General features: G+C 39.8%; 1 non-coding gene and 2 pseudogenes across 1 annotated transcript; 1 reads left to right on the top strand and 2 right to left on the bottom strand.

Annotated features, from left to right (window-relative positions):
- Nucleotides 1-261: 261 nt before the first annotated feature.
- LOC127674634 (elongation factor 2-like) lies at nucleotides 262-25,481 on the bottom strand (annotated as a pseudogene).
- Nucleotides 25,482-39,473: 13,992 nt separating this feature from the next.
- On the bottom strand, nucleotides 39,474-39,580 carry LOC127675840 (U6 spliceosomal RNA). The gene has a single exon (XR_007975531.1). It is a non-coding gene; the product is annotated as a U6 spliceosomal RNA (small nuclear RNA).
- A 14,418-nt stretch (nucleotides 39,581-53,998) lies between these two features.
- On the top strand, nucleotides 53,999-55,800 carry LOC127674633 (60S acidic ribosomal protein P0-like; annotated as a pseudogene).
- Nucleotides 55,801-60,948: the final 5,148 nt, after the last annotated feature.

The raw sequence follows: 60,948 nt of genomic DNA, 5'->3' as shown, positions 1-60,948 counted from the left end.
TGCTCTTCCCAAAGTCCTGAGTTCAAATCCCAGCAACCACATGGTGGCTCACAACCATCCATAATGAGATCTGACACCCTCTTCTGGAGTGTCTGAAGACAGCTACAGTGTGCTTACATATAATAATAAATAAATCTTTTAAAAATAATAAATCATTTTGAATTAAACAAAGAATATTGAAAATAAAAAATTATAAAAATTAAAAAAATAAAACACAAGACAAACAGTTGCATTAAAAAAAAATAATAATAAATTAAAAGGCTAAGCCAGCCATGTTGAACAAGCCAGTAAGCAGCACTCCCCCATGGCCTCCGTGCTCCTGCTAGAGTTCCTGCCCTCACTGCGTTTGATGAGGAACTTCTAAAAAAATAAAAAAGGAAAAGAAAAGGACACGCCTGCTTTATTATAGATATGTAGGAGAGCTTAGCCAAAGGAAGAGACATCTGGTAGAATCCAGAGTGGTCACGACCAGAGGAAACTGAGCTATGTGGGGAGAGGGCGAGAAAGGGAAGGAAGATTGGAGAACCATGAGCAGCAGCAAGAAGACCAAAGGTACAAAAGGGACGCATAATTTAAAGGTCTGGAGTAGGTAGGGAAGAGCCTCGGGGGAAGGGCAGCCCAGCCTCCGGGCTAGGGAAGTTCCGGAGGCTGGGAGAAGCCAGCCCCAGGTCCGCTTTCATATGATGAATAGGCTCCTCGGCCTTTTGGCTCTAGTTCTTTGTATTTCAAAGCAGCAATAGTAACCTCAACTACGATTTTTCCCCCCCAAACTGTGTTTTATGTACCCTGGGCTGGTCTCAAACTTGCCGCGTAGCCAGGGATAATTTTAAACTCCAGATCTTCTTGCTGTATCCTTCAGGTGCATAGATTACCTGTGTGTGCCCGCAGGCATGGTCTAAGTGGTGCTGCTGATAGAACCTAGGGCTTTTCACATATGAGGTAAGCATTAGACCCCAATCAACATTTTCAAATAACTAGAGGAAAACAGGAGTCCTATAAAACAACTTAATTATTTAACCTATTTTTTCATCTTGAAATGCATATAGTTGTTGGAATTAAGAACATTAATTAAAGATAATAAAATGCAGTTAAGATCAGTCTTGTGATGTATGAAATCTGTTACTAGGCAACTTGTACAGAAGATACATCTAATAGTGTATCATCCTGTGAATTGAATTTTTCATTTTTTACTTAAAGGTCACAGGAAATGGCAAATAATGAAACATACAAGGAAACATGGCATCGCCATATTCTTTCTATAGATTTCCTTAATATAAACAGCTTTCCTAACATCGCATCGACATCACTGTACTGATGTTGGGATAAGCCATAAAGCCTATTCCAGTTTCAGTAACTCACTTGGTGTGTCTGCACATGTGTGGGCTTGCACAGCACCACAATCAACTTAATCAACTGGACAATTTAAAGGCCTGTTCTGTACTCATATTGGGATCACTCCCCCTCCCTCCCATTCTTAATGCCTAGCAATAGTAAATCTGCTCTTTCATGAATGTTACACAAATAAAACCACATTATATGTGAGCTTTCTGACTGTATATTTTCACTCAGCCTAATCCCTTGAGATCTGTTCATGTCGCTATATCAGGAATTTTTTTTGCTTTCAAGTGGTTCACCGGTGCATCCACCCATTGAAAGCATTAGGGTAATTTCCAGGTTTTTACTACTATGTGATGTGTTTATAAAAAGAATATTTAAAAAATAATATAATAATAAATAAAAATAATAAAAAGAATATGAGTATTTAAAAAATAGAATATGTTCTATGGGGGTGTCGTGAATTATAGGGGAGCAGGATGTCTCAGCAGGCCCATGCCGAGGCATCCCTTCCCCCATGAGGGACCAGACAGAAGATGATATAGTACAGAATAGAGTTTATTCAGGGCATGGGGAGGGGAGTCAAGGGGGTAGTAGAGGCAAAGAGAGGCAGAGAGAGAGAGAGAATAGAGAAGTAGAGGCTGGCCATGGCCACTTGGAGAGAGGGAGAGAGGGGGAAGGGAATGGGGAGAGAGGGGGAGCAAGAGAGGGAGTAAGAGAGAGGGGAGGGGAGAGAGAGCAAGAGAGAGAGAGAGAGAATGAGAGAGAGAGAGAGAGAGAGAATGAGAATGAGAGAGGGGGCAGGAGGATTTCTGAGTTCGAGGCCAGCCTGGTCTACAGAGTGAGTTCCAGGACAGCCAGGGCTATACAGAGAAACCCATCTCAGAAAAACAAAAAGAAAACAAGAGAATAAGAGAGAGAGGGAGAAGGAGAGAGAGAGAGAGAGAGAGAGAGAGAGAGAGAGAGAGAGAGAGAGAGAGAGGGAGGAGGGGCAAGTAGTCCCTTTCATAGTGGGCAAGGCCTACCTGGCTGCCAGGTAACTGTGGGGTGGAGCTTAGACAGAATGCTAACACTATGAAGAAGTGGTGGTGAGCATTCTTGTACAAGTTCCTGTTTGAAATAGGTTTTTATTTATCGGAGGTAAATGCCAACATTTCAACAGTTTGATCATATGGCCCAAACCAGTTTTAGATTTGGAAAGAACTGTCAAACTATGTTTCAAAGTGGCTGTACCATTTTTATATTCCCACCAGCAATGTATAAATAATTCACTCTCCCCACAACGTCACTAGCATTTAGTATCATCACTATTTTTTGTTAGCCGTTCTAATAACTGCATAGTGCTATCTCATTGTAATTTTGCATCGCATTGATTTCCTGGCCAGTGATATTCACCCCTTTTCTGTATCATTTGTTTGATGAAATGGTTCTGTGTATTGGTTTGTTTGTCCTTTTTTTCCCCCACTTGAGATGTGTTATGAACTCTCACTATGTAGCCCAGGCTGGTCTTGAACTCATGATGCTTCTGCCCCAGTGTCCAAAGGGGCTGAAACTACAGGTATATGGCATTGTATCCTGTCTCACTTGTCAGTCTTTTCTGCTTTGTTTTGTTTTCTGTGTATGAGTATTTTGCCTGCATTTCTATCTATATACCATGTCTGAGCCTGGTGCTTTTAGAGGCCAGAAGAGAGTGTCAGAACCATGGAACTGGAATTAAAGATGTCTCTGGTTTTTTTTTTTTTTTTTTTTTTTTTTTTTTTTTTTTTTGAGACAGGGTTTCTCTGTGTAGCCCTGGCTGTCCTGGAACTCAGAAATCTGCCTGTGTCTGCCTCCCAAGTGCTGGGATTACAGGCGTGCGCCACCACCGCCGGCTTCGGGTCACAACTCTTAATACCCATGGTAGCCTTGTCATCAGGTGGCCCCTCGTACAGCACCTCACTGTAGCACTTCTGTGTGGTGACAGGGGACCACAAGGGGATGGCCATCTGCAGCAGGGCGTCATCTGCAGGCAGCCAGCCAGAGATGCATCAGAGCCCTGAGCAATGGTTTGCCCTCTTGGTCCTTGTCCTCACGGTCCCGCTTTTCAATCAGCTTGGCTGTCTCCTCCTTCATGAAGTTCATGATGGCTTGAAGATGGGGTCCAGGAAGAGCTGGCAGAAGGTACAAGGAAGTTTCTTCCCATCTGGCTGTTGGCTGACTTGCTGAATTTGTCATTGCCTGGGTCAAAGTACCAGTCTCCCCATAGCTTCTTCATCATGTCTTCTACTTTTATCATGTCTTGGCCGGCTCGCCTGCCCTATCCCCCGCTGCCCCCACCCCCGCTGGCCCTCACTTTTGGCTGCAAGCTTGGCCACGTCCATCTCTGCAAACTGCTTCAGAGTGAAGGCCCAGCCATGCAGGCCAGAACCACAACCTATGGTGCCCAGGACAGGGTTAATCAGGATATTTTGCCATGGGCCCATTGTCGCCCTTGCCATAGGTAGAGATGATAACACTGACATTCTCCATGTTGTACTGGAAGAATCTGGTAGAACTCCTCAGGCTCCAGCTGCAGCTCAAGCTAATAAATCCATCTTATTTATCATCAGCACAGGCCTGATGCGCTCAGCGATGGATGGCCTGCGGCAGCACTGTTTCTGTCTGTACACACATGCCAGATACACCACCTCCAGAGGAGAGGTCCACGTGGCGTTAATGAGGTTAATGGGGAAGCCCGAGCCATCCTTGCTCTGCTTAATGAAGTCCAGGTTGTTCTCAGAGAGTTCACAGAAGAGGGAGATGATGGCGGACTTGAGTGTGTTGCTGCGCTCCTGCTCATCCTTGCAAGTGTCAGTGAAGCATATCTCCCCAGCTTGAGTGGAGGCCATGATGCCTGCCTTGCACACAAGGGAGTCGGTCTGTGTGGACTTCCTTGGTCCACATGAGAGATGACTGACATGTTCCGGATGTTGGCTTTCTTGTCCATGATGGCACGGATCTGATCTACTGTGAAGTTCACCAACGTGGCAGGTGGCAAGGGAGTCTCAGAGGCACAGGTGAGCAGGGAGGCAGGCCGATGATGGCTTAGGCTGTGACAGAACAGAAGTTATAGACTTTTTAAAGACTTTTCATTTGTCATAGTTAATACTAAATCTCAAAAGAAGTAATAAAATATGCTAATAATTTGCTCAAGTTGGATTCCTTTTTTATGGAATATTGACCATATACTTTTTTGTTGTTTGTTTTTTTGGATTTTTTTTTTTTCCGAGACAGGGTTTCTCTGTATAGCCCTGGCTGTCCTGGAACTCACTCTATAGACCAGACTGGCCTTGAACTCAGAAATCTGCCTGCCTCTGCCTCCCAGAGTGCTGGGATTACAGGAGTGTGTCACTACCGCCCGGCCTGACCATAATTTTTAAAAGCTTAAAAAATTTTCCTACCAGTGTAATATTAATTCAAAGTTAGAATTTAGCTCTCTGTATTAAAATGATAGTTTCAAGGGAATTGACAGATATTTGATCAATGGAATAAAATATAAAAGCCCCAAACAGATCTCCAAAAACATTTATTTTGTCAAAGTGCCACAAATGTCCTAACAGGAAAGATGTCCTTTTAAATACATGGTGCTGGATAGGTTGCATCCAGATCGCTGGAACTGGGATCCATATGTCAAAAAGTGAAACTTGGCCTATGTAAACTTCATACCTTCGGTAAAAATTAACTAAAAATGACTATTGAACATGAATATAAAATATGAAACTATAAAATACCTAGAAAGGAGCTTAGGAAAAAAAATATTCTCTGGATAAGATTAGACGAAGTTCTTCCAGGATATAAAATGAAATGAATGATGAAATTAAAAATTGATAAGGGGCTGGAGAGATGGCTCAGCGCTTAAGAGCACTGACTGTTCTTCCGAGGGTCTTGAGTTCAAATCCCAGCAACCACATGGTGGCTCACAAACATCTGTAATAAGATCCAACGCCCTCTTCTGGTGTGTCTGAAGACAGTTACAGTGTACTTACATATAACAAATGAATAAATCTTTAAAAAAAATTGATAAACTGAGCTAGGCAGTGGTGGCGCATGCCTTTAATCCCAGTGCTTGGGAGGCAGAGGCAGGTGGATTTCTGAGTTCGAGGCCAGCCTGGTCTACAAAGTGAGTTCCAGGACAGCCAGGGCTATAGAGAGAAACCCTGTCTTGAAAAAAAAAAGAAGATAAAGTGTACTTCACTAAAACTCAACAGTTTCTGGTAAGGGAATGAAGAAACAGCAGTGCGAAGGGGTAGTATCCTCAATCATATTCAGTTAAGGCTAAACACCTATCAAAATTCAAAATAGAAACAACCCAATTAAGCAGGCTGGAGAGAGTGCCAACTGCTATTCCAGAGGACCTGGATTCAATTCCCAGCATCTTCAAGGTGACTCAGAGGTTTATGGGGTTCATGACCAAGTGGAGTTTCCCCAGAGGCAGAGGTGGGGCAAGTGCCTCCAGGAAGGTAGGTAGCCAGCTTTAGATTTGCAACCTGGCTGTGCTAATCATTGGTGTAATAAACTCTACCGCGGTTGATTCACAAAACAAACAAACAAGCAAACCAAAAAACCTATAACCTTTTGGAAAAATCTGTAATTCACTCTTCTCTTGTCTTTCTTTCCTTCTTTTTAACTTACTTATTTACTGTAGCTGTCTTCAGACACACCAGAAGAGGGCATTGGATCCCATTACAGATGGTTGTGAGCCACCATGTGGTTACTGGGAATTGAACTCAGGATCTCTGGAAGAGCAGTCAGAGCTCTTAACCACTGAGTCATCTCTCCAGCCTCGCTTTCTTTTTCTATATGTTGGAATAATCAGATGCTGTAAACTGCAAAGAAAAATATTCTCCATAAACAGAAAATTATTAGTTTTCATGTTGAAACTAATACTCCTCTACTCTCCACTCTCTACTATTGTTTCTGCTATAGTTTCAAGGTTACATTTTATATATATATATATATATATATATATATTGTAAATATATGTGTGTATATATATATATATTCTGTTTGCCTACCAGTTTTTGTTTGTTTATTTTGTTTTTGAGACAGGGTTTCTTTGTGTAGCCCTAGCTGTCTTGGAACTCACTTTGTAGACCAGGCTGGCCTCGAACTCAGAAATCTGCCTGCCTCTGCCTCCCAAGTGCTGGGACTAAAGGCGTGCGCCACCACTGCCTGGCTCCATTTTTTTTCCACTAACAAGAAGTTATTTTGGTAGCAAGATACACTTTCATGCACTCTCACACTTCTCTTGTATGTGTGTATATGTTGTGTACATGAATAAGAACATTTGCATGAGTGGAGGTACACACATGTGTGTGTGAAGGACACAGATTGATGATGGCTGTCTTCTTCATTGTCTTTCTACCTTATGCACTGAGGGAGGGTCTCTCCCTTGAACCTAGCACTCAGAGATTCAGCTAGTCTAGCCAGTGAGCTTGCTCCTGGGGATCTCCTGTCTCTACCTCACAGATGCCACTGAACATGAAATGTGCCTTTGCTCCACAAGCCAAGAGTAATTGCACATACAAAAGCTCAGGTCATTATGCATACATTGTTTTCTTTTTTACCTTGCAGTGGTTTTATGCTTATTCCATGTATACATTTTTATTCTAAAAGAACATTATTTTAACTATTCATGAATTATTCTCCAGGTACATACTTAGTGTGCAATGTGATGAACTTCATAGTGACTTTGTAAACATGCATTTTTTTTCCCTCTTCCTTTCTCCCAATCGCTTTGGCCCCACTCACTCCAGCCCAAAGGTTTTTTTTTTTTTTTTTTTTTTTTGTTTCTCATTATTGGTAGTTGTGAGCCACCATGTGGTTGCTGGGATTTGAACTCATGACCTCCAGAAGAGCAGTTGGTGCTCTTTACCAGTGATCCATCTCACCAGCCCATGAACCTGCATTTTCATCTGAAGTGTTTTCATTTTTTTGTACTAGTGGATAGTTCATTTATTGTCAGATGGCTGTTTTTTTTCTTTTTAGATTTAATTAAATGGGTATGCCATTTCAGATATTTTAGTGAGAATGTGATTTAGTTCAGCCCACGGTTAGCAATTTAATTTTAATAAAAATCAGCTCCTGCTTTTCTCTGTGGACTTGTCTGTCACACATGCATACCAATTAAAGTAAAGTCTTTCCACTAGGGCACAGGTCATCTGCTTTCTAATTATGGCATAATTCTCTCAAAGGAAAATGAACCCTCCAGCTACAAAGAAATAACTCCCAATATGAATTTTGTGTCTTGCAGCACCAGTTATTATATGCCAAAGGCAGCACAAAATCACTCAGGGTATTAAAGTGATAGTGGCCAGGGAAAGACAACGTTCACTCGAAATGTATTCACTGAATATCTGAAGTGATGCATCTGATTTCAGAGGTTTACCTTTGCTGCACAAAATTGAAATAAATCTGTTTTCTGCTACAAGGCAAAATGAAATTGACTTTATTTCATAAAGAATAATGTACCTTTATTTCTTCTCATTTAGCCTGTTGTCTTTATGAAAATATTCTGCTGCTTGTGATATAATTTAGATGACAACATAATCAATAGTTCTTAGACTATTGTCAAAACTAGCATGTTATGATTTAACTAGACATTAATAAGTATACTTCATGTATAATGATGACAATACTTTGATTGTTTCTGATGTGGCTTGTAAAAATTAATTGGCTGAAATGAATAGTTCTTGATAATCTATTCATCTTATTCATTTAGACATGACATGTGATTTTCTTTCTTATTAATTGAGAATATGGTACATTTATTTTATGAAATATATATTAATAAGAATAAATAGAAGTTATATAACATATACAAAATCATGATCTAACTATAATATATAAATATAAACAAAATATGAATAACAAAATTTAAATTCTGTATAAATAAAATAAAAGCAATGATAAAAATGTAGAAACTTGTAATATTTGTAATATGGTTTGTTTTATAGCTTCAGGTCAACATTTAACTTGCCATCATCTCAGAAAGTTATTAGTTTAATTTATGTACTGTGTTATTATGAATATTACTCAAAGGTTATAAAGCAAAATGCTTCTTGCTTCCAGATATTTATAGGTCTGAAAAGTGACACAGGTCTATATGGCTCTTCACATCTAGACATTCTCAGAATATTGCAGAATTGAAAGCTAGCTCAGCAAGTTCTACTTCTGACTCAATTCATAAAACTCCTGTAATATGGCTAATAGACATTGTTCCAGAGGGCAAGTACAAAGAGCTCTGGAGACCAACTGGAAATCCAATTTCACTGTATGATTCCTCAGAACTGTTCTGTAACATAATTCAACATGTCTTGTCATTTCGTGATCTGTAGAATAAATAAATGATGCTTGGCTTTGATGATATTTACTAAAACAGTCATTATGTGCTGGGTACTGGCCCTTAGAGAGTAAACACATACCTTTCAGTCACTTTTCTTCATCATTCATATTTAGGGTTACCAAAATTATGTGTTGATCATCTAGAATAATCTAAACTACTTGATTATTTGTCAAGCATATTTCTTTACTTTTGTTTTTGTTTTTGTTGAAAGTATACAGTACTGCCAGGCGGTGGTGGCACACGCGTTTAATCCTAGCACTTGGGAGGCAGAGGCAGGCAGATTTCTGAGTTCAAGGCCAGCCTGGTCTACAAAGTGAGTTCCAGGACAACCAGGGCTAACAAAGAAACCCTGTATTGAAAAACCAAAAAATAGCCAGGTGGCGGTGTTGCACCCCTCTAATCCCAGCACTCTGGGAGGCAGAGGCAGGCAGATTTCTGAGTTAGAGGCCAGTCTGGTCTACAGAGTGAGTTCCAGGACAGCCAGGGCTACACGGAGAAACCCTGTCTTGAGAAAACCAAATCCAAAAAACAAAAAACAAAGAAAAACCAAAAAAAAAAAAAAAAAAAGAAAGAAAAAAATAAAAAAGAAAGAAAGTATACTGTGTAGTATGTTCTGATGATGGTTTCCCCACCCCCAACACTGGAAAAAAAGAGCATTTTCAACTAGTGACTCTGTTCAAACTGGATGGTTGTCTGCATATAGAAGAATTCAAATAGATCTGTAATCATCATTCTGCATAAAACTCAATTACCCATTGATCAAAGACTTCTACACAAAACTAGATACACTGAATTTCCAGATAGGAAATATCCCTGATAGGAGAGAAAGTGGTGGTTAGTCTTGAACTTGTTGGCACAGAAAAGATTTTCTGAAGAGAACATCATCAGCACCAGCACTAAGATCAATAAATGGGTCCTCATGAAACTGAGAAGCAGCTGCATGGCAAAGGCTTGGTCATTTAGGACAAAGCAGCAGCCTACAGAGTGGGAAAAGATATTTTGTACTAATTACACATCTAATAGACAGCTAAAATTAAAAGCTGGGGTACATAACCGGGCAGTGGTGGCTCATGCCTTTAATTCCAGCACTTGGGAGGCAGAGGCAGGCAGATTTTTAAGTTTGAGGCTGTAAGACCCCCCAAAACTGAGGGTGCCCCAGAACCCCACACCCCAGAAGGCGACACCCAAATCACTCACTAGAAACGGACTCGATGCAATAACATGAGGATTTCTTTATTGCAGAATTCTGGGTTCCACACCCGTACACTGCGCAGGGTTAGAAGACTGTGGACCACGAGTGCCAAATTGCAACAGCTTTTATAAGTTTACGACAAAGCCCTCGAATCACAAGCCAATCATTTCTTAGCATGGAGAGCCCGCGAAATGTGAGCTATTATAAGTTTATGACAAAGCCTGCAACTCACAAACCAATCATTTCTTAGCATGGAGAGCCCGTGAAATGCGAGCCAATTGATTTGTACCACTCCATAGTTTTTAGGCCAATCAGTTTAAATTATTGGAGCCGCTCAGTGGACCAATTAGTTTCCTATTTTCTTGAATGTCTATAGCTGCATGAACTCCTGCATAGGGGTAATGGCGTAAGCAGTTTACAGAAGCAAGATAAGCTTAGCCCATTTCCAGTTACCTTGTGGGGCCAGGATCACCTATTCAAGGCCCTTCTGCTAGGTCTAAACAAAGGGTGGGCTCTGGAATGTGACCTTTTACCTAGTTTCTAACAAAGCGAGATAGCATTTTAAATTTCTGACTTCTTGGGGTCATTAGAATTAGGCTATATTATTTTTCTATCCTTTCAAGGCCAGCCTGAGTAAGTTCCAAGACAGCCAGGGTTATACAGAGAAACCTTGTCTCGGAAAAAAAAAACCAAAAAAAAAAGGGGGGGGGAGGCTACAAATCTAAACAGAATTCTCAAAAGAGGAAACTCAAATGGCTGAAACACTTAAAGAAATATTCAACATCCATAGCTATTAGGTAAATGCAACTAAAAACTAACTTGACTTTTCATTTTACACCCATAAGAATGGCCAACACCAATACTACTAGTGACAGCTCATGCTGGCGAGGATGTAGTGTTTGGGGAACATTCTTCCAGTGCTAATGGGAGTGGAAACATATAGCCATGATCAAAATCACTGTGATAGTTCCTCAGGAAGATGGAAATTAATCTACCTCAAGATATAGCTCTTATTACTCTTAGCCGTAAACCCAAAGGATGCTTCATCATCTTACCAAAGAGAAACTTGCTTAAATATGTTCACTCCTGCTCCATTCATAATAGCCCGAAACTGAAAACAACCTAGATGCCCCTCAATGGAAGAATGGATAAAGAGAATGTGGCACATTTACACAATGGAGTATATCACTCAGCCTTAAAGAGAATGAAATCTGGGTGGTGGTGGTATACATCTTTAATCTCAGTACTTGGGAGGCATAGGCAGATGAATCTCTGAGTTTGAGTCATAGTCTATAGACTGTGTTCTAGGAAGTACAGAGCTATGTAGAGAAGCCTTGTCTTAAAACTAATGAACTAATTAACCAGCTCACTAACTAACTAACTAGAATGAAATCATGAAATTCACAGGCAAAATGCATGGAACTAAAAAAATAATCTTGAATGAGGTATTCCAGGCCCAGAAAGACAAATGTTATGTGTATGTATTCACTTCTTTATGGACATTGGCCATTAAGTCAATGATAACCAAGCTACTATCTGTAGAATCACAGAGGGTAGGTATATAGGACCGAAGGGAGCAGATAGGTTTCCTTAGGAAAAAGGGAAAAGAATAGATATTGATAGGTAGGGGTTGGAATGGGAGGATCAAGTAGGGATGGGGAGAAGAGGATGATCCATCTTTGGTACAGGACGTTACCCTAAACACTATCAAAAGAGAAATGAAAATACCAACCTAGCCACAAATCTTTTGATTTATAATGCTGTTCTGCCTGTAAGGTATGCTAGTGCAATGGTGACCCAAAGCTTGTTGGAGTAACCAATCAATATTTGATTTGACTTAAGGCCCACTTGATGAGAAGGAACCCATGCCCAGCACTGCTTGAGTGACCAAGAACCTCAAAATAGATAGGCCATGGACCTAGGGTAAAACCAAATACTTCTGTCTTAGTTAGGGTTTCCATTGCTATGAAGAGACACCATAACCAAGGTAACTCTTTTTTTTTTTACAGTCATTTTTTTATTGTTATTTTTTTTTATTCGATATAATTTATTTACATTTCAAATGATTTCCCCTTTTCTAGCCCCCCCCACTCCCCGAAAGTCCCGTAAGCCCCCTTCTCTTCCCCTGTCCTCCCTACCACCCCTTCCCAGTTCCCCGTTCTGGTTTTGCCAAATACTGTTTCACTGAGTCTTTCCAGAACCAGGGACCACTCCTGCTTTCTTCTTGTATCTCATTTGATGTGTGGATTATGTTTTGGGTATTCCAGTTTTCTAGGTTAATAACCACTTATTAGTGAGTGCATACCATGATTCACCTTTTGAGTCTGGGTTACCTCACTTAGTATGATGTTCTCTAGCTCCATCCATTTGCCTAAGAATTTCATGAATTCATTGTTTCTAATGGCTGAATAGTACTCCATGTGTAGATATACCACATTTTTTGCATCCACTCTTCTGTTGAGGGATACCTGGGTTCTTTCCAGCATCTGGCTATTATAAATAGGGCTGCTATGAACATAGTAGAGCATGTATCCTTATTACATGGTGGGGAATCCTCTGGATATATGCCCAGGAGTGGTATAGCAGGATCTTCTGGAAGTGAGGTGCCCAGTTTTCGGAGGAACCGCCAGACTGATTTCCAGAGTGGTTGTACCAATTTGCAACCCCACCAGCAGTGGAGGAGTGTTCCTCTTTCTCCGCACCAAGGTAACTCTTATAAGGAACAAAATTTAATTTAATTGGGGGCTGGTTTACAGATTCAGAGGTTCAGTTCATTTTCATCATGGTAGGAAGCATGGCAGCATCTAGGCAGACATGGTGCTAGAGAAGAAGCTGAGAGTTCTCCTTCTTGATTAGAAGCCAGCCAGAAGAAGACTGACTCTTCTGTACTAGGCAGAGCCTCAAAGCCCACCCCCACAGTGATGCACTTTCTCCAACAAGGACAGACCTACTTTAAGAAAGCCTCACCTCCTAATGGTGCCACTACCCATGGGCCAAGCACATTCAAACCTCCACAGCTACTGTTTTTTTTTTAAAGTGGCAATATACTGACTCCCACTGATCTTCTTCTATACTCATAGATCAGTTCTTTGCTCAGCTTTTATCAGAGAAGTTTGCTCCTGCAGCAGATATGAATAAATACATAGAATCCCAGCCAGAGTTTATGCAGAGGATGAAAGACCTTGGAGCACTCAGCCCTAAAAGTGAAGTCTACATCAAATCTCTCCCCTCAGGGCCCAGGGAACCCTGGGGAAGAACCACAGAGAAGTGGGCATCAATTTCTTGTGCCTTCCCTTGGGTTCTTTTCTGTTTGTTGTTTTATTCCCAATTCCACAAAATCACCATCCTTTTGAAGCCTCTTTGTTTTCTTTTTTTTTGTTGCTGTTTTTTGTTTTTGTTTTTGTTTTTCTTTGGTTTTCTGGATTTGGTCTTTTGGACACAGGGTTTCTCTGTGTAGCCCTGGCTGTCCTGGAACTCACTCTGTAGACCAGGCCAGCCTCGAACTCAGAACTCAAAAATCCGCCTGCCTCTGCCTCTCAAGTGCTGGGATTGCAGGTGTGGTGGTGGTGGTGGTGGTGGTCGTGGTAGTGGTGGTACACGTCTGTTTGTTTTCTAAAGAGAAACAGAAATGTGTGGATTTGGATGAGGGAGGAGTTGGAAGGAACTGGGAAGTGTAGGAGGCAGGGAGGCCTTTATCAGCATATATTATGTGAGGGGGGAAAACCTATTTGTGGAGAGCCTTTGGTGGGGGGGGGGACGGGCCTTGGCAGGAGAAGGGGGGCTTGGCAGAAATCTGACACTGGCCAAGGACAAGGAAGTGGGCTTCAGGCAGTAATCTGACTTTAGGCCATGACAAGGAAGTAAGAGCAGGCAGGAATCTAATTTTAGGCTAGAAGAGGGAAGTAAGTTGAGGCAAGAATCTTAAATCTTAGGGTGGAATAAAAGAAGTAGGCTTCAGGCAAGAATCTGATTTGGTGGTGCACACCTTTAATCCCAGTACTTGGGAGGCAGAGGCAGATGGATTTCTGAGTTCGAGGCCAGCCTGGTCTACAGAGTGAGTTCCAGGACAGCCAGGGCTATACAGAGAAATCCTGTCTTGAAAAAAACAAAAATCAAAAAAAGAAAAAAAAAACAAAAAGAAGAAGAAGAAGAAGAATCAGATGAATCTGATTTGGGGCTTGGACAAGGAAGTGGGCTCAGATATTTTGGTCATTCTGACTGAGCTCTTTTTTTTTCATTTTTATTTATTTATATTTTTTTATTTACATTGCAAATGATTTCCCCTTTTCTGGGTCCCCACTCCCCGCAAGTCCCATAAGCCCTCTTCCCTCCCCCTATTCTTCCATCCACCCCTTCCCACTTCCCTGTTCTGGAATTCCCCTATACTCTTGCACTGAGTCTTTCCAGAACCAGGGCCCACTCCTCCATTCTTTTTGGACATCATTTAATGTGTGGATTATGTCCTGGGTATTCAAAGTTTCTAGGCTAATATCCACTTATCAGTGAGTGCATACCATGATTGATCTTTTGAGACTGGGTTACCTCACTTAGTATGATGTTCTCCAGTTCCATCCATTTGTCTAAGAATTTCATGAATCATTGTTTCTAATGGCTGAATAGTACTCCATTGTGTAAATATACCACATTTTTTGTATCCATTCCTCCGTTGAAGGACATCTAGGTTCTTTCCAGCTTCTGGCTATTACAAATAGGGCTGCTATGAACATAGTGGAGCATGTGTCCTTATTGCATGCTGAAGAATCCTCTGGATATATGCCCAGTAGTGGTATAACAGGGTCCTCAGGAAGTGACATGCCCAGTTTTCTGAGGAACCGCCAGACTGATTTCCAAAGTGGTTGCACCATCTTGCAATCCCACCAGCAGTGGAGGAGTGTTCCTCTTTCTCCACGTCCTCGCCAACACATGCTGTCTCCTGAGTTTTTGACCTTAGCCATTCTGACTGGTGTGACATGAAATCTCAGGGTTGTTTTGATTTGCATTTCCCTAATGATTAATGATGTTGAACATTTCTTAAGGTGTTTCTCAGCTCTCCGAAGTTCTTCATGTGAAAATTCTTTGTTTAGCTCCGTACCCCACTTTTTAATGGGGTTATTTGGATCTCTGGGTTCTACTTTCTTGAGTTCTTTGTATATATTAGATATTAGCCCTCTGTCGGATTTAGGGTTGGTGAAGATTCTTTCCCAGTCTGTTGGTTGACGTTTTGTCCTTTTGACGGTATCCTTTGCCTTATAGAAACTTTGTAGTTTTATGAGGTCCCATTTGTCAATTCTTAATCTTAGAGCATAAGCTATCGGTGTTCTATTCAGGAACTTTTCCCCTGTGCCCATGTCCTCCAGGGTCTTCCCCAGTTTTTTTTTCAATTAGTTTCAGTGTGTCAGGTTTTATGTGGAGGTCCTTGATCCATTTGGAGTTGAGCTTGGTACAAGGAGATAAGAATGGATCGATGCGCATTCTTCTGCATGCTGTCATGGGAGTAATCACACAACCTTGCTTATTACTTTGCTTCTTCCTTATTGTGCTGCTCACCCTTATTACTTACATGTAATTAAAATGGTATAAAAGCAGATTGGGAAAAAAAATAAACCTGCCTCAGCCTCAGAACTGGCTGGGGTCATGCTACAGTGTTGTTTGTCTTTTTCCTTTTTTTGTTTTTGTTTTTGTTTCTTGGTTTTTCAAGACAGGGTTTCTCTGTGTAGCCCTGGCTGTCCTGGAACTCACTCTGTAGATCAGGCTGGCCTCGAACTCAGAAATCTGCCTGCCTCTGACTCCCAAGTGCTGGGATTACAGGTGTGCACCACCACTACCTAGCTGTCGTTTTCCTTTTTAATCCTCACTCCTGCGGTGGAGAACCTGTTGACTGACTGAGCTGGTTTGGTCACCTATTTTCAATAAAAGGAAAAAAAATCCTCAAAAACTAGATAATAGGCAACTTCCTTTCTGTAACTCAGAGGACATGAGTGTTTCTGTGTGAAATGTTTTGAGTGACTCTGCTGGGTACTGGGAGGGGAGCTCAGCAAGCCCAAAACTCCAGACATAGATATAGTGACCTATGATGACGTGCATGTGAACTTCACTTGGGAAGAGTGGGCTTCGCTGGATCCTTCTCAGAAGAGTCCCTACAAAGGTGTGATGCTAGAGACCTATAGGAATCTCACAGCTATAGGCTACATTTGGGGAGAACAGACTGTTGAAAACCATTTTCAAAGTTCTAGAAGCCGTGGGCTGTAATTTTCCTGTACAAGCTGATGAGAAAATGCCTATGAAGAAAGTTTAATATGTGCTACAAGTTGTAAAGAAAACCAATAGGGTAAAATAAGCACTGCTTTCAGTTATGGATGATTTATTAAATCTCACAAATCCATGTATGTCTATGGCAGCTATTCAATTTTTGTTTGCAACATTAAGTTCAAAGACACAGAAGCAATGACTTAATAGATATGTCACTATTTTAATCAAGCCTGGTAGAGCCATGCTGTAGCAGTGCCAGTCTGTTCAGGCTCAGACCACTTAGCTATGGCAAAAGGAAAATGCTTTGATAAGGTGATAAGTGTATGTCCCAAAACTTGTAATAAGCAAATAATTCACAGTAAATTTGTGCTTAATGATATACTTGTAATAACATTGCTCAATTTAGTGAGATGGACAGTTTATAAGATTCAAGAATGATTTTCTGGAGAAACCTTAATACCAGTATCACATCTCTATGAGGAAAAATGTCAACTGTGTGAATGTAGTGTGGACCCTATTGACTTGATATTCTTCTTTTGTTATGGATGTCATAGGTTATGATGGATACAAGCCATATGAACATAGGGATATTGAAAGAAGGTATGTGTTTCTCTTTCATAGGACAATTAGAAGATATGCAGTACACCTCATTCTGAGTAGACATTCTAAATGTGCTATAAGTTTATAAATAATTACTTTCAACATTATTGGAGACTTTTTTAAAGATTAATTTATTGTTATATATAAGTACAATATATCTGTCTTCAGACACCAGAAGAGGGTGCCAGATCCCATTACAGATGGTTGTGAGGCACCATGTGGTTGCTGGGATTTGAACTCAGGACCTTTGGAAGAGCAGTCGGCGCTCTTAACCACTGAGCCATCTCTCCAGCCCTATTGGGGACATTTACCAACTCAAACGGCTGAAAATCTTAATGAACATGAGGGAAGTAGAATTTTTTTTCTGTTTGCATTTGTTCATGTTCCAAATGTAGTATTACTCACAGGATAGCAAAATTTATGAATGTAATCAGTGTGCAAAAGCTCTGAGTTCTTCCTGCTTTCTTCAAATATGTGAATAACCTCTCATAGAAAAAGTATGCTCTACATGTGAACCAGGTAATCCATATTCTTCCCATTCCATGCATGTTCAAAAATGTAAAACAATCCACAATGTAGAACACCTTTGAATGTAAACAAAGTTATGTTAAGATTGCTCTTTACAATTAAACCAAATTGTTAATTAATTCATACAGAAAAAAAACCCCAAAAACTAGATAATAGATTCTTTTAGTCTTCTGATTATTGTTTTGCTTCCTCCAACTCCTCCCAGATGCTCCACAATAACTCAAATCTCAACCTTTTTTTCTCTCTCTCATTAGGATACAATAGGCATCTAAAATAATAATGATAAAACAAAATCAGATTAAAAGTAGGACAAAACAAACAGAATGAAAAGATCCAAAGAAAAAGCTCAAGGAACATGTAAAGATGCAGAGACACATACACATTCACCACAGAGAAATCCCATCAAAGCATAAAATTGGAAATATATATATATATGTATATATATATGAATGAAATGTAAAACAAACAGACAAAGACGTTCCAAAAATGCCATTCAGTTTATTTTGTCTTTGCTATATACTACTGGCCATGGGACCTGCCCTTAAATGTGGTTTATATATCCAGTGAGATTCTGTTGGAGAAAATCTTTCATTTGCAAACTGTTATCAATTGACCATAGCTTCTGGTTTAGGGAAGGGAGCTAGTGTCTACTTGTCCTTTCAGCGCTGGGACTCCATCAGGCTCAGACCTATGCAGGTCTTGTGCTGTTACATTCTGTGAGTTCATGTATGCTCTAGCCATGCAGTACTTAGAAGACCTTGCTTCCTTGGTGTCCTCCATCTCCTCTGGTTCTTACAATTTTTCTGTCTCTTCTTCTGCAAGGTTTCCTGAGCTATAAGGGGATGGGAAGAAACTGACCCATTTAGGACTGAGGTACCGACTGAAATCTCCACCCTTTTTTCTCTCTCCCATTAGGATACAAATAGGCATCTAAATAGGACTGAAGTACATTGGTAGTAAGCAGAGTACTTTCCAGTATGCAAGGTCTTTTCCTCTCTGTACATTGTCCAACTATGGGTCTCTGTATTTGCTCCCATCTTCTTCAGAAGGAAGCTTCTCGTATGATGGCTGAGCAAGGCACTGATCTATATGTATAGAAGACTGTCATCAGGACTTATTTTTATTGCTACATTCCTTTAGCAGAACAGTAAAATTTGGTTTTACCCTAGGTCCCTGGGCTATCTAATATCAGGTTCTTGGGCACCCAAGCAGTGTCAGGCATGGGTTACATTTTACAGAGTGGATCTTAAATCCAATCAGTTATTTGTTGGTTAGTTCCACAAGCATTGTGTCACTATTGCACTAGTTCGACTTGCATAAATGTCACCACCGTAGATGGAAACGTGTGTAGCTGGGTTACCTTTCTCCTTTGGTAGCATGCAGAGTAACTTCCAGTATCATGGTTTCTAGCTTATAGGGCTGAAGGCTTAATGTACACACAAGCCCCACTTCTCCATGTTTAATGAGTTGTTTAGGAGTTGTGTTCAGCAATAGGGCCTTGCTGTCAGTCTGTGCAAAGCAACCAATAACCTTGGTAATAGGGGTGGGTTACCATCAGGCTACTTTGGCTAACAGCTTGATTAGATGGCAAATGTGTTTTAACGGGAATTGTGGTTAAAATTATTCTGAGAGTTGTTATTGTGTTTTATAAAAAACGAAAAAGAAGGCCAGGGTTATGTTTGGTAGAGGGGCAGTACAGTGCTTATTATATATCTTTGAGATATATAATAAGCATATCTTTGAGATATATAATAAGCATAAAAACACTCAGTTATCACCCTATATGCTTTGTTGTCTAATTCCCTGTGGAGATCGACGAAATATCTTTTGCTGCATTCCACCTGGGCTGCTCCTACTCCGTTAGGTCAGCCCTCAAGGCCATGTTTTCTTGATTCACTTAACCCATGGCCAACTAACTTCCTTCCCCTCTCCTCTTTTTGTGGTCCCTGTCTCAGACCCCAAGCCCAGTAAGTTTTTCTCCATCCAGCTCTCTTCTGCCCAGCCCAGGCTGTAGGCATCTTTATTAACCTATCAGGGATAACTTGGAGGCAAGTTATACACAACAAAAGCTGGTATATATAAGAATTTGCTTGTTTTGGGACAGCCAGATCTTGGGATACAGTATTTCTCATTTGAATACATAGCTGCACCAGACCAACCCCCCATAGAGAAATAATTAAAGAACTGAAGTTTGTTTGCAGCAGTCAGTCAGCTTCCATTTCAGCCAAGAAGAAAGAAAAGTAAAAAGAGTGGTTAACCAGGTCAGCTCAGTCAGTCTATAGATTCTCTAGCAAAGGAGTGAGGATTAAAAAGACAAAAGACAATTAGACAACACTGTAGCATGACCCCAGCCAGTTCTGAGACTGAGGCAGGTTTATTTTTTTCCCAATCTGCTTTTATACCATTTTAATTACATGCAAGTATTAAGGTGAGTAGTACAATGAGGAACAAATAAGACAATAAAGTTCTAAGATCACTCCCCTGTTTACAAGGACTTGTCAGAATGACCAAAATATCTGAGCCCACTTCCTTGTCCAAACCCCAAATCAGATTCTTGCCTGAAACCTACTTCTTTTGTTCCACCCTAAAATTAAAATTCCTTCCTGAGCTGGACAGTGGCGACCATGCCTGTAATCCCAGCACTTGGGAGGTAGAGGCAGGCAGATTTCTGAGTTCAAGGCCAACCTGGTCTACAGAGTGAGTTCCAGGATAGCCAGGGCTACACAGAGAAACCTTGTCTTGGAAAAAACCTACCTACCAACCAACCAACCAACCAACCAACCAATCAACCAACCAACAAAACCAAAAAATCCTGCCTGAACTTACTTCCCTGTTCTAGCCTAAAATTAGATTTCTGCCTGAACTTGCTTCCTTGCCATGGCCTAACGTCATTTCCTTGTCCTTGGCCAGTGTCGGATTCCTGCCAATCCGCCCCCCAAAGACTCTCCACAGAGTGTTTTATAGGTTCTTAATTGCAGGTCACTTTCTTTGAGCATACATTTCAAATTTAGTTATATTTTGTATACACATATTGATGTTATTATGCTTATTATAAAACATATTGAAAGTTTGAAATTATGAATCACAATTAAAAACCATATTTGAGCCAATCATAGTGGGACAGGCTTGTAATCCTAATACTTGGGAAGAGAAGACAGGAGGATCAAACGTTCAAGGCTAGCCTCAACTATATCGTGAGACCCTGTTGCAAGCAAACAATACTTTTTTTTTTTTTTTTTTTTTTTGGTTTTTCAAGACAGGGTTTCTCTGTGTAGCCCTGGTTGTCCTGGAACTCACTCTGTAGACCAGGCTGGCCTTGCACTCAGAAATCCGCCTACCTCTGCCTCCCAAGTGCTGGGATTAAAGGTATGTGCCACCTTTGCCCAGCTCTTTATTTTATTTTACTTTATTTTATTTTATTTTATTTTTTGGATTCTTTTTTTGGATTTGTTTTTTTTCGAGATAGGGTTCAAAACATTCATTCTTACTCTTTGTTGTTCTCTTAAAAGCCACTTCCCAAATTGTGTATGATTTTTTTGGCTGTATAAAATTTTGTGAAATATGTAAGCTGTTCTGAAAACCTTTGCAGACCAAGCTGGCCTCGAATTCAGAAATCTGCCTGCCTCTGCCTCCCAGAGTGCTGGGATTACAGACGTGCACCACTACCGCCCAGCTTACTAGGTTTTCTATGTCCAGGGCTGTCTCACTTTGTGATTTCTTTATTGTTTCTATTTCCATTTTTAGATCTTGGATGTTTTTGTTCATTTCCTTCACCTGTTTGATTGTGTTTCCCCATTATTCTTTAAGGGATTTTTGTGTTTCCTCATTAAGGGCTTCTACCTGTTTACCTGTGTTCTCCTGTATTTCATTAAGGGAGTTAATTATGTCTTTCTTGAAGTTCTCTGTCATCATCATGAGAAGTGATTTTGGATCCAAAACTTGCTTTTCTGGTGTGATGGTGTATCAGGGATTGACTATGGTGGAAGAAGTGGGTTCTGATGGTGCCTTGGTTTCTGTTGCTTATGTTCTTATGCTTGCCTTCAGCCATCTGTTTATCTCTAGTTGTACCTTCCCTTACTGTCTCTGACTGGATCCTGTCCCTCCTGTGACAGAACAGATTGTGTCAGAACTCCTCACAGTCACACTGTCTCTGTGATCATGTGATTCTGCAATCCTGTGATCCTGAGATGCTGGATGTGTCTGAGTTCCTGGGAGTCAAGCTGTCTCTGGGACCCTGAGATCCTGGTGTGACCAATCTCCTTGGATCCAGGGATCCTGGGTGTGTTAGAACATCTGGGAGTGGAGTTTCCTCTGGGTGTTGTGGGACTGATTGTGGAGTTTGCAAGGAGGTCTGCTCAGGGTATTGTCCCAGATTGCAAACAATATATCTAAATACAGAAGATATCCAGAATATAAAAGAAACTTTTAAGTCTTGATAGTCAAAAGAAAAATAGTGCAGTTTACAATGGTCAAGAGTTTTGGATAGTCCTTTTTTGTTGTTTTGTTCTTTAAGACAGTTTTCTTTGTCATCCTGGCTGTACTGGAATTTACTCTGTAAAACAGTCTAGCCTCCATTTCACAGAGATCCTCCTGTCTCTGCCTTCCAAGTGCTGGGATTAAAGGCATGTGCTGCCACCACCTGGCTTAGTCATTTTATTTTATTTTATTAAATATTTTTAAATATTTTATTGTATTTATATGCATATATTGTAGCTGTCGTCAGACACACCAGAAGAGGGCATTAGATCTCATTACAGATGGTTGTGAGCCACCATGTGGTTGCTGTGAATTGAACTCAGGACTTCTAGAAGAGCAGCCAGTGCTGTTAACCCATGAGCCATCTCTCCAGCCCTCATTTTCTTCTTTTAAAAAGAGTGACAAGCTGGGCAGTGGTGGCACACGCCTTAAATCCCAGAATGTGGGAAGCAGGGAGAGAGAGAGAAAGCAATGAACAATAAGTAGAGTTCCCCACAAATAAACAAAACAGTCACGTGGGACTAGGAAACCAGCTTAATCAGGAAAGTATGCACCAGGAAAGCATGAGGATGTGACTTTGATCCCCAGCATTTAAAGAGCCAGATATGGTGATACACACCAGTAATCCTGGTACTGGGGAGGCAGAGACAGGACGAACCCCAGGGCTTGCTCAGTCAGCCTGTCTATCTGAACCAATGAGATACTGGTTCTGTGAGGGAGCCTGTCTGTAAAAATTATGAAGAACAATACAGGAAGATACCCAATGTCAGCTTCTGGCTTCCATTCACATCTGCATTCATGCATTTGCACACACACATGAACACCTATTTGCATAGGAACACATACAGAAATGAATCAATATAATTAAATAACTCCTCTATCACTGCTTATCGACCAAATGCAGTAAAGCAGATGCTACAAGTCCCTGCTTGCCGATGGCTCATACCTGGCAAAATGCCTGCCGGAGAAAACCTATGAGGTCTGTACAATTGCACTGTGGTACTGTGCTCCCATTCATTTTTTTTCTTTGTTAGTACATTCAGGGGCTCACATAATCATTGCCACAGCTGAGTTCCAGAAACCCCATATGCATTAGGAGTAATTCCCCCCTCCCTTCTCTCCCTTCTCTCCTCAGGCCTATGTCCACGCTGTACACTTCACATCAACAGAATCATTTGATATGAAATCCTCCGGGTCTGGCTTCTTTCCCTTAGTGTAATGTTTTCTGTATTCGCCTCTGCTTTAATGTGTCAGCGTGTCATCTCTTTTGATGACAAAATTTATTTCATTATGCAGATCTAGCTAGATCATTTATCGGATGGATGTTCACTTTCTGTTTATCACATGACTAATGTTTAGTTTGGAGGTTGCATGAATAATGTTATCATTAACACTGCGTACAACACTGTGTGCGCATGTTCTTTTGGTCCTCTTGTGTGTACAAATACATGGGTGTGCGATGGCTGGGTAAATGTCACCCTTTTGCATGTACAACTTTTATATGTCTTGTTCCCAAGTAGGTCAGAAGAGGGTCTTAAATCTGCTGCAATTAGAGTTATCAACGGTATTGAATTACTACGTGGGTGCTGGGAACATAATTTTGGTTCTCTGCAAATGTTATGAGTTCTTTTAACTGCTGGGTCAATTTTCCAGCCCCTGAAGGATCTATTTATTTTTCTTTTATGTGTTTGACTGTTTTCAGGTATACTATGTGAGTCAATTGCCCATGGAGGCCACAAGAGGGCATCAGATTCCTGAAATTGAAGTTACAGACTTTTTTTTAAAATTTTATTCGATATATTTTTTATTTACATTTCAAATGATTTCCCCTTTTCTAGCCCCCCACTCCCCGAAACTCCCGTAAGCCCCCTTCCCTCCCCCTCTCCTCCCACCCACCCCTTCCCACTTCCCCATTCTGGTTTTGCCCTATACTGCTTCACTGAGTCTTTCCAGAACAAGGGGCCACTCCTCCGTTCTTCTTGTACCTCATTTGATGTGTGGATTATGTTTTGGGTATTCCAGTTTTCTAGGTTAATATCCACTTATTAGTGAGTGCATACCATGAATCACCTTTTGAGACTGTGTTACCTCACTTAGTATGATGTTCTCCAGCTCCATCCATTTGCCTAAGAATTTCATGAATTCATTGTTTCTAATGGCTGAATAGTACTCCATTGTGTAGATATACCACATTTTTTGCAATCATTCTTCTGTTGAGGGATACCTGTGTTCTTTCCAGCTTCTGGCTATTATAAATAGGGCTGCTATGAACATAGTGGAACATATATCCTTATTACATGCTGGGGAATCCTCTGGGTATATGCCCAGGAGTGGTATAGCAGGATTTTTTGGAAGTGACATGCCCAGTTTTCTGAGGGACTGCCAGACTGATTTCCAGAGTGGTTGGACTAATTTGCAACCCCACCAGCAGTGGAGGAGTGTTCCTCTTTCTCCACATCCTCGCCAACATCTGCTGTCTCCTCAAGAAGTTAGACCCCAGAAAACCAAATAACCCTATTAAAAAATGGGGTACAGAGTTAAACAAAGAATTCTCACCTGAACAACTTCGGATGGTGGAGAAACATCTTAAAAAATGCTCAACATCATTAGTCATCAGGGAAATGCAAATCAAAACAACCCTGAGATTTCACCTTACACCCGTCAGAATGGCTAAGATTAAAAACTCAGGAGACAGCAGATGTTGGCGAGGGATGTGGAGAAAGAAGTTACAGACTGTTATAAGCCACAACATGGGCTTCAGGAGCTGAACCTGGAGCCGGGTGGTGGTGGCTCATGCCTGTGATCCCAGCACTCTGGGAGGCAGAGGCAGGCAGATTTCTGAGTTCGAGGCCAGCCTGGTCTACAGAGTGAGTTCCAGGACAGCCAGGGCTATACAGAGAAACCCTGTCTTGACCCCCCCCCCCAAAAAAAATAGGAACTGAACCCGTGTCTTTTGTATGAATAGCAAGTGCTTTTAACCACTGAGCCATCTCTCCAGCTGAAATTTCTCTTTTAAGAATGAGTGTTGGAGGGATATGTGCATATGAGTGCAGGAGCCTACAGAGGTGAGAAAAGGGCATTGGATTTCCTGGGGCCTGGAGTTATAAATGAGCTGCCCTCTGTGGACTGGGAACTGAACGCTGATACTCTGCAAGAACAGCAGACATTTTTAACTGTGGAGCCATCTTTCTAGTCCCACGATAAGAATATTCTAAAATTCAATTATAGTGAAGGTGCCACAAATATGAGCATACTAAAATTTTAAAGGGGGCATATTTTATAGACTGCAAATTTTATTTCAATAGAGCTTTGAAAAAAGCAGCAAAGACAGAAAATGAAAAATTCTTGTTGTATCCCATGTCTCATCTTGTTCACCCCCTAGGGTATATGTGACCATTTTGAAAACCTGTAGTGTGAATTAGTTAAACTGCTTTGGCGCCCGCCTCATGGGTCACACCTGTGCACTCGCCCAAGCGCTCTCTAGATTCACGTAAGAAAGACCCACAATTTTGATATGCCTTGACTAGCTCAATGACTGGGCACTTATACAACTTCCTGCAGCTAGCAAACTCTCCTCTCCAGTATTCCTGGGTTGATATCTTTTAAAATCTGTATTTTATTTTTGCTTTCCTGGCTCCTTCCCCATCTTTGCTGCCCAAGACGCTTCCAGGGCTGCTTTCCTACTTGTACCTACATTTCGGCCATTACTTCCTCCAGTTCCTTCCTGGCATGGACCATGCTACCCCTTCTCCTGACAACTGCCCTTTCTTTCTTCCAATTGTTCTTCCCCGGGAGAAACTAGAAGTCCCGCCTCTTTCATCCTGCCCAGCCATTGGTCGTTGGATCTTTATTGATCAATCAAAAACCAATCAGGAACAGAGACCCTCACTGGCGCCGACAGTGCTCTTAGCTGTAAATTAACATTGTAACAAGCTGGGGCTGTGGTGGGACACACCTGTAATCCCAGCACTCTGGCAGGCAGAGTAGACTCTGGTCTACAGAGTGAGCTCCAATAGTTCAGTGACATATATATACTCTCCACTTTTTATTTTTTATTTTTTTGATTTTTCGAGACAGAGTTTCTCTGTGTAGTCTTGGCTGTCCTGGAACTCACTCTGTAGACCAGGCTGGCCTCAAACTCAGAAATCTGCCTGCCTCTGCCTCCCAAGTGCTGGGATTATAAGCATGCACCACCACGCCCGGCTTTACTCTCTACTTTTTTTTTTTTTTTAAAGATTTATTTATTATTATATGTAAGTACACTAGCTATTTTCAAACACTCCAGAAGAGGGCGTCAGATCTCGTTACGGGTGGTTGTGAGTCACCATGTGGTTGCTGGGATTTGAACTCAGGACCTTTGGAAGAGCAGTCAGTGCTCTTAACCGCTGAGCTATCTCTCCAGCCCTACTCTCTACTTTTAATGGATATCAAATTAATAGTAAATGGTTCGAGAGGAGGAAATAACATTAATTTGGGCTTCATCTTACCTTAATTTTATTGTATTGTATTGTCATGCCTATTAACGTAAATAAGGATGTGCCTAACCAAGAATATAATTTGAACCCATTAAATTCTGGACAAGAGAATTAAATGAGCTTTAAAGAACATTAAAGCCACAATCTTCCTTAATGGTATAAGGTTTATCTGTTGGCTACTGTGGTAGTTTGAATGTTTGATTCCCAGTTGGTAGCCTATTTAGGAAGGATTAGAAAGTATGGTTTGGGGCTGGAGAGATGGCTCAGCGGTTAAGAGCAGCAGCTCCTCTTCCAGAGGTCTTGAGTTCAATTCCCAGCAACCACATAGTGGCTCACAACCCTCTGTAATGGGATCTGATGCCCTCTTCTAGTGAGTGTGACAGTGAGTGTACTCATATACATAAAATAAATAAGTAAATCCTAAAAAATGTTCAGTGCATTCTTTGATCTAGCAATTCAGTACAAATCAAAAAAAATTTTTTTTAAAGTGTGGTCTTGTTGGATGAAGTATGCCACTGCTTTGGGGCTTCAAAATACTTGTGCCATTTCAACTCAACACTCTCTGTTACATTCTGATAAGGCTATATGCTGTTTGCTCCAACACCATGCCTACTTATCTGTTATGATGTCCGTAGATTCACCCAAAACCCTAAGCAAGCCTCCAATAAAATATCATGGTAAGCTACCTGTCATGGTATCTCATCACAGCAAAGAGGAGAACCTGAGAGAGTTACTGTAAATATTCAGAGGCTTTAGAATTATGCTGACACGTACACCAAAATTGCTTGTAGCAGTTTAGCAATTGTCATCCTTTAAATGTGTACAGTTCAAACACAATAAAGCATCATAAAAGTCTCCTAAAAGCTTAAATTACATTTATTACTAATGTTCCTGTGTCTTTGTTTGAACTGCAGTATTTTCTATATTTTTCTCTAGGTTTTTCAGAAAGTATCTCAAGTATCCCTGGCTGGCCTTGAGCTCTCTCTATAACTTAAGGATGACTTCTATTCCTCTTGTCTTTGCCTCAGCACTGTTCTCACAGGCATGTGCTCACAGCCAGTTTATGAAGTATTAAGGACCAACATATAGAACTTTGTGTATGCTAGGCCAGTGCTCTAACAACTGAGCCATGGCCCCTGCCCTAGACTGTTTTCATACTGGACTTTTCTTGTTGTATTAGAAATAACCAAATTAGTTAAGATATATTTATGTAATATTGCTAGAATTCTGTAGAAGTAATATTTTATTAATATCTATTAGTTCTCATAAATCCCAATCACAAATCTTGCATACTGGTGTTACATTGTTTCAGCAATAGCATAAGGTCATCTGAGGAAGATATGATTTGATTAATGAATTGGTTTGAAAAGTAAATTTTGCTTAATCCCAGCACTCTGGGAGGCAGAGGCAGGTGGATTTCTGAGTTCGAGGCCAGCCTGCTTTACAGAGTGAGTTCCAGGACAGCCAGGGCTACACAGAGAAACCCTGTCTCAAACACATACACACACACACACACACACACACACACACACTCACACACAGAAAAGTAAATTTTGCAAATTTCACTTATTTAAAGAAATGAAAACAATAGTTTTAAATATATAAATGCCATATACTATACTTTTTGGGGTTTTGATTATTATTTTTTGTTTATTTTTTTTTTTGGATTTGGTGTTTTTGAGACAGAGTTTCTCTGTATAGTCCTGGCTGCCCTGAAACTCACTCTGTAGACCAGGCTGGCCTCAAACTCAGAAATCTGCCTGCCTCTGCCTCCCAAGTGCTGGAATTAAAGGCGTGCGCCACCACCGCCTCGCTATACTTTTTAACCATATGATATGATTTTAAATATTTTTTTATGTTTTTAAATCTGATTTTTTGGATTGAGTTTGAACTTTTAATTAGTTCTTTGAGGACTTTGATCATTATTGTTCTTCCCTTCCACAGCTCCTCCCAGATGCATCTCTTTCCTTTCCCACACTATTTTATGTCATCTTTTCTCCATCAAGGCAAATATGCTACCCAAATATTCTTGGATATGTGGCTTTCCGATACAACATGGTTGACCTATCAGAGGCCCCCAATTAGACGAAATTGACTTTTCCTCTCCCAGTTGCAAACAATTGCCAGTGGCTCCCTGGCTGGGAGTGGAACTTTCTGTTCCACGCCCCATTCAGTGCTCAGGTGGTCTAGATTGAACTTGCCTGGGTCTTATGTTCCTCTGAGTTCACATGTGCAGCTGCTCTGCTGTGTCTAGATATGTTTTCTTACAGTCCCCTGGCTCTTACACTCCTCTTACCTGCCTCTTTTGCAATAATCCAGAGGCATTTGGAGGAAGGAGTGCAACATCCATGTTCCATTTCAAGCTGGACATTTCTGTAGTTTCTCACTCTGTGCACATTGGCAAGTCTGTGGGTCTCTGTATTAATCATAACCTATTATAAATAGAGGCTTCTCTGACGAAGGTTGATGGGTACACACCATGTGTGTGTGCCATATGTGTATGGTTGCCGGTGGAGGCCAGAAGAGGAGGTCAGGCTTTCGTGAGCTACCGAATGTGGGTTATGGAAGCTGAACTCTGGTGCTTTACAATGGCAGTAAGTGCTCTTAACTTCTGAGCCATTTCCATCCTTTGCACGCGAAGTAGTTTTGTTTTAATTACTTGAATTTAAGACTTACTGACTTTAACAGGTTTTCATGAAAGTTCTTTGGAAGAATTGAAAAAATTCACAGCTGCTCTGTTGTATACACTCAATGACTTATTCACTTGCTTGTTAGTAATTTCCTTTCCAAAGCTGTGAAAACTATCTAAGTCATAAAACTTTATTTTTTTAGTATATGTGCTGCCGAAGCGAGCACAAACTTTATTATTATAGTTATAAGCTTTATGTTACATGAAGAAACATAAAAATACATGTAATGCTATCTGAATAGTGTGTTGCTAAGGAAACCTCAAAAATATTTTCAGGTTCTTATTCTTTTCAGTAACATTAGCTATAGAGATGTCTATGGCTCATTCTAATAATTAAAATGCAAAGAGGGAGCTTACATATTTATCACAAAGGCTTTGTAGAAACAACAGCTTAGTCAATGTGAAAGCCTGGAAATTAATGCACAACAAAATTAATCATTAAGAAAATAGTTACTGTCTAAGAGAATCAAACAAGATGACCTGCATCCTGACCCAAGTTAAGGAGATAGGCTCTAACTAAATTTTTTTTTAGTAACAAGGCTCAGGGTTATCTCCTTTATATTGCAGCACTTGGGAAGCAAAGGCAGGAAGATCTTTGTGGATTTCAGGCCCCCTTGTTCTACAAAGCGAGTTCCAGGACAGCCAGGGCTATTACACAGAGATATCATGTCTCAAACAAAATGACCTTTAAGTAGTCTCCATCTCAGAAAGGTGTAAAATCCATATTTTGGAGTCTGCATTACTAAGTTTTTCTCCTCTTGAACATCCCAAAAGGAGGACGAAATAATTCGAAAAGATGCCAATTGATATTCTCAAATATTTTATTTAATGCTATTGCAGTGTGAAGAACTTTATAAATATATAAATGAAGAAAGTATTTAAAAAATGTTTAATTAAGTACTCGAAGTATCCTATAACATCAGTGTATGAAAAATGAGGCCATGAATTTGAAAGAGAGTAATAAGGGGTTATAAGGTAGGTTAGAGGAGGGAAAGGGGAAGGGGAAATAGTGTAAGTATGTTGTGATTTCAAAAATAAGTCACAAAAAAGAAAAATACTTTTTGAAAAGACACCAGCATGAACTAAAACAACCATTTCCTCAGAAAACAAATACATTTCCTTATAGTTGCGCAATTGATAGATACTCATAAGGAAATAAAAATAAAATGTTGGGATTATCTTTTCTTTAATTGACTGGGTTTTCAGCCAGGAAAATAAACTATGAACTGATGAATTGGTTTGAAATTATATCAGATTTTTGTAACAAAATATATGAAATCCCAAAGACAGTGGAAAGTATAAATCTTCTAGGAGGTGTACTTAGCAACACCTATCATGACTTTGAAAAGCCACCCAGGAGCCTTTTGTCTACTATGCAGTTTTAAAAAAAGATTTATTTATTTATTTATTTTGGATTTTTTTTTTTTTTGAGACAGGGTTTCTCTCTATAGCCCTGGCTGTCCTGGAACTCACTCTGTAGACCAGGCTGGCCTCAAACTCAGAAATCTACCTGCCTCTGCCTCCCAAGTGCTGGGATTACAGATGTGCACCACCACCGCCTGGCAAGATTTATTTGTTATTACATGTAAGTACACTGTAGCTGTCTTCAGACATCCCAGAAAAGGGGGGGGGTGTAAGGATCTCATTATGGATGGCTGTGAGCCATCATGTGGTTGCTGGGATTTGAACTTAGGACCTTTGGAAGAGCAGTCAGCGCTCTTAACCACTGAGACATCTCACTATCTCTACTATGCAGTTTTACATAATTTGCACAATAGAGCAATCTATTGATATCTAATTCAGATGTTAGAGTAACGCTGAGTTTTTGGACCTCTCTGGCAAGATAGTGCCAAACTACGTTAAACTGGGAAATTTGAGGAAAGGTGTTCGTTCACAGGACATTTGAGGAGGTGTTAGAGCATGTGCTGGTGAGTTAAGGCTGAGACCTGACACAGATTAGGTGCGGTCTATAAAGTAGTAGTTGTGGATTGATGAGCATGGTCACAATGATAATCTTCAAGTAAATTAATCTTGATTAATTGATTGGTTTAAAAAAAGCAAACATTTCGCAGGGCAGTGGTGGCGCACACCTTTAATCCCAGCACTTGGGAGGCAGAGGCAGGTGGATTTCTGAGTTCGAGTCCAGACTGGTCTACAGAGTGAGTTCCAGGACAGCCAAGGCTACACAGAGAAACCCTGTCTCGAAAATTTAAGCCTAGTCCAAGTCTAAGAAAAACAAGCTGTGCCTGATATCGATATTACTTTAAAATGAGGTAGGGTAGCATAGCTCTTCTGCTGCTGTGCTGGCACACAGCTGTAAGCCTAGTGTGTAGGGGGTAGATGAAGGAGGATCTGAAATTTGAAGTCAGTGTCAGCTGAAGTCAGTGTCAGCCTAGGCTACATGAGATCCTGTCTCAAAAAATATGCTTGCAGCCGAGCCGTGGTGGCTCACGCCTGTAATCCCAGCAGTTGGGAGGCAGAAGCAGGCAGATTTCTAAGTTTGAGGCCAACCTGGTCTACAGAGTGAGTTCCAGTACAGCCAGGGCTACACAGAGAAACCCTGTCTCGAAAAACCAGAAAAAAAAAAAAGCTTGTTCTCAGAAATGCTTAATGCAGTCAGAGAAAATTACGCTCTTATGTTCTTGCACAGTATGCCACACCCAATTGTTTCTATAGCTTGCTTTGTTTGCCAATTTTTTTGCAGCTTTAATGATATATAATTGGTAATGCTGCAACTTTCATTAATTACTTTCAAGGCAGGGTTTCTCAGTGTAGCCTTGGCTGTTCTAGAATTCACTCTATAGGACCAGGCTGGTGCCTCTGTCTCAAATGTGCTGGGATGAAAGGCATGGAGGACCTCTGCCTGGCATGCTGCAGCTTTTAATACTTGAACACACTCCATTCCAAAATGGCTTCCACTCAGAACCCAAGGGTTGCTTCAGGATTCTTTTATGGCAAAGATATCTGAGATTGAACAGATGTAGAAAGAAGTCTCTTTGGAGCTTTCCTCATCTGATTAAAAACAGACCTTTTTCTGAGACATAAGCTTTGTCTTCGAGGTGATTTCTACTGTCAGGAGAGAGACTAAGACTAAACCTACCAGAAATCACCTCTCTGAGGGAGTTTCATAGTTAGAAGGCAGAACGACTTACACCTGAATAAACAAATGTCACAGATTTTTCCAGTTTCATTTTTTTTCCTTCTAGAATCCCATTTGGGTTTTCAGGGAAAAAAACAAACAAACTCATGTGTTCATCCTATAGAAGTCCTTCTCCCTTCTCTTTCTTACTAAGTTAACTATACAGGCTGTATAGCCAAAACCTCCCTTTTGTGTTACTCATTACAAAGGCACACACAGATGTGTATTGTACATGTACATAAAAGCTATTTTTTCTTGCTGATCTGCTTGTTATTTTGTTATTGGGATTAAAGGCTAAAACTTTTTTAAAATATAAAAAGCCTGGCCGTGGCAGTGCAAGCTTTTAACCCCAGCACTTGGGAGGCAGAGGCAGGTGGATTTCTGAGTTCGAGGCCAGCCTGGTCTACAGAGTGAGTTCCAGGACAGCCAAGGCTACACAGAGAAACCTTGTCTCGAAAAACCAAGAGAGAGAGAGAGAGAGAGAGAGAGAGAGAGAGAGAGCAATAATATCTTAAATAAATTTAGGTAAAACTTTTACAAAATAAACTCGTCTCTTAATTGTGTGTGTGTGTATGTGTGTGTGTGTTTATGTGAGAAAGAGTTTGAGGTAGCCCAGGCCGGCATTGTCAAGTTCACTATGTAGCTAAGCATGACCATAAACCTCTAATTTTCCTAAATTCACTTCCCAAGTGGCAGGATTAAAGTGTGCAGGGCCACACCTGGATTAAAGTTATCTTGTTATTCCTTACTTGATATCTCTTTTTAAAAATTATTTATTTATAAGTACCCTGTAGCTGTCTTCAGGCACACCAGAAGAGGGTATTGAATCCCACTGCAGGTGGTTGTGAGCCACCATGTGGTTGCTGGGAATTGAACTCAGGACCTCTGGAAGAGCAGCCAGTGCTCCTAACCACTGAACCATTTCTCCAGCCCTTGATACCTCTTGAAATACTAGATTCTTTTGTGTATGATTTATATTTTGGAAAAGTTGACACTTGGTGTGTTACTTTTAAATATTTACTAATGTTTTGAGTAAATATTATTTATTTAATAATGCATTTAAACTGGCACAGATAAACAAAATTGTATATGTTTATGAGGTAATGTAATTGATATGCACAATCTGATTTAAACATCATACAGTATATATAGGTATTCAAATGTCTTCTATAATATTGATGGCCCCTGTGCTTAGCTGTGGTTTGGAATACATACTTGCTTAATTCTACATTCAAGATGTACTCCTCTTAGACATGGTGACAATTTTAGGTTTCTTTCTGTTGGTGTGATAAAATTCTCTGACCAAAAGCAATTTAAGGAGAGAAAAGATTTATTGCGCTAACCTTTCCAGGCCATAGTTGATCACTGAGGGAAGTCAGGGCAGGAATTCAAGCAGAAACTTGAGTCAGAAACTCATGGGAGGGATACTGCATGTTGGCTCACTCAGACTAGTGCTTAGCTACCTTTCTTTTTTTTTTTTATTGGATATATTCTTAAATTACATTTCAAATGATTTCCCCTTTCCTGGATCACCCTCCCTGAAAGTCCCATAAGCCCTCTTCCCTCCCCCTATTCTCCAATCCACCCCTTCCCACTTCCCTGTCCTGGTATTCCCCTACACTGCTGCACTGAGCATTTCCAGGACCAGGGGCCTCTCCTTCCTTCTTCTTGGGCATCATTTGATATGTGAATTGTTTCCTGGGTATTCCAAGCTTCTGGGCTAATATCTGCTTAGCTACCTTTATAATGCAGTCCAGAACTACCTGCCCAACAAATTGTGATACCACGATGGGCTGGGCACTCCTCCATTAATTATCCATCAAGATAATGTACCACAGGCAGATCTGATATGAAAAACCTTATAATTGAAACTCCCTTCTCAGATCATTCTAGGTTGCATCCAGTTGATGATTAATGCTAACTAGGATAATACCAGTGCTTCGGGGTTGAGAAGAGACTATGTAAACTATGTAAAAGAATTGCCCAAAAGGCCAAGGCCATCCTGGCCTGCAAAATAAGACCCCATTTCAAAAAACAAACCAAAGGTCATAAATCACTTAGGCCCTTGGTTTAATACATGTGCGCACATGCACTCTCTCTCTCCACACATGCATACACACACATACACACACACACACACACACACACACACACACACACACAGAGAGAGAGAGAGAGAGAGAGAGAATAAACAAATTCATCACTTTATCTTAAGGGTTGCCACTGAAAAAAATTATTTTTTTTCTCTTTCAAAAGATGATGTTCACTCATTTTGCTACACTTCTTTCCTTTAGAGAAACACCCCTTCTTTTCTTTTCTTACTAGTAAATCTTGTCTCCCCACAGTCATCCTGGACCTTCTTCCAAATTCCATTCACTTTCTTCGTTTTTATCACAATTAACCCTTTGCTTTTCTGAAGCACTTTATATGTCTGCATTACATGCTCTGTAGAATAAGAAAATTGATAAACATGTGTTTATCTCTGTATACTGAAACTTCTCAAAGGTGGAAATGGTGGTTTGATTAATGCATGTGTGTGTGTGTGTGTGTGTGTGTGTGTGTGTGAGAGAGAGAGAGAGAGAGAGAGAGAGAGAGAGAGAGAGAGAGAGATCTCAGTCTTTAACTCAGGCTAATGGCCATGATTTGAGATTGATATACATAGACATCTCTATATACACAACAATAATTTAGGTTTATAAGAAAACCCCATGATTTTGTCACTTGCTTCTGTAAGCAATGAAGAACTGAATATATAAACACCCTAATAATTGCTGTTGATAACTTGACAGCTGTCCGCAAAGCATTGTTGTACTTCCTTGAAAATTGACATTGTTCAAGTTTAACTCAATTCTTAGTTTCATATTGTAAGTCACTAGTGAAAGAGAAAACAAAGCCCCCGAGGAAAATTTGATTTCAGTAGTTTTGTTTACTTGGTCCTCATAATTTGGTGCTTAACAATGTGGTGTTCTGTCAGCTTAAATTTGAACAGGACTGCTTTGGTTGATTCTGTTGGCTAACCTTGCTGTTCATAAATCACACAATGTTATTGTTGCTAGGGAACACTGTAGTTACTGTCTACTAACCAAATCAATTTTGACAAAATAACAGCATATTCAATTTCATTTGTGAGTGTGTATTATGCACATTTCCGGCTGCATAACATTATCATAAACACTACATAAAACATTTTGACTGTGACTTGTATATGCCAAGGGTGTGTACATTTGTATTCCTCAGATACCACTGCAATTTACTATTACATTATACTATGAGAGAGGTCAGCCAGGAAGTGGTGTGGGGTCTTTAAATATCCAAGTACTCAGCTGATTTTATTATTTGTAAGTGCTTTGCTTCCCCCCCCCCTCCAGTGAACATAGATCAGTTTAATACAATAGACCCGGTTTAATTTTATTCTTTAGCTTTCAGCCTGAATAAATTCTTGCATTTAAGTAGCCAGTTTCTCCACACCAAGAATTATGACATGACAAAGGACTTTGGGGTCAGGTACAGAGACTCATTTGAAAAAAAAAATTGTGAAGGAAATTGAAACTCTCCCATCGTTTACATACAGAATCTTAGGAGACCAACCCGTGCAGTGTTGACAGAGTGATGGTAAGAGGCTCCTGCAAATGCAATTAAGCTTCCAACCAGTTGCTGTTGAATTAAACAAAGGGGAGATTATTCTGGGTGAGTCCGAGTTAAGCAGTAAAGTCAGCAAAGTGGCTTAAAGAGAAACCAGGTCCGTATACTGCTGCTAGCCTTTGAAAGTTAGCTTCCATGTATCCAAGGCAAGGGCATTTAGCTACATCATACTTAATTTTGGAAGAAAGCCTGAAACCCAGAAAGGTCTCTGTCCTGGTGAGTAGACTAGATTTGGATTTGGGCCAAATAAAACAATAGTCAGAAAACCCACTCAATCCGTGCCCACTAGTCCAAGAAAATAACCAGATATTTTTTGTTAAACTGCTTAATTAATGGTATGTTCCTGCAGGATATTACTATACTCCCCTTTGCTTAGAGAATAATCCTCTCCTATAAATAAAAGGGTAGGTAGACAAATAAGAGAAAGAAAAATTGCACAAGAGTAATTTGAAGTCTTGGTTAAGTATATTTTGAATAATAGGTGACTCTGTTTGAATAAAGAAAATAAGGATCGTTGAAAGAAATATGTATGTTTTTTTGTTTTCATATTTTGTCTTGTAATTAAAAAGGATTATATGTTCCCTTTGGAAAACTTGGAAACAACAGCTAAAGTGTTGCTACAGGAATGTGAGAACTGGAGTTCAGACCCCAGAAATTGAGCCAAATGCTAGGTGGACCAATCTCTGATGACCGCATGCGCAAGCATATTTGGACACACGGACCTACACACATGGTCCTACACACATGCAAAAATCCACATAAACACATGTACACAGACACATACTACCACACACATAAAAAATGGAAAAAGAAAACGTGGAAACCCTAGAAAGGCACATCATAGAATTTCATATCAGTTTTATCTATTTTTCATTTACTATGATCTCCTTTGCCTGCTAATGACACCTAGGCCTAGAACAATGTCTGGTTCATACTGGTTGCTAAGATATTTACTGAGCACCGAAGATAAAATGTGAATAGATAAAACTGTTTTATTTTGTTACTACTTTTAGAGATTATTGTTTATTTAGATTTATTTAATTTCCCCTGTTTATTAAAAATATTTTCTCATACAATATATTCTGATTATAGTTTCCCCTCTTTCCACTCCTCCAAGTTTCTTTCCACCCTACTTCCCAAGCAGATTCACTCCCTTTCTGTCTCTCATGAGAAAAGAACAGGCTTCTAATAACATAACAAAATGAAATATAGCCAGCTAAAACAAAACCATCACATCAAAAGTGAACAAGACAAACCAACAGAAGGAAGCGCCCAAGAGAAGGCACAGGACTCAGAGATCCACTTGTTCACATACTTTGGAGTCTCATAAAAATACTAAACTAAGAGCTGGAGAAATGGTTCAATAGTTAAGAGCACTGGCTACTCTTCCACAGGCCCTGAGTTTGATTCCCAGCAACAACATGGTGGCTCATAACCATCTGTGATGGGATTTGATGACCTCTTCTGGTGTGTCTGAAGACAGCTGCAGTGTACTCATACACATAAAATAAATAAATAGATCTTTAAAAAAATTGTAAACAAAAAAGTAAACTAAAAGCTGTAATATATCCTGGAACTCTGTGTCTACAGGCTGGCCTTGATCTCAGAAATCTGCGCCTCTGCCTCCCAAGTGCTGGGATTAAAGGCATGCGCCACCACTGTCCCAGCCATGTGAACTTTGCTTAATTGATTTAGAGGGCATTGTTCTTCTGCTTTCCTCCAGTAGTTCTGGCTCTTATTTTCTTTCCACCAAGTCCTCTATAAGGTTCCCTAAACTCTGAGGGGAGGGATTTGATGGAAACATCCCATTTATAGCTGTGTGTTCCAAGGTCTCTCTCTCCATTTCCCTTTGCATAGTGTCCAGGTGTGGGTCTCTGTATCTGTTCCCATCTACTGCAGGAGGAAACTTCTCTGACGATGACTGAATAAAGCACTGATCTAGAATATAGCAGACTATTGTTAGGGGTAATTTTGTTGTTAATTTTTTTTTTTTTAAGACTAGTAGTATTTGGTTTAACCCTAGATCTTTCGGCTACCTTGTTTCTGGTTCTTGGTCATGCTAGCAGTGTTAGGTATGGATTATATCTTATGGAGTGAGCCTTAAGTCAAATCAGACATTGGTTGATAACTCCCATAAGCTTTGTGCCTCTATTGTCCTAGAATATTTTGCAGGTAAGACAGATTGTAGATTAAAGGTTTTGTGGACCTTCCCATACCAAAGAGATATTGGTTTTATGCAGGTATCAACTCAACACTTCCATGTTCAGTGTGTATGTGTGTGTGTGTGTGTGTGTGTGTGTGTGATCTTCAGCAATGGAGCCTTGCTGTCAGATTGTATAGAACAAACTATTATCTTGGTAACAGCCTGGATTTTTGGGTGGGATTTCAGTGGAAACCCTTTGGCTAATAACTCAATTGGATGTAACCCAGACCCAATACTGGAAACTTCATTTGATAAAAAGAGATGGCCAGTTGGGATTCCATGTCTTTCCTTATTTGGAAATTTCATTAGGATCACCTTCATATCTTTTAGGAAGTTTCCATTGCACTAGGTTTCCATACCACCCCTCAAATGCTCCTCAATTCTAGCTGTCTCTCTGAATCCTTCAGTCACCCTATCTCTCTTTCCCTCCCTACCTGATCCTCCCATTCCCATCCCCCTTGCCTTCAGTACATCCATAGAACCTATTCTATTTCTCTCTTTCAGGGAGATCCATGTTCCCTGCCAGTCTCTTCTACTATATCTGACCTCTCTGGGACTATGTATTAGAGCTTGATGTCTTAAGGTTTTATTGCTGTGAAGAGACACTATGACCATTGTAACTCTTTTTTTTTATTTGATATATTCTTTATTTACATTTCAAATGATTTCTCCTTTCCTGGATCCCCCCTCCTTGAAAGTCCTATAAGCCCTCTTCTTTCCCCCTGTTCCCCCATCCAGTCCTTCCTACTTCCCTGTTCTGGTATTGCCCTACACTGTTGTACTGAGCCTTTCCAGAATCAGGGGCCACTCCTCTGTTCTTCTTGAACATCATTTGATATGTGGATTGTGTCTTGGGTATTCCAAGCTTCTAGGCTAATATCCACTTATCAGTGAGTGCATACCATCATTGATCTTTTGAGTCTGGGTTACCTCACTTACTATGATGTTCTCCAGCTCCATCTATTTGTCTAAGAATTTCATGAATTCAGTGTTTCTAATGGCTGAATAGTACTCCATTGTGTATATATACCACATTTTTTTGCATCCACTCTTCTGTTGAGGGATATCTGGGTTCTTTCCAGCTTCTGGCTATTATAAATAGGGCTGCTATGAACATAGTGGAGCATATATCCTTATTACATGCTGGGGAATACTCTGGGTATATGCCCAGGAATGGTATAGCAGGATCTTTCGGAAGTGAGGTGCCCAGTTTTCTGAGGAACCGCCAGACTAATTTCCAGAGTGGTTGTACCAATTTGCAACCCCACCAGCAGTGGAGGAGTGTTCCTCTTTCTCCACATCCTTGCCAACACCTGCTGTCTCCTGAATTTTTAATCTTAGCAATTCTGACTGGTATAAGGTGAAATCTCAGGGTTGTTTGGATTTGCATTTCTCTAATGACTAATGATGTTGAACATTTCTTAAGGTGCTTCTCATCTGAAGTACTTCAGGTGAAAATTCTTTGTTTAGCTCTATACCCCATTTTTAATAGGGTTATTTGGTTTTCTGGGGTCTAACTTCTTGAGTTCTTTGTATATATTGGATATTAGGCCCTGTTGGATGTAGGGTTGGTGAAGATATTAAAAATATAGAATGCTTCACGAATTTTCATATCATCCTTGAACAGGGGCCATGTTAATCTTCTCTGTATCATTCCAGTTTTAGTATATGTGCTGCCAAAGCAAGCACCACTGTAACTCTTATAAATGAAAACATTTAATTGAAGTTAGCTTACAGTTTCAAAGGTTTAGTCCATTATCATGTCAGGATGCATAGTGGCAAGCTTGGAGAGCAGACATGGTACTGGAGAAGGAACTGGGATTTCTATAGCCAAAGAAATGTGAGTTGGGTTTCCCTCAATATACAGCAGTGCTGCTCCAAGAGATTAGTAATACCATGGGTTCATTTTATTTTCTTTATTTACTTTAATTAATTACTTTAGTTTAAATGTTTTCTGAGTGACTGTGCCCATGTACCATGGAATATACACGGAGGTCAGAGCATGGGAGTCAGTTTTTTGGAAGTCAGTTTTTCCTTCCACTTTGTTGAGGTGTAGAGCCTCTCTTGTTTCTGCCACTGTGATGCAGAGATACTACTCCAGCCTAGCTGGAGTAGAGTTTATGTGTATTTCCCCCCTCTCTGCCTCCCTTCATGCTGTAGAACTGCACAGATTACAGGTGCAAACCCCTGAGTTCAGCTTCCTGCCAAATTATGGGGACTGAACTCAAGTTATCAGTCATTGGTTTATCTATTTATCTACTAAGCCATTTTCCAGGTTCCAACTTTTATCTTTTGTAGCTTTTATTTTTTTTAATTTTTTGAGATCATAATGTAATTACACCATTTTCTCCTTTCGGTTTCTTCTTTCAAACCCTCCCATATGCCCCTCCTTGCTCTCTTTCAAATTCATGGCCTCTTTTTTCATTAATCATTGTTACATATGTCTATATTATTTTCCTAAATGCATAAATACAACCTCAATTGTAGAAACTACCCCAGTCTATATGATGTCACATGTATGTATGTATTTTCAGGGCTGAGTGTTTTCTGAGATATTGTTCATATATATATATATATATATATATATATATATATATGCCATACAATAACAATTAAGGTTATAGTTTGCTGGTTTTTAAAATATCCACAGTTATCTGAAACACTACAATGTATATTACACTTTTAAGTTTAAAAGAATATATTTTAATTAGACTTATTGATATAATTATACTCCTAGTGTCCTTATAAACCCACAGTGTTTACTAGAAATTTCCAGTTTATTTCTAAGGAAATGTTTAGCTTTTTGTAGCATGAGCCTATCTCAAAGTAGCATGCTAATCATCAGTACAATGGAATACGGTTAAGTACTAAAAGGTAACAAATTACTTATACATGCTATCACAACAGAGATCAGCCTTGAAAATATTATGCAAAGCAAAAGTAGTGAATTATATAAGATAGGTGTGGTGTTTGAATATACTTGACCTATAGGGAGTGGCACTATTTGGGGATGTGGCCTTTTTTGAGAAAGTGTGTCACTTTGCCCTAGCTGTCTAGAAGCCAGTCTTCTCCTAACAGCTTTTAGATGAAGATGTAGAACTCTCAGCTCCTCCTGCACCATGCCTGCCTGGACACTGCCATGCATGATAATGCCTTGATGATAATGGACTGAAACTTCGATCCTGTAAGCCAGCCCCAATTCAGTGTTGTCCTTGTAAGAGTTGCCTTGGTCATGGTGTCTGCTCAGAGCAGTAAAACCCTAAGACAGTATGTGATGGTTTGTATATGATTGGCCCAGGGAGTGACCCTATTAGGAGGTGTGACCTTGTTGGAGTAGGTGTGTCACTGTTGGTGTGGGCTTAAGACCCTCACCCTAGTTGTCTGGAAGTCAGTCTTATGCTAGCAGCCTTCAGATGAAGATGTAGAACTCTCAGCTCCTCCTGCACCATATCTGCCTGGATGCTGCCATGTTTCTGCCTTGATGACAATGGACTGAACCTCTGAGCCTGTAAGTCAGCCCCAATTAAATGTTGTCTTTTGTAAAACTTGCATTGGTCATGGTGTCTGTTCACAGCAGTAAAACCCCAACTAAGAAACAGTATATATTTCATTTTGTTCATGTGTGTAAAATATCCAGAAAAAGAAAGTCCACAAGATGAGAAAACATATTAGTGTTTGCTAGGAACAGAAAACAGCAGGGTTAATGGAAAATGATTGTTAACAGGCACAGAGGTTTTGTGGGCACTGGGGAAAATGCTTCAAAACCACTTCATGATGATGACTACACAGCTCTGCAAATATTAAAAACACTGCCTTATAAATTTGCAATAGATGGATTTCATCCTATATAAAATACATCTCAATACAGCTATTGAGAATGTACATGGATGAGGAGGGATTTTATTCTGCCTAATTGAGCACAGAGAAAACTAATGACCCTTAAGGGAAAAGATTAGAAAGTTAAACCTGCTTCTAAACATCAATTCAAATCACCGAAGGTTTAGTTTATGTGTTTTTCAATATATATATAAGCATGATTACTAGTGAATTCTTCAAAACATTTTGGGAAGAAATAATATTAGTTTTACATAAGCTTTTTGAAAAAGCATGAAGAAGACTTTTTTGAACGAATTTTATGAAGCCGACATTGTTTTATATAAAAACCAAAGATATTATAAATAAACAAAGCTATGTAGTACCTTTCTCCTTTCATGCAGTTTTGATTCTCACAGGTTCAGTTACCCATTGTCTATAAATTTGCAATGGAAAATTAGTTCCTTTTTTTTTTCTCTTTCTCCCCACATACCCTTTCTGATTTGAGACATGCTAACCCTGACTAGCCTAAACTCAGACTCCTAAGCCTCCTACATCAATCACCTCATAAGAGCTGGGATTGCAAGAATGTCCCACAACAGAAATAAATAATTTATAATTTTAAACTTCATATTGTTTTAAATGATGTGATGAAACTTTATGCCTTCCTACTTAGTCTTGCCTGGGACATAAAGCACCCCTTTGTCCAGAGTATCTGTATTGTATATACATCTCAGCCAGCTATTAGTCACATACTATTTATTTTGGTTAACTGTCTATCGAATTATTTTTGTTCAAATACCTTTTATATTAGTTAAAAATGACCCCAAGGCATAAAAGTAATGGCACTGTCAGCTCAGGTATGCCTAAGAAAAGTCATAGTGCTTCTTGTATGTGGAATAAAGTTCTTGACATAAATAAAGAAGAACAAACCAAGGGTGGTGACACCTATCTATAATCCTAATCCTAGCATACTGAGGAATGTTAAAACAAGACAATTATGAGTTCAAGTCTAGACTAGATTAAGGAACTTCAAGGCCATTTTGAGATGGATAGTGAGACTCTCTCTAAAACAAAGTTATATGGTATGGTTGCTAAGATTTATGACAAGGTATTGCTCATATCTTACTCTGCTGAATCTATGATGAAACTTTACCATAAGGTAAAAAAATAGTATATACAGTGTTTGGTACCATCTCCTATATCAGGAATCTTCTAGGAAGCTAGCTAGCTCTTATGAGTAAAGAATAGCTATACTGACCAATATTCTTTATGAGTCTAAAGGCGTAAAGGTGATGGAGATTGAACCTAGGATTTCACACATACCACACAGGCACTGTCATTGTACCAGGCTAACACAGGCAAGAATTTTAAGAAACATTAGTAGATCAGATCCAACAATACATAAGAAAACCATATCACAATAGAGTTGGGCTTATTCCAGGAAGTGTTGATGTACCATTTAAAACCAGCCATTATAACTCAGCCCAACGTTCATTGCCTTAACTTTATGATCTCAGTCAATGAAAACTCTTTGGCAAAAATCTATTCATAAAAACTCTCTACAGCCCAGCAGGTCACTAGACTGTGGCAGGAGAGTGACACAGTGGGCTTACAAATTCAAGGTAAGCTTGGTCAATTTAACAAGACATTGTTTTAAAATAAACATGAAGAAAAATTAGGCTGGGAGCATATCTCAGTGTAAGTGCAAAGAGAAGGTAAGAGAACATAGCATGTCATTGGATGTAGGAGTCTAGCACATGGGAGACTTGATGTTCAAACCATAGATATTAATCAACAAACTAAATAATAACAAACAGATAAATAAATAAATAAATAAACTAATCATTACAAATAACCAAAGGAAACTATTTTTCTTTTCTTTTCTTCCTCCCCAAGACCCAGAATGGGTTTCTCTGAGTAGCTCTGGCTTTCCTGGACCTTGTTTTGTAGATCAGAATCAATTCTACCTTCCTATGCCTTTTGAGTGTTGGGATTAAAGGAGTGCACTGCCACCAACCAGCCTGAAGACTGTTTTTCAATATATAAAGAGTAGCCATGAAATATGTATAGATACTATCATATTTAATGGTAATTATTTTTCCTCTACAGGATGTAGAAGATGTATACACCCAAATCATGTGACGGTAACTTAATCACAAACACAAAATTGTTGGGAGGTAAGGCCTGATTTTCTAAGTTGTGAGGACTGCAACCTGTTGAATAGAGTAACCACACTAAAAGGGCTTTAAGGTGGCAAATTTGATTTCTTTTTTCATAATTTATTTTTATTCACATTACATCCCAATCACAGTCCCCCTCCGTCCTCTCCTAATCATGCCCTTACAACTCCCTCCGCCAATTCTCCCACCTGCACACACAGCTTGGGGTACCACTCAAGCCTGGTTTCTTGTCCCAGCAGGACTAAGCACTTCCTTTTCCATTGAGAGCCAACCAGGCAGTCCAGTTAGGGGAAGAGTATCCAGTGGCATGCAACTGTGTCAGAGACAGTTCCTGCTCCAATTGTTAGGGGACCCATATGAAGACCAAGCTGCGCATCTCCTAGCAATGTGTGTGGGGCCTAGGCGCAACCCTTGAATGCTCTTTGGTTGGTAGTTCAGTTCCTGTGAGGCCCTATGGGCCCAGGTTAGTTGACTTTTTAGGTCTTCTTGTTGTGTTCTTGACCCCACTGGTTTGCTAAATCTTGTCCACTCTTCCACAAGACTTCTGAAACTCTATCTGCAGTTTGGCTGTGAGTCTCTGCATCTGTTTCCATCAGTTGCTGAATGATGCCTCTCAGGAGATAGTTATGGTAGGTTCCTGCCATGTGTCTTTCTGGGTCTGTGTTACCTCATGTAGGATGATATTATAAGTTTCATCCATTTGCCTGAAAAATTCATTATGTCTTTGTTTTCTTTTAAAGATATATTTATTTATTATGTGTAAGCACACTGTATCTGCCTTCAGACACTTTTTCTTCTTGCTCCAGACCCACTTGCTCGCTGTAGCTGTCTTCAGATGCCCCAGAAGGGGGCATCAGATCTCATTATGGATAGTTGTGAGCCACTATGTGGTTCCTAGGATTTGAACTCACAACGTTCGGAAGAGCAGTTGGCACCTTTAACTGCTGAGCCATGTCTCCAATCCTATGTGCGTGTTTTTAATAGCTGAATAGTATTCAATTGTGTATATGTACCACATTTTATCTATTTTTTCAGTTGAGGGACATCTAGGTTGTTTCCGGTTTCTGGCTATTATTAATAAAACTGCTGCTATGAACACCGTTGAGAAAGTGTTCCTCTGGTATAGTGAGAAGTCCTTTGGGTAAATGCTCAGTAGTAGTATAGCTGGGCCTTGAGGTAGAACTATTCCCAATTTTCTGAGAAAACACCAAATTGATTTCCAAAGTCATTATACAAGTTTGCATTCCCACCAGAAATGTTCCTCTTTCTCCACATTCTTGTTAGCATGTGTTGTCACTTGAGTTTTTGATATTAGCCATTCTGATTGGTGTTAGATGCAATTTCAGGGTTGTTATGATTTGCATTTCCCTGATGAGTAAGGATGGTGAACATTTCTTGAAGTGCTTCCCATTCAAGATTCCTCTATTGAGAATTCTGTGTTTAGCCCTGTGCTCCATTTTTAATTGAATTATTTGGTTTGTTGATGTTTAATTTCTTGAGTCCTTTATGAACTTTGGATATTAGTCCTCTGTTGGAGGTAGGGTTGGTCAATATCTTTTACCATTCTGGAGGCTGATGTTTTGTTCTATTGCTGGTATCCTTAGCCTTGCAAAAGCTTTTCAGTTTAATGTGGTCCTGTCTATTAACTGATGATCTTAGTGCTATTGGTGTTCCAATTTGTCTCCTGTATAAGTGAATTCAAGGCTATTCCCTATTTTTTCTTCTTGAGGTCTTTGTTCCACATGGATGTGAGTTTTGTGTAGGGTGATAGATATGGGACTATTTACATTCTTCTACAAGCCAACATCCAGTTTGACTAGCACCATTTGATGAAGATGCTTTCTTTTTTCCATTGTATGTTTTTTCCTTCTTTGTCAAATATCAAGTGTGTGGGTTTATTTCTGGGTCTTCAATGATGACTCCACCCTGTTGAATAGATTAATGTCAGTAAAAGGGCTTTGAGGTGGCAAATTTGATTTCTTATATTAACTTCCTTTACATTTCCACTATGGGATAATGTAGGCCCTTGTCAAACACCAGTACCTTGACCTTCCAATTTCCAGTTTCCAAAACCATCAGGAAATATGTTTCTGTTCATTATAAGTTATCAGTGCAGCAGTTTTCTATTGTAACTGTACAACATGGACTAAAGCAGCCTCTATAATCTCGAGTAAAGTTGATGTGTCTAGACATAAGCACTTCCATTTAACATTATACTAAGTGCTCTGGCTGGTGAAATTGAGCAAGATAAGGAAATAGCCTACATTTGAAATTGGTAAGTGGAACAATAGTGCAATAGTGCAATAGTGCAGAACAACTTGAATATCTGATAGAGTCCATTAAGAAGCTATGAGAACTAATATGTGGCTTTATTAAGTTTGTGGGTTATACAATCAATACACAAATACCAATTATACTTTTATATATTTGCAATGAACAGACAAGAATTTCACTTTAAGAATCAATGTCATTTTGAATATCACTTAGGATTCAAAACTACCTAAAGGTACTTAGGGATAAATAGAGATAAAACTGATAACATACTTGCACCATGAGGCTGATTCCTGGAAGCCATGTAAAGGTAGGAGAAATCCAACTCCACAAAATTGTTCCTTAACCTACACATGCATAGCAGGGCATGTGTGTCCTTGCATCATAAACACACACACACACACAGGCACACACACAATTATGTCAATCATTTAATTAATAAAGAGGTAAAATACCTGCATAGTAAAAAATCAGAATAAAAATAAACTATGAAAAAATACATAAACTAATGGAGTAATAGCACCTAGTTCTTGTGCCAAAAGAGTTTATATTGCTAAAATGTTAATTCTCCTGAAATAGGTCTGCAATTCAGTTTCAGTACAAATATCAGTTTGCTTTTGTTTTTGTTGTTTGTTTTGATTTTTAAAAGAAGTTGACTGACTCTCACATGCGTGGGGAAATGCAAAGGATTTATACTAGGCCTAAGCATTTTGAAAAGTACAAGTTCAGGAAATATTATTACCCGATTCTACACCTAGTCTTAAAACTGCAGTAATCACGATGGCATTGGTGTCAAGATAGACAGTGCAATGGAGTAGACTCCAATGATAGACAAAAATGGATGGATCATTCATTTTAAGACATATTTAAAGGATTTTTTAATTACCGTATTTCTTTGTGTGTGTGAGCCCATGAAGTTTTTTATGGATACTTACAAGATCACAGGTGAGAGGTTATTTATAGGAGCATGTGCAACTTACTAGTAGCTACAAAACTGGAGAAAATGTCTTTTCTTCCATTAAGTAACCATTAAGTACTTTTGGTCCTTAGAGAAGAGTGGGTCAGGGTAAGACCTTATAACCTCCATTAAAAATGTTGGCAGGGGAGGGGGTCATGGTGAGAGGCGCCATGTGAGAGGGGACTGAGAGGAGGGGGCGCTGCAATCAGGCTGTAAAGTGTATATGCATATATGTATGTACATACATATACATCTGTTGGCAGGCCCAATTTTGTACAGATAATCACAGTTGCTCAGAGGCCATGTGTGAAATATGTGAAATGGTCCTGTTGTTCCTGGAAGACAGCTTATTTCAACCTTCTACCCAGGACACTGTAGTTTTACAAAGGTGCAAAAGCAACTCAAAAGAACAAAAAGAAATTGTCCTTTTGCCAAAGCTGCTGAAACAAGAGGCCATTCACATGTAAACCAACAAGCTTAATCAAAAACACCAATCCTACATCATACTCGACAAAAACTGCCTCAAAAGAATCATATTTATGTGTGAATATGTTTAAATTAAAACTGCTTTTTGCAGAAAACGTTATGGGAAAAATTTGTGACCTTTCTTCAGAGAGCATGCTCTTTTTCAAAAAGATTTGTGTTTTATGTGCATTGCATTTTTGTCTGAGTACCCTGAGCAATTACAGCCTGTTCAGGTCAGAAGATGACATCCAATCCCCTGAAATAGGAGTTCTGGACTGTGAGCCTCCATGTAGGTTCTGATAATCAACTCTGGGTCCTCTGAGAGAGCAGCAGCTAGTGCTTTTGACCATTGAGCCATCTCTCCAGCTCCAAGAACACACTTTTAACCTAATGCCATGAACAAAACCCACAAAACATGAAAGAAATCGCTGCTGAGAAGGCTCATTGGGTGCGGCCAAGCTTGATGCTTTGAATTCCGTTCCCAGGATTCCCCTGGCAAGAGGATTGAGTCTGACAATTTGTTCTTTGATCTCTATACATATAAGCAAGCATACATGTGTATTCATGCATGCACATACACATACAAATGAAATATATATATATACATGTACATATATATACACACACACACACACACACACACACACACACATTGTATAGACTGAGCTAAATAGTGAGACCACCTCTCAAAAATATGGTAAAATAGTAAAAAATACAAATATGCTCTTTTTAATAAAAGATTAAATTATTTTTATTTATGATATCTAAGTACACTGTAGCTGTCTTCAGACACACCAGAAGAGTGCATCAGATCTCATTACAGATGGTTGTGAGCCACCATATGGTTGCTGGAATTTGAACTCAGGACCTGTGGCAGAGCAGTCAGTGCCTTAACCCCTGAGCCTTCTCTCCAGCCCAAATATTATCTTTAAAACATCTTTTTTAAAGGTTTCTTTTGATATATATTTTAAAGATTTATTTATGTATATGAATATGTTGTCAATGACACACTTTAAGAGGGCATTAGATCCCATTACAAATGGTTGTAAGCTACCATGTAATTGCTGGGAATTGAACTCAGGACCTCTGGAAGAGCATCCAGTTCTCTTAACTATTGAACCATCTCTCTAGCCTCTATAATAAATTCTTTTTTTTTTTTTTTTTGGATTTGGTTTTTTCGAGACAGGGTTTCTCTGTGTAGCCCTGGCTGTCTTGGAATTCACTCTGTAGACCAGGCTGGCCTCGAACTCAGAAATATGCCTGCCTCTGCCTTCCAAGGGATAGAATTAAAGGTGTGCGCCACCACTACCCGGCTATAATATATTCTTAATAGGCTGAAAGAAGTATAGATTAGAAGAAAATATTTGGTATATATAGCAAAACATATATGCGATACATAAAAAACGTTCAAAATTTAGTAAGAAGCTCTTTACCAATATGGTAGGAAAGTGGCCTGAAGATAAGATCTCAGAAGAAAAGGTGTCATGGGAGGGGTGCAGACTACATCTAGAATGGCAATATAACTTGCCAGTATCATCCAGGGTACAAATTGAAGAGTTCATGGAATCTTGTTCTGGATCTCAGAAGTATCCAAAGCTAGATAATGCGTTCTTGGGGGTTCTTGCATTGAATCCTTGAGAGGCGACTATTGATCCTGAGGGTAAGTCCGAGATTTCAGTGGACAGGAAAGGATGTTGGCAGTGTCAAGGGCATGGGATATGTATGGTGGAGAGCTGTGGGTATGAAAGGGACCCGGCCTAAGAAAGAAACTGTGTGCTGAGGTCAGAAGAGCTGGAGACTTAAGGCTACCAAAGTTTTTGGAGTCCAGTTGATTTCATTCTGAGTTCCAGATGCTAGACATGCAGCTGCAGGGTTTTCCGTGCTGGATTTTGGTGTGATTATTTCTTGCTATGTGCAATCCTTCCATTTTGGAATAGGGCTAGCCCCAATGACTCTCCATTTAGGATTCTGACACAAAAGTTTACTAGCTGTGCTGTATATAAAAGAAATAAGTTTCTTTAAAAAAATTACCTGACTAATGAGTTATGCCTAACTATGCATCCAACTAACAGGTGGCTCCTATAAACAAATAAAAAGGCCAAAGATCTTTGTCCTCACAGCTAGTTTGATTTGAGTCTGTGGCTTACTACCTTAATCTAGGTAGGTCCTATGGGTTCACTTGTCCTTCTGTTCTGCAAATAATAGGACCCTGCTTAATTAACTTATTGTTACTCAGTGTCTGCTCCTTTACAAAAATCAATAATTTGAATATAACTAAAAGAAATGGGAGAGTGAAGCGACTAAGATAACACCATCTTGTCCCGATTCCGGTTCATGGTTGCTTATACAATTTTTAGTCTTCTACCCCACAACAGCCCTGTTTGCCTTAGCAACATATTTGGGATTTCAATGACCCTGACCATGGTCCAAATGTATTAACCCAAATAATTAATATTTATACAAACTAAATATAAACTAAAATAAAATAACTGAAAATGGTATAAATAAAACTTGTCACTCTGTGTCTGAAATAACTACTGTGTTCTGTCTAAACACATGTGGCAAGGTTCTTCTGACTTGTCTAACATTGATGTAACTGTGGGATTTTGCTTTAAAAATGTTGTACCTTTGAGCCTTGCTCACAAAGGACTCTGAAGCATTCACCTCCTCTTGTTCACTTGCTAAAATTAAAAGATTCATACTCTTTTTAAAAATTAATTTATTCTCTCATATATTATATCCAAAACAGTTTCCCCTCATTCCTCTGCCCCCACCTCCTCTATCTCCTCGAATTCCTCCCCCATCCAGTCCTTCTCTGTTTCCCTTCAGAAAAAGACAGGCTTCCCAGGGATAGCAATCAAAAATGGCATATCAAGTTGCATTAAGATTAGGCACCTCATCTCCTATTAAGGCTGGATGAAGCCATCCAGTAGGAGGACAAATGTCCCAAAAGGGAATACTCATACTCTTTTTCTTAGGAAAAATTAATTCGCTTAATTAATGCAGTGGTCTAAATCTTTCTCGAGTGGATCATTTCAGTATCATTTCATGGGCTGACTGAAAACAGAAACTAGATGAGCATCAGAGGTTTCCCTCTGCATTCTGAAGACTTGACCTTAGGTCTCATAACAAATCCACCATGGTGGACAGTACTCATGAGCTGTGAGCCAAAAGAAAACCTTCCTTCCTCTTTTGCTCTTGTCAAGTGTTTTGTTACAGCAATGTGTAAAGTAATCTATACCAATGGAAAGTAGGTAGTAGAGATTGAGAACAGATAGAGCAAAGAGTTGATGGGCACATCTGGAGATAGCTCAGTAGACAGAATGATTCATTAGCATTCACGAAGCCCTGGGTGGGTACCTAATACTACATGCTGGCACATGCCTGTAATCCTAAAGTGGAAATAGAAGGATAAGGAGTTCAAGGTTGTTTTAAGGGTTACAAAGAGAATTCAAGGCCAACATGAACTATATAAGAAATGTTCAGCATCATTAGTCATTAGGGAAATGCAAATCAAAACAACCCTGAGATTTCACCTTACACCAGTTAGAATGGCTAAGATTAAAAATTCAGGAGACAGCAGATGCTGGAGAGGTTGTAGAGAAAGAGGAACACTCCTCCACTGCTGGTGGGGCTGTAAGATGGTGCAACCACTCTGGAAATCAGCCTGGTGGTTCCTCAGAAAACTGAGCATGACACTTCCGGAGGACCTGCTATACCACTTCTGGGTGTATACCCAGAGGATTCCCCAGCATGTAATAAGGACACATGCTCCACTATGTTCATAGCAGCTTTATTTATAATAGCCAGAAGCTGGAAAGAATCCAGATGTCCCTCAACGGAGGAGGAATGGATACAGAAAATGTGGTATTTTTACACAATGGAGTACTATTCAGCAATTAAAAACAATGAATTCATGAAATTCTTAGACAAATGGATGGAGCTGGAGAACATCATACTAAGTGAGGTAACCCAGTCTCAAAAGATCACTCATGGTATGCACTCACTCATAAGCAGATATTAGCCTAGAAGCTTGGAATGCCCTAAACACAATCCACATATCAAATGATGTTCAAGAAGAAGGGAGGAGTGGCCCCTGGTTCTGGAAAGGCTCAGTGCAACAGTGTAGGAGAATACCAGGACAGGGAAGTGGGAAGGGGTGCATGGGGGAACAGGGGGAGGGAAGAGGGCTTATGGAACTTTCAGGGAGGGGGGATCCAGGAAAGGGGAAATCATTTCAAATATAAATCAAGACTATAAATAAATAAATAAATAAATAAATAAATAAATAAATAAATAAATAAGTTTTGGTTGAAAACTGTCATATTGAGACATAATTATCATATGAAGTTAAAATAATAACTTTAAAAAAAATTGTTCGATACTGCAGCTGTCGAAAAGTCCTTTCAGACTGACAGCACTCAGGATAGCTCTGTATTCCTGGCCAAATAAAGCAAAAGGTAGACTAGCTGTCAAGTGGAAAAATCCTAATTCTTACTCTCTGGAAAGTATACAGAAAATATGGTAATGCTATTTCTCTGCTATGTGAAAAGATGTCTTCCTTAGTGTGTACGCCAGCTTCTAGCAGAGGTCCTGATAAACAGTGAACACGCATCACGTTTTCTTAAGGGTGAATAAATAATTAAAAACTGAAAAAAAAGACTGTTTCAAGCAGGGCAGTGGTGGTGCACTCCTTTAATCCCAACACCTGGGAGGCAGAGACAGGCAGAGTTTGAGGCTAGCCTGGCCTACAGAATGAGTTCCAGGACAGCCAGGGCTACACAGAGAAACCCTGTCTCAGGAGAAAAAACAAACAAACAACAACAACAACAACAAAAACAACAAAAAAACAAAAGCCAAAAACCAAAAACCAAAAGACTCTGTTTCAATAAAACAAAGCAAAAATCTAACAGTTGATAGAACCATGTGCTGAGAGGTTTGAGAAGACCTGATGCAAAAATTATAAAATAGACAGACAGACAGACAGACAGACAGAAACAGACATACACACACATCGAAATATCACATGGTACCCTCATTAAATATCTACAATTTACATTTTATGTACTTATTTTAAAAAATTAACTTTAAGCAAATTATACATCACAAAGTAGAGAATAGTCATTTTGAAAAGGTGTAGAAACACCCCTCCTTCTTAGACAGGAAGGCAAAATATAGAGATGACATAACTGTAGATTGTTTCTTTTTAAAATAATACCCAGCCAGCATAATTTCTGCTAAGTTCTTTATTTTTCTTCCTTAAACCTAAGTCTCTACTGGCGTGTGACTTGGAAAGCAGAAGTGAGCAGTGTCTAGTAGTGTCCATTTGTAGCGTGACTTGCAAGTACACCACTTGGCCTAGTAAGTTTTTTCCTTACTTTCTGGGGAGTATAGTTCTCTTTTCTTGTGTGCACCTTCTCTTGGCAACAGTTGGTAGGGTGGCTAGCAATTGGAGTCCTTTTTTCCTTCAGCATATTCTAAGTGAGGCCATCTCTTAGTTCAGTCCCATTTCCCAATGGGTGTCTCTTGCAGGCCCATAACCAGTATAGGCTCCTACATAGCCACTTCTGGAGCCACTTGATCTGCCTGGTTGTTGTCCACTGAGTCTTTTCCCTTCTGACATCCTGGGCAGTGAATAATACTCACAGTTGCTGGCTTCATTAGAGCATCCAAGAGGTACAAAATTTCCTTTTTATTTCCTCTGATGTGAGCAGTCCTCCCTCGTGGCCTATAGCCCTGTGGATGTGGGCTGTGACAGAAGCATACCTGCTATCCACGTGGATATTAATTTACTTCCTGGCTCCAAGTTCCAAAGTCGTGGTGAGGGCAATTAGCTCTACTTTCTGCGTTGAGTGGCAGGGGGCAGTTCTACTCAGATGACCTTTGTACCGTCCACCACAGCAGCACCTGATCGTCTCTGACCTTCGTGGAGAAAACTGTTCTTATCTGTAGCTTCGACTTTCAGCAGGGGTCAGTCTCTCCTCTTGGGCCAGTTATCTGTTGTCCATCCGGCTGGAAGTGTATCTGGGCTCCCATTTTGGAGAGTACCTCTCGCTCAACCGAGGGTGGTGACAGTCTGGGGCAACCCTAAATGAATGGGCTACCTATCCCATCCCTAGGCCCACTGTTCTTCAGGTAGTCCATAAATACATTTTGGTGCCAGTGGCTTCTTGGACTCAAGATCTTTTCTTGGAAACAGGGCCATTGGCTTGGAGGACAGAGCGTTGAGCCCCTGTGTCCATTAAGAACCCAGTCTATCAAAATAAGTGTTGATCTACCATGTCCCTAGGAATTTACTGAGACTACTAGACACTTCATAAAACTACATCAACAAGAATGCAACTCTTCTCTTGCCAAGTGTCCTCATCAGAGTGGCATCATCTTTAAACCCTGTGTGGCAATCCCTGACGCAATGCTATGATTCCCAGGGAAGACAGGGAAACCTGGAAGTTGAACTACTTCCTTAAGATCACCCAACTTTTGGATGATTACATAAAACTTTTCATTGTGGGAATGGACAATGTGGGCTCCAGGTAGATGGAGAGGATCTCCATGTCCCTTCGAAGGAAGCCTGTGGTGCTGATGGGCAAGAACACCAACTCAGCTCTGTAGAAAATGCTACCTCACATCCAGGAAAACATGGGCTTCATGATCACCAAGGAGGACCTCACTATGATTAGGGACATTCTAGTGCCTTGTCATGGCACCAGCAAGGTGCCAGCTGCTGCTCAAGCTGGTGCCATCACCCTATGTGATGTCACTGTGCCATCTCAGAGCACTGGTCTGGGGCTTGAGAAGACCTTGTTCTTCCAGGCTTAAGGCATCACCACTTGACCAAGCCAGCTCAGTCAGTCAACAGCTTCTCCAGTGCAGTAGTGAGTATTAAGAAGAAAAACAACAGACAACATTGAAGCATGACCCCAGTCAATTCTGAGACTGAAGGCAGGTTTATTTTTTCCCAATCCACTTTAATACTATTTTACTTACATGCACGTACTAAGGGCAAGTAGTACAATGACGAACAAGCAAGGCAATAGGCAAAGTCCCATGATTACTCCCGTGACAGTTGTTTACAAGGACTTGTCAGAATGACCAAAATATCTGAGCCCACTTCCTTGTCCAAGCCCAAAATCAGATTCTTGCCTGAAGCCTACCTCTTTTGTTCCACCTTATGATTCAAATTCCTGCCTGAACCTACTTCCCTATTATAGCCTAAAATTAGATTCCTGCCTGAGCTTACTTCTTGTCATGCCCTAATGAATGTCAGAATCCTGCCTGAAGCCCATTTCCTTGTCCATGGCCAATGTCAGATTCCTGCAAAGGGGTACCCCCAAAAGGCTCTCCACAACCACTAAAATCTCTAAAGGCACCATTGAATGATGTGTAGCTGATAAAAAGAAGAGACAAAGTAGGAGCCAGTGAAGCCACATTGTTGAGAACGCTGAACATCTCCTGTAGACCACCAGCGGCCACATACGAACCGGGTTACCTGGAAGAGAATTCTGAGGGTGATGGGAAGGGGGGCGAAAGGAGAGACTGAATCAAGGTGACAGTGCCGGTCAAGACTAACTTTAATAATTCTATGTCAAGATTTATAGTCTTAGGGGAATAACCCAACCCCTCCCAGTAGCTGGTCACATCAAAGGGCAGGCTGAGAAGTCTTCGGCTCCAGATCTCAGCGGGTAGCCTGCTTCCAGCCTGGCGAGGTCTCTGTTGGGTCTCAGGTGAAAACCGCCTTGAGGCAGTGAAGGCGCCTTATTGTTCCAAGGAACAAAGGCCATCAGAAGAGTGGGGGTTGCCAGCCAGTTTAATGTTGTGGGGGAAGAGACAATCTCCCTCTTTGGGCTGATCATCTAGCAGGTATTTGACAGTGGCAGCATTTATAACCCTGAAAGTGCTGGACAGCAAAGAGCAGACCCTGCATTTTTTGCTTCCTAAAGGGAGTCTGCAATGTGGCCAGCGTCTATCTGCAGATTGGGTACCGGACTGTTGCCTCAGTGTTGCAGTCCATCATCAATGGATACAAGAGGGTCCTTCCTGGCTTTGTCTGTAGAGACCAAGCACAAATCCACACTTGCTGAAAAGGTCAAGGCCTTCCTGGATGATCCATCTGTATTTGTGGCTGCTTCCACCACTGCTGCTCCTGCTGCACTGCAGCCCCAGCCAAGGCTGAAGCTAAGGAAGGGTCAGATGAATCAGATGAGGATATGTCTCTTTGATTCATCCCTCCTAAGCAACCAAGTCAGCCAGCTTACTTTGACAAAGGTGAAAATAGTTACTTCTCTTTAAAAAAAAAAGAATGCAATTCTTCAAAAAATAATTATCTTTGCTTTCTTTGATGGCACTTTCTGGTGATATGTGATTCATTACAGCTGTTGTTTGTTCAGAATTTCCAGATGAATCTTGTGACTTCTGCCCTTTCCTCTTTTCAACTACTTCCTGCTCTCTCAAGAGTCTTTTTCATTTTGAATTGTCAATTCTTTTACTGCTAAATGGATGAAATGGCACCTTTATTTGTATGATATGCAAATGGAAGTAGAAAAATCTTAAGGCCACATTTGTGAAAAGAGCATAGGAATCATTAGAGAAGCACTTAATATTCACTTAAGGACACACATTACTGATGCTAAAACATTAGGGCAATGGCTCTTAACCTCTGGGTTGCGACCCCTGGGGGAGGTCAAATAACCCTCTCACCGGGGATCGCCTGAGACCATCAGAAAATACAGATATTTACATTATGATTCACAACTCATTGTGATTCAAAATTGTGGTTATGAAGTAGCCACAAAAAGATTTTTATGGTTGGGATCACCACAACATAAAGAACTATATTAAAGTGTTGTAGCATAAGGATGGTTGAGAATCAGCATTACGGGTTTGTATAGTTTAGTGAGTTTTAATTACAGTTATTTATCCTGGTTATATATGTATGTATGTATGTATGTATGTGTGTGTGTGTGTGTGTGTGTATGTATGTATGTGTGTGTGTGTGTGTATGTATGTATGTATGTGTGTGTATGTATGTATGTATGTGTGTGTGTGTTTATGTATGTATGTATGTATGTATGTGTTCATGTGTGCCTCTGCATGTATTCTATGGCACATGTACGAATGTCGGAGGAAATGCTATTAATCTGATGGGAGAATTTGTGGAGTGGAACATCAGCATTGCTCTTTATTAAGATCTCAACTTGTTCTCACCACCATGTGCGGGTTTCCATCAAAATACAGAAACTTCAACTTTTCAGTCCCTCAAGGCTAAAAACTACAGGAATTTTAGTAAAGTTAATTTTCAGGAAAAAGGCTGAAGCAATTCTCTTAGCATACACATGCACATGCACGTGCAAGCGTGCATGAGTGCGTGTCCACACACACACACACACACACACACACACACACACACACAAAAACACATTTTTTTATTTCTGCAGTCTGACATCATCATTTTCTTGAGGAGCTTTTCTAAAACCTCAAGAAGAAGCCAGCAGGTGCTAATTTCTTAAATATCTGCAATTTTTCTTGCTTCTTGTTTTAAACTGGGACATACCTGTGCATCCTCAGGACACATACTGTAGTAAGCTGATGCATCACAATGTGTAATGATCTGATTAGAGTTATGAGCTCTTCCATCTCTTCAAAGTCAGGTCATTAGACCAGAAGCAAGTGACTTTACTCACTAAACCACATTGGCAGCCCTAGGAAATGCTGTACCTTCGTAGGCAATGATGACTTTATAGTTCTTGTGCCTTTTCATCTATGTTTGGAATAGTAGAACTGGTGCATATGGTGCTATATAAACTACCTATGTCCACGAAAAATTATGTGTCCCTCTAGGACTTAATTTCTTTATAAAAGCAGAGGCCATAAAAGAATAATCATGCGTGTACATTTTTGTCTAGATATTTGCCTATTTATTCATCTTATTATTAAGAAGGTACATATTATTAATTCAATTGTTTTAAATTAATGAACAGATTGAAAAAAGATAGGGAAATGTACAAATGCAAACGCTAACATGAAGAAAACCTGGGAAACTCCATTTTTTTATTAATACTGCTCATGTGGAAATTCTTTATGATTTATTTTCTGAAGACACTTCTGCTGTTATTTAAATTATGCATTGCATGGTCTTATTAAAAGTTAAGGCATTCAGAAATAATTGTTGATCATCTATGACAAGGGCTGTTGTAGACACTGGGCATACAGTGGCTAAATGCCAAATATGTTTGGATTGCTGAAAAGATTCAAAATACATTTCAAGTAAAGGACTGCTTGAGGCACTTCGTAATTGTATTCAGTCTATCTTGAATAAAAGAGCTCCTCAGGTAATGGTTTTGACTTAGTTTTCATTTAAATAGAGTCTTTTTTGTTTGTTTTTTTCTAAGACAGGGTTTCTCTGTGTAGCCCTGGCTGTCCTGGAACTCACTCTGTAGAGCAGGCTGACCTCAAACTCAGAAGTCTGTCTGTCTTTGCCTCCAGACAAAATTTATAGAATTTTAAAACATAGATAAGTTATTCAGTTATCAGACATCTCTTCATGTTGCAAAAGTGAAGAATTGCGTCAGGTACCTATTTCTAGAACAAAGTTTTATAATACAAATGGCTCAGTCATGATGAGCATATACCAGTGAAACTTTAATCTTTTTATACATTCATTTATTGAGATGGTATCCTGTAGTTCATCTGGTCTTGAAATTCTTATGTAGCTAAAGATGATCTTGTACTTCTGATTCTCTTAACTCTACCTCCCAAATGCTAGAATTACCTGGCATGCAACTCTTTGCTTATTTTTTTTTCTTTTTTCTTTCTTTCTTTTTTTTCCCCGAGACAGGGTTTCTCTGTATAGTCCTGGCTGTCCTGGAACTCACTCTATAGACCAGGCTGGCCTCGAACTCAGAAATCCACATGCCTCTGCCTCCCAGAGTGCTGGGATTACAGGCATGAGCCACCACTACCTGGCATCTCTGTGCTTATTTTACAGAGTTCTTGGGATCAAACCTGGCAAATACTCTTCCAACTGAACTTCATATCTAGCCCCAAACTCTCCTTTTAAAACCATAATTTATCATATGAAAATTCTTTACACGTATTACCCAACACACACACATACATACACATGCACAAATACCTGCATATATTTATGTTTTTACAATGAAAAGAAAAGCTTCACAAAACAGTTTATCATGTGTGCAATGTACGTTTACATAATTTATTATATTCTTTTTCTTTATTTAAAAATACTGGTTCTAATAGTTCCAAAAAAAAAAAAATCCCAGGATCATTTTGTCAGGCCAGTATTATCTTGATACAAAAGCCAGACAAAAATGCTACCTGAAAACTTCAGAACTGTGTCTGTGATGAATATTCATGAGAAAATCCTCAACATAATACAAGGCAGCAAATTTAATAGTGTGTTAAAAAGATTGCTGTGAACTAAAGTTCTCATTAAAAGAGCCACACAAGTGAAAAATTCTATAAGACTGACCGATTAGAAATTTGTGATTGTAGCAAGGTAAAATGTTGCAAGTCTATAGGCAAAACTATCTCTGGTTATTCTAAGTCCCCTTAATGGCCATTCATTTCCTACCCCATGTGGCTAAGCGAATATCCTTTCATCTATCAGATGAAATGTTGGGAAAGTGTGAACAGAGCACTGGCTTCCATTAACTCTCAAACCTAAGAATGTCATCAAATGATATCTAAAACCCATCAGAGTTTCCTCCAACTTTCTGGAACTCACCTGCCTTATATTCCAATCAATGTATTTAAAATGCCTTGGTTTACAACTTCCTATTGCTCTATAACTATTAAAAAACTCATTTATAGCACTTTCACAGTAGACCTTGCTATTCAGGGTAATCTTAGTCTATGTTTTTCGAGCACAGTAACTTATATTGGGCTCAGAATAAAGTCTATTGCTCCCTTTAAAGTGAAAACCATGTTTGTGTCAATAATTTATATCATGACCAAGTGGGATTCATCTTTAAGACAATGAAATGTCTTAAAGTGAAATGAGATGAAATGTCTTAAAATGAAAAACCCAATGTAATATACCATATTGATAGGAAAAAGGGCAAAAATATCATGAAGAAGAGAAAGCATCATGTCTATTGATCCAGAAGCATTTTTACAAAATTCAACAGCTTTTCAGTTTTCAACACTCAGCAAAGTAGGACTGTAAGAATATAATAAAGATCTCACATGACCAGCTCATAGCTCACATTATACAGAATGGTGAGAAGCTGAAAGCTTTTTCTCTAAAGTCAAAAACAAGAAAGAAAATGCCAAGTTTCACCATCTTCTCTGCTTTGGTTGACATAACACTCAGAGTCCTGCCCAGTGTAATGAGGACAGAAAGAGACATCGAAGACATCCACAGTGGGAAGGAAGAGATGACATGTATCTGCTCACAGATGATGTGATCTTACATGTAGAATGGTGTGTCTGCTAGGAAGGAATGTAAAGTCGAGGGAGTGAATAAACAAGTTTAAACAAGTTGCATGGAACTCTCAAAGATCTAATAAGAAATGATGAATCTCAAAAAAAAATTGCTAAAAGAATTCCACAAAACTTACAGCTGGTAAATGATCTCAATAGTCACTGAATACAAAATCAACAAAAATGTCAGCTGTGTTTCTCTACATTAATAATGAATTACCTAAAAAAATGTAAGGAACAATAGTAGCACCCGGATGGAGGAGAGCAGAGGACTTGGAATCCATGATCTTCATTTATTACATAGTTGGATTAAGGCCAGCAGGAGTTACATAAAATCCTGTATCAAAAATGCCCCTTCTCCTTGGTTGGTGCTCTAGACTTTGGGGTGGGGGAGAACTCTCATACAGGCAAAAGGAAGGGGGGAAGGCAGGTGTGGGATGGGGGTGGTGGTGGAGGGGCAACTGGAAAGTGGAATATCATGGGATGGGGGATTGGTGAAGGGCGTAACTGGGAAGTCAGATATCGTTTGAGATGTAAACAAATGGAATGATTAATAAAAAAACAAAACAACAACAACAAAAACAAAAAAATGCCCCCTCTCCTTCAAAAAGAAGTAACAAGGTTGGAGGTATATTATTTCCAGAATTGCAAACAGAAACAAATTGCTAGGTGGCAGATATGGTAAGATACATCTGTAATCTCAGCACGTAGAAACAAAGGCAGGAGGATCACTTTAAGTCATAGGTCAGCCTGAATTATATTGTGAGTTGAAGGTTATCTGAGGCTACCTAGTATGGCATTATATCAAATCCATGAATCAAAAAGATAAACATATAAAGCAATACAACTGAAGGAATGCTTCAGAGGTGCGGTTGCCATGAGTTTAGGTGTGTACCCCAAGGTTTACATGCTGGCATCTTGATTTT

The sequence above is a fragment of the Apodemus sylvaticus genome, chromosome X (assembly GCF_947179515.1).
Source record: "Apodemus sylvaticus chromosome X, mApoSyl1.1, whole genome shotgun sequence".
NCBI classification, from domain to species: Eukaryota; Metazoa; Chordata; class Mammalia; order Rodentia; family Muridae; genus Apodemus; species Apodemus sylvaticus.
The sequence above is the reverse complement of the archived record's forward strand: the minus strand, read 5'-3'. Positions and strand labels throughout refer to the sequence as shown.